Here is a 72,089-nt window from a genome sequence, read left to right as displayed (position 1 = left end):
AATACGTCAGTGTTGCCCGATTCCTTAGGCTTTATTATTAATTGTATACTATATTAATTACGTATGTGTAATATAACTACATCGTGATTTTATTATAGAACTTTTATCAGGTTGTTTCTTCTGCAATTATTTGACTGAATGACAGATTTTATTATTGTAACGTCTAGATAACTAACATAGACATATTAATACCACATACAAAAATAAACTGTTAATACGCACTTCTATGGTTAGCAAACTGGACAAGTTATTTTTCGTTTAGTTTCAATAACATAATGGACATGTCTCTCAACAAACATAAAGCCTGTATGAAGCAAAAAGTTATAGAAAGATGTTAATTCAATAATTTTAATGATTATTTAAATAATATGAAAGCCTGGATATGCATTGCCTTAAAGGATAAAAAGTTTTTATTTAGGTACTTTAAGTTTTAATAAAAATATGTTATTAATAATTATGAATTAGTATAAATAATTCATTGCAAATTTAAACAAAATGGTCAAATTGTAAGTGACGTACTTAGTGAGTATTGCATAATATGTAGATAAACATTCCTTTTGTAATTTGGTTGAGTTCTCGTGACAGGCTTCGTCATGCTAGCTTAAATGTCAGGAGTGGAGGGAGGCGATGGCTAGTCCGTGCGTCGAGCTCGTGAACGGGCGCTACTTGTGGTGGCAGGATGATTCTGTTACAAGAAACTCTGCTATGAAGCAGAGTACATGAGTATTAATAATTAAAGGTATTATATTTTTGTTATAAGTTGGTATACATACACACGCACGAGCATAATGATTATTGAAGTTCTTATAGAATACAATGGTTAAATATAAATTTAAACTAATTATCAGTATGTAGAAGCTCTAAACACGTAATTTGAGTATACAGTCGGGGAGGTCATATATCCGATGGCCCTCTACGGAGGATCGCCTCACAAATAGGGACACGTAATGAGAACGGTTATTATAATCCCGAGGGTTCGACCTCAGCTCGCTTGGGGTTCCGCTTCTTGTAACATACCTACAGTTTATGTAATCTTGTGAACCCTTCCATTGAGAGAGTTAAACGATACGTCATCATATATGTTATGGTGCGGGAAAATCATCTTCCACCAAGTGATCCGAGGCTCTTGAGTAACTATCGACTATTTTTTTTATGAAAATAAGGGACGAGACTAGCAAGACGTTCAGCTGATGGTATTTGATGCGCCCTGCCCATTACAATGCAGTGGCGCTCAGGATTCTTCAAAAACCCCAAAAATTCTGAGCCGCACTACAACTGCGCTCGTCACCTTGAGACATAAGATGTTAAGTCTCATTTGCCCAATAATTTCACTAGCTACAGCACCCATCAGTGAAACACAGTAATGCTTAAATATTACTGCTTCACGGCAGAAATAGGCGCCGTTGTGGTACCCATAATCTAGCCGGCATCCTGTGAAAAGCCTCCCACTGGTGAACGTGGTCGTTTATGAAAAGCGCCTTCAAATTGTTGCCGTCACTATTGGGGACAAAAAAAGCAAGGGGAAAATTTGTATGAAAATAGATCACTAATATAGCTTAGCAGGCAAAAAAGTTGTATGGACCTTCCATTAAGAGAAGGCAGAATGGTTATATGAAATCAATTACTAACGTGGTTTAGCAGACAGAAATGTTGTATGAAAATCCATTAAGGACATGGGGTTTAGTAATCAGAAACAATAAAGTAAAGTATATAATATCAGTAGGCAGAAATGATATGAAAAAAAAAAACATTTTTCGTGTTAAGCAGGCAGAAAAGTTGCATGAAGATCGATTAATAACGTGATGTAGTAAGAAGAAAATTTGTATGAAATTCGATTAGTAATAACATGATTTAGTGGCAGAAAAGTTGTATGAAAATAGAAAAAGTAAAAGTGTGTAGTATTTTTGTTTAAACAAAATTTTATAGTTATCACTTCTAGTTGCCATTTTGATTATATTGTCTGTATTGCAGCTATCAAAGGATCAAATCTTTCAGCATTAGATTATGGGGTTAATATTAGACAGACAAACGGAACCCTTTATCGTACGGGAGACTTATATCAGCTGTGCTCTTTGAAGGATAAGCTCCTTATTCATTCGGTGTACATTGGAACACGGGGGCGTTGTGTACTGGCCCCATTCAGCCATAGTGCTGCCGGCAGGTACATCAAACCATCATTATAACGCAGTTTACCAGTGGGAGGCTCCTTTGCACAGGATGTCGGCTAGAATTTCTGCTGTGAAGCATAAAGAAATTACTGGGCAAATGAGACTTAACATCTTACGTCTTAAGGTGACGAGAGTGCCGCTCAGAATTATTGGGGTTTTTTTTAAGAATCCTGAGCAGCACTGCATTGTAATGGGCATGGCGTATCAATTACCATCAGTTGAACGTCCTGCCCATCTCGTCCCTTACTTTCATAAAAAAAAACGCAGTCACTTAGAGGCATGAGATGATAAGTCTCGTTAGCCAATTACAAAAGTGGCAACTCAACTTTATTTTTAACCGACTTTAAAAAAGGAGGAGGTTCTCAATTCGTCGGTATGTTTTTTTTTATGTTTCTTACCTCAAAACTTTCGATTTCGATAGTTATTTTTTCAATTTGAAAGCTGGTACTTCCCGTGTGGTCCCATTGTAATTTGGTCCAGATCTGACAATGGCATCCATGAGAAAACCATAAAAGTCTTAAATTTGCTATACGTATGTGGATGATAAATTTACGAATAACTCAAGATTGCACCAACCGATTTAGATGATTAGTTTTTTTTGGAAAGATATACTTCAAAGGTAGTTTGGTGAGACTTTGGTTCGGTTCTGATTACGGAATCCATGACAAAGTAATGGGAGTTCCATTCGATTAGCTTATTATGAGCTAATTTATTAGGAGCAAATTAACGATACTCGACCGAATCTTTTTTATGCTATTATAACGTTGTTTTGGTCAAGTAATTGTCGTAGACATATATGATGATCAATGGGACTCCTTAACGACTTACAGTAAGGGTGCGATCTGTGGCAGAATTTCTAACTGTCTGTAATCAAATTGCATTGTGCTTACGTTCATTGGTGCATCGAAAAAAATTGTATATCTACACATATTTAGACAAATTGTTAGTTAGTGTATTTCACATTCACAATAAATTGAAATATTTTAAAAATTATTTACAAAAAAGACTTCAAACACTATTCCAAAACAATAGTTATAATATTATGCACTAAAAAGTATAAAAATAATTGCGTATATTTAAACAATCTAATTCTAGTTACGATTGTTGTCATTTTTGGTGTCGGTGTCATCCAAGATGGTGAGATGGTACATACATAGTTATAGGTGAGATGTGCTTGAGTCGTGAGGAGACGAGAGGCGAGAGCGGTTCGCGGCGGAAGGACACCGATTCCAAAAATAACAAATATCGTAACTAGAACTATAGACTATAGACGAGCAGGACGTGAACGTCCTTTATTTTCATTAAAAAAAAGGTAGCAAAGTAACTGGCCTCGGACAAAAAACACCTTCAAGGTGTATTATAGTTATAGCGATATTGATTATACACACAAAGTAGTGATGGATACTTACGTATAAATATACAATTATATTATGTTCCTAAATTATAGTTGTAATTAGTCTACGGTTTCCGGAATTACTCAGCCCGTGTACAACCCGAATGCAATTGTGAGTCGAATGGATGATTTGTATAAATAATTGAAGTTCCTCGAAGCGTCCAGGGCACTGGGCGCTGAGCGCCGAGCGAGCCAATCAAATTACTTTACTTGTTAGTTGATTGCGCTGGAGAGTGTGTTCATATTATTATGGAGGAGGCAATTTATAAATATAACAAGCTACGATTAATAGAAATCTTTGTTTTCCATTGATACAACATGTTACTTACTTAAATGAGTATAGTAAATAATATTATATTAAATAACATAAATTATAAAAAAAAAACAAAAATTCGTATAAGTAATATGATTACAGTCAGAAAGAGCTATCGACAAACAAAAGACGACTGATTAGGTTCACTGTCCAATGGACGTAAAGAGTTGCCACATCCATCAACTTTATTCAAGATTGTAGTCAACTAGCGCACACACTCGCGGGCCGCGCACCTTTGTTCGACATCTAGACCGACCTTAATTATTTTAAACCAGCTTTTATGTACACATAAAACAATTTCTATTAAAAATCCACATTCAGCAGTGTTCCTGTTCCGGAACTGTACGAGTCTCTACTAATTTTTACATACATGTATATTAAGAATTTTAAAATACAGTATAGTTTCGACGCTTAGTTTCGTGTTCAGATGGAAGAGAAGGACAATATTTCTCTATAAACCACCGCCTGCTTTACAAGGCGCAAATTCAGCCTCACATGGAGTACTGTTCTTACCTCTGGGCGTGTGCTCCCCAGTGCCAGCTTCTTCCATATGACCGCTTACAACTTATAGCGGCTTGAATTATCGACGATCAAGTCATCTCCGATCGGCTTATTTGACTTTGCGTAGAGATGTGGATTTTTCATCTTCTACCGCTTATATTACAGCGAGTCAAATTCAAATTCAAATAGTTTATTTCTCAAAATAGGATAACCGCATCACTTTTTGAAGTCAAGAAAATATACAAATAATAGAATAATACAGTCCTACTGCTAAATTATTATAATATTATTTACATTGCTTTAATCCCATGCACTTTTATCTGTTATATAATCTTTAATTGTATAATAAGCTTTTTTTAAAAGTTTCTGTTTAACAAATATTTTAAACTTTTTTAATTGTAGTGTGCAAATTTCTTCAGGGATTTTATTATAAAAACGGACACATTGTCCTCTGAATGATTTGTCTATTTTCGTTAGCCTTGTGTGAATCAGAGCAAGATTATGTTTATTTCTAGTGTTGCAGTTATGAATGTCACTGTTTTTTTTAAAACGATCTATATTTTTATGCACAAATATTAGGTTTTCAAATATGTATTGACATGGTACTGTTAATATGTTGATCTCTTTAAATTTATCTCTCAACGAATGTCTACTGGACAGATTTTAGATTGCTCGAACAGCTCTTTTCTGCAGCACAAAAATCGTTTGAATATCTCTAACGTGTCCCCACAGTAATATACCGTAAGACATAACAGTATGGAAATAACTAAAATATACGACACGTGCCGTGTCTTCGTTTGTGAGCTGGCGAATTTTCCTTACAGCAAATGCTGCAGAACTAAGTCTATTCGCCAAACCAGCTATATGTGGACGCCATTGGAGTTTTGCGTCTAAAGTAATACCCAAAAAAACTGTGGTGTCTACAAGTTCCAAGTACTCCCCGTTCACAAGTACATTTGAATTCACCTGACTGACATTTGGGGTTATGAATTTAATACATTTAGTTTTCTTACTATTCAAAAGCAAATTATTAGCATTGAACCAATGAACAATTTTGGACAAAGCATTGTTTACATCATCCAAGACTGATTCACGTCTTTTAATCTTAAATAAAAGAGATGTGTCATCAGCGAATAGAACAATTTCATGATTATCCTTAACAACATATGACAAATCATTTATATAGATCAAGAATAGAAATGGACCAAGAATTGAACCCTGTGGGACACCCATTTTTATGGTTGATCCAGGGGCGCGCTTTCCATTTATATCAACAGTCTGAATTATATTTTCTAAATAAGAACTAATAAATGTCAGCGCATTGTTCCTGATGCCATAGTGTTGTAATTTCCTGATAAGAGTCTCGTGTTGGACGCAATCGAATGCCTTAGATAGATCACAAAAAACACCGAGCGCATCCATTGAATCCTCCCAGGCATCATAGATATGATGAATAAGCTCAACACCCGCATCAGTTGTTGAGCGACCTTTCGTAAATCCAAACTGTTTACACGTCAGCAAAGTACTAAAGTGTGTCTGCATTTTATTTAAAATAAGTTTTTCAAAGATTTTACTGAAAACAGGCAATACAGATATAGGTCTAAAATTTGAGAGATTACTAGTATTACCTGATTTAAAAACAGGTATTGTCTTACTGTATTTCATCAGATCAGGAAAGGTACCACAGTCAATATATTTATTAAATATTATTGCTAATTGTGGAGCTATGACAGAGATTATAGTTTTAATTAAACTGACAGAATGACCCCAGAGGTCAATTGTATTTTTTAATTTTAAAGAGTTAAGTACTTTAACGACCTCAGTATAGTGCACATATTGAAATTTAAAATATTTAGAACATTCTTCGACATTTTCTTTCAACATAGTTTCAGCTAGTAGAGGTGAAGAATTTAGGGACTCAGTTGTTGAGATTGGGATATTCAAAAAGAAATTGTCAAATAATGAAGCTATTTCAGTTTCTGATTTAACCGTTTTCCCGTTATATTGTAGGCAAAAATCAGTCTTATGTGATTTAGACTTTCCTGTCTCAGCATTAATAATGCTCCATGTGGTTTTTATTATATCATTGCTATTCTTAATCATTTCACTTAAAAAACGAGATTTAGCTGTTCTACATACTATTTTAAATATTTTGGAATATTTTTTAACATAACTAATGAATTTAACACTTGTGTTAAATTTTTTCTCATTATATAATTCATACAGTCGTTTTCTACTTTTTGGATGCCTACAGTAGCCCAGTCACTAAAGCATGGCCTTTTATTTATAAAGATAGTCTTGGGTGTAAATACTGAGTTAAAATATTCCTCACTAACAATTTAAAAAAAATGCATTATAATGTGTATTAGGGTTTTCACATACTTTAAGTGATGGTAGTTTTAACATCAAGTAATGTTTAAACATTTCAAAGTGTTTTGTGGTTTTTGTTATTACAGTACATTCTTCTTTAGATTTATTTGTAACACTAGGCAATTTAAATTGTACTTGCTGACCACAGTGGTCAGAAGTAAGCTTACTTATAATATACTTATTAGTTATTGTATTACAATCTGTAAAAATATTGTCTATGCATGTTGCTGAAAAAGATGTAAGTCTAGTAGGTTCTAAAAATATATTTTTACAGTTAAATGATTGAAACAAACTTTTTAATTTGATGCACAAAGAGGAATTTTCCAATAATAAATCTACATTGAAGTCTCCACATATAATTTTTTTTTTGTTTTTATTACAAATCATTGATAGAGCTTTCTCCATTACATTTTCAAAACTGTCATATGGTGCCGAGGGTGGTCTGTATGTATATTTTCCGAACATCCATAGGCCGTTAGCACACTACTTCCCATAACGTGAGTAGGGATGTTTTTTTACATTTCAGTCGGTTTGATTCCCAGACGAGGCAAGTAATTTTTAGAAAATCCTTGAATGCAGAAGTACTAACTTTTAAAAATAACATATAGTCTTCTTTCAGTAAAATAGCCTATCTTCGATATTTAAGGTACTTTCCCTTCATGTCCCATAACTTTGGGACACCCTATATATATAATATATATATATATAAAATATAATTTTATTTCTTAATATAGTGAGTTTATATGAAATCATGAAAAAATACTTTAATCCAATTATTATGAAAATAACGTCTATGACACCACATTTAAAAAAAAAAATACTAAAACTAGCCCGACAATAAGTATTACCATCAAGTTCATTACATGCCATATACTCACCACTCTAGTCCTACAACGAGTTTTTTAATCTTTGGTGTATAATAAATTATCAAGTAAGTCACTGTCCCTTTTAACCCTTATTATACAAAAAAGAACGGACAAAAAGTAATTCACCAAAAATTTGAACAACATAATATAAAATAGTATATTCTATCAATTGCTCTTTCAAATTGCTCTCAGTTAAAATCGCGGAGCGCAGGGAGTAAAGTATAGGTACATATCATATTATAATACAAAAGTTATTCTGAAACATAAATTGATCCCACCAACCGAACGGCAATCGCGTCTTTATAATATCTTGGAAATCTAGCAACTACTATGAAATCCAATAAGCGATTGTTCGCTGAATTTCATTATGTAAACGTTGCTACATTTCAGCTGGAGACATTCAAAGAACCGTTACTGCGGCGGGCGGCCCCGATTACTGTAATCAGATAAGACGTGTGTTTGTCGATTCCCTGAACTTTGTTGTTTCTGAAATATCGCCAGTCTGAAGCAGAACTAATACAAATTAGGTTAAAATCATTGTGGCCGACTTCTGAGAACATACTTAACAAAGCGTCTGCCGAAAACTAAAATACTCAGAATTTCGATTGAATTCTTAACAAGAATTAGTTTAAAATTGCTATAAACAAGTGAAATAAGTTTACCACCCAAGGTCCTAATTTGATGTTAATTAACCTATTTGGGGTTAAGTACAGTTACCGTTGTTTACTGAAAAAATTAATATTTTTATTTGTAAGGCGAAATATATTTATTTATTCGAAGCATATATCCTCGTTAGCTATATCTGCATTATACCTTCGTCATCTCTTAAATCTGAAGGCAACAAAACTCTGTGAAAGTATTTTGTACTTATTTCTTCTTGAGAATATTTTTTTTGAAAGTAGAAATCAATTCAGATCAGTTGGAACTAGGTCTGACGAGTAGGAGGATGTCAAAATGTAGGTCCTGTAGAGTATAGTGAATTCTTGATATTGTTATAAGATCGGTAAACGAGTTGGGGCTCCCCACTGCGATTTTCGAATTAAAAGTGTTCAAAATTCAATGCAATAGATATCTGATGTTGTGTGATTTTAGATAGCTGTAGTGGATTACATCATAAACATACCACCAAACAGTTCCCATTACTTTTCCACGAGTAAGGGAATTGTTTTCGTCTGACCTGGAGTCAGCCATTATCGTAATCTCATCGAATATTTCTGGTTCTGGTTAAGCTGGGTTGAACTTGATGGGTCACGTTGCACCCAGCTTCAACCCATGCTTCTCTCTGTGAATAATTTATATTTTACCAATTTACTGCAAATATTAATATGTCATTTTTGTGGGTATGCTAAACATCAAACCGCTAATGTATTAGTACTTTGAATGAGCTTCTTCCATCGCATTCAAGTTGTAGTTTTTTACTTGAGTGGCTGGTCTTCCTCGGGGTTCATGTAACTAATAAATAAAGTTTAGGCTAACAAATTGTTAAAAATTTTTTTATCTTTTTTCCTTTTCTTAAAATTCTGTATTTCCTTTTCTATTCCAAACCAATCTCAATTATGTTTGCCTACCTATTCTTAGAAATTTATATAAGGTAAATAATTTCTTAAATATCGTCAATGAGCAATTAATATAATATATGGAACCCATAAGCCGCCATCCTTAGGTATACTTGACGGCGTGAATATACTCAAACATAATAATAATATATTAAATCACATCTTGCAATTCATCGCCATGCCATTTTTGTTGCGGTGGTTGTATATGAATGAGCAGTAATAAATCACACCACAATCAACAATGTAGTGTCTTAATTGTAATTCATACAAATTCAGAATATTTATTTGTATCCAATATCAGACGCGATCTCTCGGCTAAACTAAAAGCTTTCGGGTCAATTAAGATATTTGCTGAGAGATATTATATTTGTTAAGGTCGTGGTTGATATATGACCATTATAATATGTGGATTATTGCTCTATTCTTCGTTACTAACTAACCGTAGTAAGATTTATTGCGCCTGTGTCCAACTCAGCGCAACGCATATATTTGCTCGGACATAACTTTTGCTATTATGTTTATGAAAGGATTTTATCTATACATCCTGAGGTATGATATTATTATACCTACACAATATGGATATCCCTTAATGCTTAAGCTCAGAAAATATTTTGTCTGACATACGTAAAAAGGATCGTTTGATCCTTTTTACGTATGTATGTATGTTTATACATACATACAATGTCTGTCCCTCAAGGGAGTAGGCAGAGATTATAGACTACCAATTGCCACGCTTCATAATTGTTAAAGAGAGTGCCCGATTTGCGAACTATCTATAAATCAACTTAAGAGCACTATAACCAGCAAAATGAATAAGTGGACGCTCCTGGCTCCAAAGAAGGTCCAAGTTGTTGGAATTGCAACGTGGTCATCATCCTGTATAGCCGAGTGATTAGCGATCCTACCTACTAAGCTAGAGGTCCCGGGTTCGAAACCCGGTAGTTGCAAGCATTTATATGATGAATATGGATGTTTGTTTCCGAGTCATGGATGTTTATATGTATTTATGTATGTTTAAGTAAGTATATTGTATTAAATATATCATTGTCTTGTAACCCATAACACAGGCTATATTATATGCTTAACTTGGGGCAAGATAATTTGTGTGAAAAGGGTGTCAATATTATTCATTGTGTAACTTCTTAGCAATAAACGCTCCGACGGAATGCTCGAATGATGACAAAGAATTTGAAACCCTCGCGGCGAATATGGACTACTGCAGAACCTCTGCCACCTCATGCCACACAGTAGTCAAATATCAGCATTATTGTACTGGACTTTTATGTTCTTGATGACCTCCAGGATCAAGCTCCACCAGAGATCGTAGGTATGTACATTCATAGGCTACACGTGAAATTGTGTTTGTCAACCTCATCGAACCTAGCGAAGAGGCGAGTGAACATGTTTCTCCGAACAGCAAGCTTTCTCCAGTACCGCTTAATTTAACCTTGTCTTTCAGCCTCTCAGGTCTCTGAAAATCTGTAAAGGGAGGATAAAACTTGTTGAGTTATTGCCGTTTCTTTTTTAAATCGTGGCATCGTGGTAGTCTCTTGAACCGATGGTATCAAAAATGAGTTTCATCTGTGTAAAAAATGGAACTTAAGTGAATAAAGAAATGTCATTCATTCATTCATCCACGTGAAGCATGAAGCTGGTGCTAGAACTCTACCGGTGATCCTAGCAAGACGAGTGAATGGGGTGGGATACATTATTAAATAGCAGGACAAAACTTGTAAAATTCAAGATGATAGTAATCACCGCGATGTAGGTCCTTGTGCAACACCAGGACCGCAACAAGGGCGCGGAACCGCTTCATATCCAAATGGTGGGCAAGATATTTGACGACGTGGTTTTTATGTTGAATACTTTACTTTTTGCATGCTTAGTAACATAAAAACAGCAAAAGGTGAAATAGAACACTTACAACTATCGGATCAAAATACGGCTAAATTTTTGAAATTTGACGTTAAAGATAAAAAAAGACCAGTCAGTAGCTGATATATAATGAAAAGGGATTTCTCAAAGGCAAACATGAAAAAATTCCAAATGTACCTAAAAAGTTTTACATTTAGTGACGTATTTGCTGAAAATGACCCCAATTTAGCTTTCCATTCATTTTATGACACAATACAATTATTTTTTGAACAATGCTTCCCAATACTTAGAGTAAAGATTACTAATAAGTTGAAAGATCCGAATTGGGTCACGAAAGGGCTAAAAAAAGTTGTAAACCAAAAAGAAGTCTACGTTTCAGATACTACAGAACAAAATGCAAAGAAAATAAAATAAAATATCTCAACTACTCTAGAGTTTTAAGGAAATGTATTTGCCATGCTCAAAAAACTCGACCCATGAATTATATTAAAAATAGTAAAAATGCTGCCCGAGCTTCATGGACAGTTATTAAAGAAGAGAATAGCAACGGACCCATAATATAGATAAATTAAAAATAGATAATAGAACAGTAACTGATCCCTTAGAAATGGCTACTGAGTTCAATAAGTTCTATTCTAATTTAGAATCCCACATAAAATTCCATAAGATAAATACATTGACAAACAAACACAGACAAAAACCTATGCTCAATTCATTTTATTTAAATTATTTTGATACAGAAGAACTCAAAAAAATTATCCAATCATTAAAAACTTCAAATACTTGCGGATATGATGAAATTCCGACTAAGATTTTTAAGGTCTGTAAAGATGAATTACCTTCAATTTTAACGCATCTTATTAACATTTCTTTTGGAAAAAGCATTTATCCAAGTATTTTAAAACTATCAATAATAAGACCACTATACAAAAAAGGTGAAAAAACTGATATTATGTCGAATTATAGACCCATAACTCTGATTACAATACTAGCAAAAATATTTGAAAAATGTATGTATCTAAGGCTGGTTTGTTATTGTGACAAGTATAAAATAATTTCCTCAGATCAATATGGTTTTCAGAAGGGAAAATCTACTACACTGGCTATTATTTAATTGAATCTATTATTTGAATTTATTTATTCTTTGTAAAATATGTTCTAGGTTAGTATTAGTTATACTTTTTCTTTTTTTCTTATTCTTATTTTTGTAGCAATGTAATGTTTCATGTGTGTGTCAAATAAAAGATATTATTATTATTATTTATAACTTGGACAGCGGAAGACTTGTCACTGCGCTTTTTATTGACATGAAAAAAGTATTTGACTATGTTGACCATGACATATTGCTAAGTAAGATGGAAAGATATGGAATCAGGGGAACATCATTACTATGGTTCAAGTCGTATCTTCAGGGTAGGGAGCAGTGTACCCAACTAAATGTTCTTGATAATACAAATACAGTCACTACTTATCAATCAAACTGCCTCTATAATAATCGTGGAGTTCCCCAGGAAAGTGTATTGGGGCCACTTTTGTTTTTACTTTATATAAGTGACTTTCCTAAAGTGACTAACTATCGATCCCTAATGTTTGCTGATGACATTGCAATTGTTATATCGTCTCACATTAAACCTGACGATTATATTGAGCATAATAACGAGTATGAATTAGAAATTAATATGACGTTGGATAAAATAATCAAATGGCTTGACATGAATAATTTAAATGTTAATTTATCAAAGACAAAGAATATACAGTTTAATGTAAAATGACGTCAACAAATGCAATTAAATATAAAATATAATAATTCAGTGATAAATGAAATTGATAATGCAATTTTTTGGGAATACGTATTGATAAATATCTCAACTACACTAGTCATATTGACAAAGTTTGAAGCAAAATTAATCGTTTTGTCTACGTACTTATTAGGTTAAGAAGAATAGGGTCACACAAGCTATCCCTTATGGCCTATCATGGATACGTTACATCAGTTTTACGCTATGGACTACTAATAATGTAATGGTTCATGTGTTCAGCGAGTTTTTGTTGCCCAAAAAAAATGTTTACGTGCAATAGTAGGTGTAGGGCCGTGGCACTCTTGCAAAACGCCATTTAGAAAACATAATCTGCTAAATCTATCATGTATTCACATGTACCCATTCTACATTTTCGAGGCTTGCAAATTTGTGCGTAACCATAGATATCTTTTCACATCAGCTTTTGAGGTCAATGCTAGAGTATCAAGACAGCCGCATAGACTTGTTTTGAAACATGGTCCTAAACCAACACTTTTTCTTAGGCCTTTAATAGCCATAACATGTATATAAAATTACATAACAAATTGCCTGACGACTTGAAAATACTGTCAAAGAAAATGTTTATACCAGGACTCTTCAAATGGTTGGTTGAAAATTTTTTTTTATAGTATTAATGAATATTTAAATAAACCACATGTCAAAAAACCACACACCCCTTGAATACGAACACAACTGTATTATAACTTGGTATACAAATCAAGAAAATCAAGAACACAATTCACATACACAAACTAGCCAGAAGAATTAACATGACCCGGAAAAATATTGGAGTGAAAAAATCTATACTTTCAATAATATGAATATTTAATTACGTTTTTGCATGCTTTTAATTTAAGCTTTAGGATAGTGGCAACATTGTAATATTTAAGATCTGGACATACCGTATTCCAATGCAAAATAAATAATTTCATTTCATTTCATTACGGTGACATATCTTTTCAAACAGATGCAGTGCTCCACCTCACTACTAGCTCCACAAAGACAGACAAACAAAGAAGCAAAGGTTTATACCGAGTAGCTGGAGAATATAAAGTTGTTCTTTATTACTGACACACGTTGTATTAAACAGATAACTTCTTTCCCAAGGTGGGCAATAATGTTCATGTTTGCGCAGTTTTCAGGTAACGCACTTACAACACCCGGCCGGCATAGAATATAGATAGCGAGGATGAGGACAGAGGACGCTGGACCCACATAACTCCGCGCTATCGGACCACTGGAGACTTAACACCAGTTATCATATTGTAATATTTATTGCGTAACGCATTAGAAGCGGGTAGATAATGTGAATAATGCGGGTTGAAAGAGGGACATTTTTGCACCGTATTACCTGCGAGTGTGGTCCGTGTTACAAGCAAGTTGCTACTTACAACCATAAATATTCTTTTTTAATATTTGACTTATTCCTTATATATTAATAAGCAGTTTTTTGAAACCATCATGTTTTTCGTTTTAAGATTTTATGACTGTTCCCACTGCACTGTATGTACGATTATCTGTGATTATATCTCGCTAGTAATAATTGCCCGCTGTATGGTGTATTAGGTATTCACGGCTTATTTTCTGCCTTAATGTCCTCTATGTAGTTTTATAGTTAAAACCTCCCTGATTTCAAACGATTTCAGAAACGTTTAGCTTTTCTTTAGTCTATCACGGTTCAACTTCACACACAGCCGTTGTTATTTTTTTCAGGTTTTTCTTTACCATAAAGATATTGAATAAAATACATATTATGTGTTTGATGGAGAATGCAACGGCACATCCCGGATGATAGGCGATAGACCCTAGCCAACGCGCCAACGATGCTCATAAGGGTGTACTTTAGTAAAATAATATTCACCGCAATCCGCTTAAGACTTGCGGTAGTTTAGCATTTGGCTATTCGAGCAGATTTGTAGCCAGGACCCGGTCATTGTCGCCCGATAAATTTTCAAACAGTTTTAGTTTATCTCGTGGTAGAAACTGTCTAGAGGAAGGTTACCAGACGGTTTAACTTTGGATGGCTCCGGCTTCGGACTTAATGAATATTTTAATACAGTAAGTACACTCGAAGCGCTCTTCCACTGAGCCAACTGTTTGAGTGACGGAACGTTGATAAATCTCGATATGTGTACATTCAATAATTTAAAAAATGCATTAAAAGCCATTAAAAGGCATTTATTTTCTCAAAATTGATTCCTTTAGAATTCTTTTTGATGTCATTTCTAATATACTGGATACTGCTACCGCTACGGAAACAAAAGGCGCTCTGAGAGAGAAGAAGCGGCGCAAGAAACTTTGTAGCTGCTGAAGCAAAAGTTGTTCATAAATTAAAAAAAAATAAAAAAAAAATAAAAAATAACATAAAAAAATAAATAAAAATACGTATACAACCAATACAAAGAAATACTCTGTTATGAGCGTCTTAGTTTACTTTAGTTATCTACCTTATTATGTATAATACTTAGCCATATCATATAAAAATGCGCCGTCGAATAATTTTATTGTAATAAATAAATCTAAGAGTAGGAGCCGGGTGGAAATGGTTGTGTTCCCATTAAATCTCAGTTAATTCCCACGGATTAATAGGCATTTTATTAAAAAATATAATAATTTTGGGCAACAAATTTTTCAGTGTTCCCTTTATGAAAAAAGGTAATAAGAAGAGGCTGAAATACACGAAATATTTCATTAATCTCCAACAAAATTAACTTGCTTAAGTTAAAATACTGTAGATTTTGATTTTATGTTGTTCATTAACCGACCAACATTTAATTATAAAGCAGATTTTTGTTTTATTAATCAACACCTTTTATTTAATATAAACACAGCTGTTAAAATCAAACAAATCTGCTCTTTACTAGGTTTATTATGAATGCAATCATAACCTTTAAAATATAAGCTTATTATTAAAAACTTAATATTCATAATGGTATAGGTTTTTACGGACTTCTTTGACCACGATGCCGTCTACGTGGGTAAAACTGCGCCACCTGTTTTTTTTTTATAATCAGTAATGTGCAAGCTATAGTGTTTTGGTTTGAAGGGCGCCGTACTCAAATTACTGGCCTAGTGATACTTGAGGTTGTATTAACTACCTTTATCAATAACAAACATTTAACATGTTTGTTACCGGTTAAGCAAAAAAGTGTTGCGCCATTTACCAATTTTTAGATGACTTTATAACTTTAACTGTTAACCGTAACCGTCAAAACTTCGCCGGGTAAAGCTAATGTTAATGTTAAATAGCGACCTGTCAAAAATATTCGATATTAACTTGATAGCCTAAGATCCCACTGCTTGATTCTTAAGGTATGTGTGTTTTGATAAAACTAATTTTATAATGAATGTTGAGGGAGTATGCAATGTATAAGTGATAAGTTACCAAATTACCTGTAATTAATTTAACTATAATTAATATATATTGTATAGAGAAGAATATGTTTCATTTATAAATTTTCCTAAACTTAATTACAGGTAATTGCGGCCATTTTTTATAGGCAACCTATCGCTAATACATTCCATACTCCCTCAACGTTCATTTTAAAGTTTATTAGAAAAACACATACATGCAGAATCTAGCAGTGGCATCTCATACTATGATATGTCACTTTTTAACTCAAATCTTAACTATGACAAGGAATACGAGGATGCAACACATTCCGAAATCTATGTTAAAGTCAGCGTTACTGTTAATGTTAAATTTTATCTTAGCATTAGCTATAACAGCTAATATCATGCAACCGATCCTGGGCTTCACAATATATAATATGACTCTATCGGGACAGCAACTGAGGTAAATAGACATCTGTGACGCACAGCCAGAATATGTTCTTACGGTCGGCTGTAGTATCCGTTAACTGTTTTGAACCCGGGACCTCGTTGATCACCGCTCCTCCTAACTTACTTTTATTAAGTCAACCACAGCGATTGCTATTTCCTAGCTGTAGTGACTTCATTGATAAAATCGGTAAAGTAATATTATCGTCATGCACAGTTCAAACGAGTTAAGTAGCAAATGTTTAGTACTTACACTTGTGATCCGCATTTGATGGTCGCGTCTTTTTATTTATTGCTGAGACTCCATAATACTTATATATAAAAACAGAATAAATAAATTATGATATTAAATCATAAACACTAATGGCCTTACAAATAAAATTGGCATAAAGTTATAACTAACCATAAACCAAGAAAATGCAAAATGTTTACAAATAGACATTATGCTTACGATTGGTATATTCGGACGTATAACGTTTCCCGCGTTTATTTGCAGCTTGTCATTTAGAAAACTTCAGAATTATCATTTTTCTTAATTTATTTAGTGGCAAGAATTATCATTGTATTGACAGTGTTTTCAACAATATTGTAAACATTTTGCATATTCTTTGTTTATGCTTAGTTATAACTTTATACCAAGTTTATTTATAAGGCCGTAAATTTATATATATATTTGTGGCAAAACTTATATTTTATGGTTGCTGCTAAGAAAGCTATAAAAGTTTATTATCAGAGACTTGTATTATTGAGACCAAAAAATATCGCATTAGCACTAGTTACAGTCCAACAAGACGAACATTTTCAATTATGAATAGCTTGATAATGATAATGGTATTGACTTCAATTTGGTCGTAACTGATTAACGTTATCATAATTAGTACATAATAATAATTGATATCATGACAAAGTACCAGGTGTGCATTCCAGGACATTATACGATGGAGTACGAACTGCAGTCGTGTATTCGGGGGCGTGCATATCATATAGGCAATTAGGCAGTGCATACCTCGTTATAAACCTAAATAAATATAGCACTTGTGTCAAAGTTAACTTACTACCTACTATATTTAATAAATATTTCGAAAAAACAAGACCTGTTTCCCGCCGCTTTTTTTTTCTGAATCTTACGACATTGATATTAGGCTTGGGCTCCAGACCTATACAGCCTGCAATTAAATTAATTTTGAAATATATATATTTTTTTAATTAACTACATAACCTACCATATTTTAATTTAAGTTTTAATATCTTTTATGTCTTAAAAAACACATCAGGCAAATACATTAAAGTAAATATTATAAAGTAACAACTTCTATCTCTGAACTTTTTATTGTGTTTGGCTGTATGGCTCATTTTCTTTGCCTTAAAATAGATACATTTATGAATAGATAGGTTTATGCACTTGTGCACAAAAATCGATTTTGTGCAGCCTATATCCTGCACAAATAAGCAATTTCAGAGCATGAGAAGTAAAAATTATATTTTTCCATATTACTTTTTTTTATAATTTTACAAAAAAAAAAATATCAGACCATTTTTGTAGATCGTTTTTTGAGGATAACTTTTATACGCAACATTTTTTCATTAAATCAATAGCTAAGGTTTTACAGCGCTCCGAAGTGCGTAGGTACTATTTTTCAGTACTCTTAACTATACATATTTTATACGTGTGTACTAATAATGTGTCATAAGTTGTTTTTTTTTGTTATTTTTTATTTTCTATTAAAAATTTTGCAATATTATTCAATATTAACAGGTTATTAACTAATAATTTAATTAATTATTCAGGTTATTAACTGTAAAGTAGATCCTGTAGATGAGGCCACAACCTGAGAGTTGAACAAAGCATACAAGATTTTATGACGATACGTCACTCGAATGGTTAGCTCAGTTGGTTAGAGCACTGGCACGGAACGCCAGAGGCCGTGGGTTTGAGTCCCGCATCATTCATAAAATTTTGTTTTTCAATTTGTGTATTCATATTATATTTTAGTCATTAAAAGCTAAAAATCCTTTAGGGTATACCCAAGCTTTCTTATAATTTAAATAATCCTCTAACTTGTAATAAGGCTTTGAACTTATTGGAAGACATTTCCATTGTTTCCAGGAAGCTTATTATAAAATGTAACGCGATTTCCGATAAAAGACTTGTCGAGTTTACTTAGCCCTGAAGTGGGCATTAACAGTTTATTTTTGTTTTTGGTATTAATATTATGTCTTTCATATATAGGTTTTTCAAGGAACTTTCTTCCATGTACAACCTAGCTATGGAATGAGCTTCCTTGTGCGGTATTTCCAGCGAGTAACGACATGGGCACCATCAATAAAACAACGTACAATTTTTTTATAAAAAAAAAAACAGCCTGTGATTCCTGTGTGTTGCAAGAGAATGTGGATGCCGGTTACCTCTAAACATCAGGGTTCCCGTACACTTGTTTGTTATCCTGCAAATAACAAATTGTCGTATTGGAAACCTACTAGCATGACAAGTACTAAACTGATGCAAGCTGGGAAGCAAGTAATAAGGGTGCGCACACACCGCAATAAAGCATCGGGTCGAAGCGTGTGGTGCGCAGATAAAGCGGATTATGTTAAACACAACTCTGCCGGGATTACGGCATTTTCCGGCGCATTTACGGGCGTTTCCAGTTTCAACGCTTTCTGATTTTTAGCCTTCACATTCAATAGTTCAGTTAATCTTTTTGGCTCATAGTGGCTCTATTTTGTTAGGCTATTCATATTATTTCTTCTGTGACTGAGGTATTATTGTCTGTTTCATTGTTAGTTTATAGCTTCACGATTATTGGATGCCTCTGTATTTTTATCACGTAACATTGACAATACAAATTTTGTGACGAGGGCAGTTGTAGTGCCGCCCAGAATATTTGGGTTTTTTCAAGAATCCTGAGCGGCACTGCATTTTATTGGGCAGGGCGTATCAATTACCATCAGCTGAACGCTCGTCTCGTCCCTTATTTTCATTAAAAAAAAGAGTGCGGGTCTACAAATACAACAATCTTCAGTTAAGCAAAACACCAAACACAGCGGAGGTAGAAACCACAACGTACTTATAAATACCCAGAGATTGTAATTTGTAAGCACTAGGGTCTTTCTAAGTTAATCCTTCACTTCTGGTTAAATATACAAAATTTTAACTGTCCATAAATAAATTTAAATGTTTTATTAAAAAATGGCTTTGTCGTTAATCCTACTATGCCACAGCTGAATACCTAAGTGATCGGACAGCCCGGGACTAGAAATGAATATGATTATTTTATAGCAATAGTAATTATAGTACAATTTTGTATATTTAATTAAAAGACGAAGAGTTACTATCGCCGCTTCTTCTCTCTCAGAGCACCATTAATTGAAGCGGTGGTAATGTTTGAAGTGGCATCAAAAAGAATTCTTTTTTACAATTGTAAAGGAATCCATTTTCAGACAATTAAATGCCCTTTATGCCTTTTAATGCGAAAATCTCAATTCAGAAACCGGCCTCTAACAAAATATATAAAGAATACACCTCTCAGGATATAGTTTTATTTTTATCACGTTAATAAAATTACAAATCCTTGTATTTTCTTCTTCTGTATTTTGAGTAAACTTTTTTCAAGTACCTAGCGGATTCTGAGCTCCACAAGGGTGTCGTGCTGAATTGTTCATCGATGATGAACGAGTGAGGCGAGCTCTTGTTCACCGGATCCCACTTCACCGGCAGCAGCGACGAGGTAGTTGGTATTGGTTCCCTGGGGGGGAAAAAAATAATACATATTATATGCATTCTTTTGCTGATCACGAAGACGTATGGACGAAACCTGTTTACTGACGCTACATAATATATAATTAGTACGATCCAACGTTTATGACAAAAACACTGACTGCAAGTAACCTTAGGATAACTATCCTTACAGAAAAATGTTGTAAAAACAATTTAGTGTCCATTAGTCTTCTGTCAAATTGGACCGCATTCTAGTTCTTTGTTTTAACGGATATTAATTTTAAAATATGATTGTGTTGTTATCTACAGCAAAAATCCAAATAAAGAAACTGATTTATCTATACTGGTTTCGTGATGTTTATTTTCGTAGAACACATTTAGTGAAATATAAAACATTTAATACACGCAGTAAAAAAAATTGTGTTAAAACAAAATATTGTATACGTGAATATGACGCCATTTGTCATAGGGATTGTCTAAAAGCAAAATACTACACACTTCACTAACACATCTTTAAAACTAGCACACATGAACAAATTTTTAAATTTAGTCTCGCCGTAATGAGGACTGTTTCTCTATTACGTTTAGACTAACTTCTCTATTACAAAGTTTTTGCTGCAAGCAATGTAGCCGTTTAAAATTGACAAGGTCATATCATTTTTGTTGGAACGACGTTCCTTACGGCAGGCTTGGAGGGGATAGGGATTTGCTGCGCGACCGAACTGAAAAAAATGTGATAGTAAAACCGTAAGAAAAAATCCGTGGAAAAAAGTGCGTGGAAAAGTGCGTGGAATAAAACCGTTAAATGAGACGTGCGCAGGCGCGACAGTCGCATACACAAGCGAGTAGTGTTTATATTATTAATATTAATATATTAATATATGATAACGATTATAGCAATATTAGAACGATTTTTTTTACAGTTTGTGTCGATTCTACATTAGCCGAAGGAAGGTGTACCACGACACCACATCATTTTTTTATTTATAAGTTTAGTATCGCGACTTTTCTGTTAAATAAATAAATAAATGTTTACGTGTTAGGAATAGTTTTATTATTATACGTTAGTATTGTTAGTAACTATCAATATATTATCTTATCCGGCATTAGCAATATGATAATGTATTGTTCAGGCCGAGTGTGTGTTGATACAACTACAGTTTGTATGAAGAACAGATTATATACGATTACATTAGATTAGATTATATTAGATATATACTCGTAATTAGATATTATACTCAAATTTAAATATCGGTTTCTGTTTAAACAACTTAATAACTTAATACTTAATGCGCGTCCACTCCGATAGCACGTGTTATAAGTGGTCAATAAGGCTAGCTTTACTTTGGAAAGTGAATTCAAGCAAAAGAGTAGAGCTGTGACCAAAATTCGATTCAATTGTCAAATTGCCTCGTAAAAGAAATATACGCGACTGTAGTTGGGGGGTAGTCTCGTTAAAATTCAATCATTGATAATGTTTTAAGTAGGGAGTGAAAATTGTCACCAAAACACAAAAAAAAAATCAATTAATTTTTTTTTGGTTGTATAAAACACACCTTCTAATTTTAGAATAAACGGTAGCAGAATTTTTAATATTGACTTACACTTGATTCAAACTTAATTACTTGATGGACCTCTTAATAACGTCGTCAATTGATATTATTATTAAGTCCCAAGCCATCTCATTACAAGTTAATTTAATACAAAAAATGTAATGAAAATGTACGTGAAGAAACTGCATAATTTGTTAAGTTTTTATATGATTACGTTATTTTGTATTACAGACGTAAACAACAATATTATACACTTTAATTACGTAATTATTTGATTAGTGTCTGAATGAATTAATTATATTCTAACCTTTGGCACAAGGAATAATTTAGCACTGGAACTTATTGTGGATTTTTTAGAAATGGGGCCATTAAAAGGTACAATTATCGATGATTGCGTGACAAATATGTTTATATGACAATATTACTTGAGACCTTTCTAAAATTGTTTTCTTCTAAATGTTCATTGTATGGGTTCTGTAGTAAATGTTACAATGGGTTTGACCGACTATACAGCTCCAAAATGATCGATTTATTGTCCGACTCGGAGGCCAAGCCGATCATTAGTTTCAACAGATCACGAACCCACCAACTGTTCTTTTGAACAGCTTTTACTACCTTTTTAGAAGCGTCAAATATTTATGATGTTCTTAAATTATTATTATTAACATTAAGTTATGCGTCAGCTCTTCGCTGGAATTAAATATTGAAGAAAGCAAAAAACTCAAACTTTTAAGTGATCATTTGAACTTTTTTAATGTATTTATTACACATAACGATATTAATATTATAGTCAGTATTGTGTTGGCACTTTTTAAAATATAATTTTTGTGCAAAACCAACAAGTACATAATATTTATTGATACAAGTACATGTGTGTGTGGTCTCGCACCAGAATATCAAAACCCCATCTCCTCCCGTGGGTGTCGTAAGGCGACTAAGGAATACAAACAACGGAGCATGGGTAGCAGCATCTTTCGTTAAGAGCACACCATCTACTGCGATCGCCAACCCGCCTGCCAAGCGTGGCGATTATGGCAAAATTCCCCCAAGCATGACAGACACTATAAGGCCCCGTCCCCGGCGGCCTGGCTCGTGGTGGCCACTGTAGCATCCACATAAACGACGGTGCAAGGGGTGCTAAGAATCCCCGGGTTTGGCAAGGCTACTATAAGTGTTGGTGGGCCTCCCCACAAGATGGACCGACGATCTGGTCAAGATCGCCGGAATACGTTTGATGAGGGCAGCGCAGGACCGATCGTCGTATAAATCTTTGGGGGAGGCCTTTGTCCAGCAAAGGACGTCTTCCGGCTGATAATGATGATGACATGTGTTGTCTTTTTATAGGTGCTATCGGTTTTCATCACCGTATCTTTTCGGACGAACACAAAAATAAATCACTGCGTAATATACTTACCCAAACTTGGCAAAATTAGTCCACATAGTGGTCATTCTTTCAATCATGTTGTTCTCAAAAAATGTTGGAGCAATTTCTAGATTAAAGATATAGAACAGGTCATCTGCATGTGTCGCCCCAGGTGCATTACCGAATCCTGAAGCCTTTTTAACAAAATTTCTATTGCCGCTGTACTGGAACACGTAGCTATAGACTGGGGTATAATTTGTCTTTGAATGCAATTCTGTCTCCTCCAGTACTGGATAGATAAAATATACTTCACCGTGTACTCTCGACAGCTCTATCAAAGTATCTCTTGACACGACTTTATCTCCGAAATAAAAATCATACAATTTATTTGCTACAACCTCCCTCTCTTTCTGCGAGGGTATATCTAAATCTTTAGGCAATGATTTTTCTAGAACAATCTTAGGGAGCATTGTATCGTTTTCCATTGAAGCAAATAAATATCCTTCGTGACTGTTGCTTCCAATCATTACTGGAACTCTATTATATGATCCTTTTCGCAATATCTCGTAAGGCAATTCAGTGAGAAACTGTTCTTCTCCGTCAATTATCTCCTCAACGCACGGTACGTACAAACATTCAGATATAATTATATTACCTTCCTTCCTTGGAACTCTCGTAACAATTAATTCAGCATCCGATTTGCTCATTAGGATATCATAGAGTTGTTGCGGATCTTCGGTATCATACCCCATAGTTTTAGTCAGTAAACTTGTCATGTAAACTGGTCTGTACTGCATTGCCCATGATGAAAGAGATGACCCACTCTGCATTATGGCCTTACTGAATAATCCTTTCGACATTGGAGATAAGATGTGCAGAGAAACTGATGACGCGCCAGCACTTTCACCGAAAATTGTTACGTTATCTGGATCACCCCCGAAAGATTTAATATTTCGTTTAACCCATTTTAGTGCAGCGACCTGGTCTTTCATTCCTGCATTTCCAGGAGCATATTTCGTTCTCAGACACAAAAATCCTTGTATATTTAATCTATAGTTTATTGTAACAAGTATGACCCCTTTAGATACGAGATATTTAGGTCCATACATAAATTTCGTTCCAGAGCCGTCGTAATAACCACCTCCATGAATGAATACCATAACTGGTACCTTATTATCTGGTACTGTATCTATACTAGTATATACATTTAATGTAAGGCAATCTTCTTTACCCACAACCAATGTTTTGCTAATTCTTTGATGGCATCGTATATTTTCTTCGATGGCTTCGAACGTGCCGAGCCAACTTGGTGCTGGACCTGCAGACTGAAAATGGCACAATTGAATTAAAATTTTATGGGAGATATCTTAGTTTTTTAAGGGGTAATTAAAACGACGGCAATTCAAATATATAAAAATGTACGTGAGCGCAGACGATTGAACTGTAAATACTGAGGTTTTAAATAGAAAATACAACAAACTTTTATTCTATATACCATAGACTCATAATACTTCATAATAGATCGCGCATCTTAAATCGGGCCGACTTATTCGAACGAGCCTGATACAAAAATATTGCGAATCAGCATTGTCAAGCCACTCCATCAAATATTTCATCGCTCGTCAGCTCGGTGTACCGTATGCTTTATCATATTATTGTATCACTAACGTTGTATAAATGAGAAATATAGATAATATATATTTGTATAAGAGAGGCCAAACGGGCAAAAGGCTCACATGATGGGAGGTAGAAATGAGGAAACCGTCCATAGACATCCGCAACACCAGAGGACAAGAGATGCGTTGCCGGCCTTTAAGTTAGGAGTATGCTGTATATGTCATATCAGTTAGGGAAAAATGAAGCCGGTAATTTCCAGAAAGTGGTTGTACAAGGCACGAAGTTCCTCGCAAAATGCGCGATTGTAGAATGTCTGACGTCAACACGATGCGGGTAAGAATTTCAGATTTTATCCGCTTTATAACATATTATAGAAATAAAGTTCTGAAGTCAATCCGTACCATCATGGTGCTGTTCATTACTTTGAGATTTCTAGAATCCTGTGCGACACTGGGTGTCGTGTCTCTCACCGTGAGATAGACGTTTTTTTTTTAAATAAGAGCAGGGCGGTCAGCTTATGGTAATTGATATGCCTTGCCATTACAATGCAGTGCCGCTTAGAATTCTTGAAAACCCAAATATTCTGAGGGGCACTTCAATTACGCTCGTCACCTTGAGACATAGGATGTCAAGTCTCATTTTTCCAGTTATTTCACTAGTTACGGCGCCCTTCAGAATGTAACGTCCTGCTCGTCTCGCCATAGTAAATGTAACTTACTTTGAATCTCCTCGGAGTGGCTGCGTACGGTATCCCGTGGTAGGAGACATGTGAGCCGTCAGCAGCCACGGACCCTCGCAGCCAGCCGCTGCTGACCAACACCGGGGCGCTGGGCTGCCTCACCAGCCGGGCTGCCCACAGAGACCACAGCACCACCCACTTCATACCCATTGTTCACAACATCACCCACTCTGGACCTTATTGTGATTTATACTTTGTGGTAACGCCATTCACATGTATCAACGTATATAATATAACGTATATAGGTACATCATGTCAGCAACTGAAAAAAACTTGCTCTCCGTGATACATACCTACTCAAATGCAAAACTTATAAATTGCCTTTAACTTTGTATTATTTTATTTAAATTTAAATCAAAAATAATTCATAAGTGTTATATGAATGGCAAAGTTATTACAAGTTTATTTTACCTTGACAGATTTTACCTGGACAGCTTGTTTTACAAAAAAAAAAAATACAATCTAACTGATACAACATAAATACTCAAACGGAACGACTTACTCCAGTAAGTAAAAAAAAATAACAAAAACAAACTACAAGAGCTATTTAGTACAATAGATGTATCGATCCACATACAATGTAGAGCTACATAAAGGTATTTCCTAAGCATTAAATCAATATATTCATTCATATATCAATATACGTATTTAACTATTGTTAATTCACGTTGTCAAATTTAAATAATTTGACAACCTGAAGCAGAGTTCTCGATGATAGGATCCAACCAACACAAGTGGTGATGACCAGCCATCGCCTTCCCAGCCCCGACAATTATTTAGGGAAGCAAACGATCCAATATGCGGTAGAGATGCAGAAAGTTGATTCGTTTTTCATACATATTCAAAATTAAATTAAATATATAAAATGATTAGTTTTATAATCAAATCGAATATGAACTATTGTGAGTGAATATTTTTTATTAAAAACATAATTATTTGTCTTCGCCATCGGGAACGTAATGAATATATATATATAGTAGTAGGCGTATATGTGGAATATTGTTGCCTGCATAATTCTAAAACATTTCAATAAGTACATAAGATATTATAGATTGTACCTATTAGTTATTGAACACTACCAACGGACACGGAGAAACACTTCAAACATACATTTTAAGGTATGTCACACACAATTCACCAATAAAACAAGTTACGTCTTATATCGTGTTAAATTATATTTAAGCCAACACACCAACACACCGCAAAATTTTACACTACTATTGATTGTAACGCCGTCCGTGTGGAAGCGCTTAAAGATTATGAATAGTAAATGATGGATATTACAACTACTTCCAATGATATACAAGGACGCGATATAACGTTATTAGGGCTTCTACAAACTATTCGCTCGAGTCTAGACCGCTATCGGAACGGAGAGTCACGATATTGGCGGAGCGGTGCTTGTGAAACATGTTCCTCTGGCAACTTGATATCAATATATCAACAAATCAAATATCGTTACATAATATTCTTTTCATACCTCCTGATCGACAATATTCAATTACAACTGAGGAAATGTCACCATAAGTACATTTATTTTGTTTCTTTGTCCATTACTAGGGCTGGCAAACAGTTCAAGCCAATAAAGCCAGTAACATATATTGACCATAAAAAAAATGCACCATTGAAAATTGTTTGGTCAATTTAACGCATTCAAATATTTTCACATTTCGTTGATACAAAATCGTTGTTGAGTGATAGTGATTTGACTCCAGAGATTTGATCAACAAAGAATAACAAAAAAGTCAAGGCTATTAATAGCCTCTTTAATGATATTATTATTTGGTGCCAATTATTAATTTAATCAATGATTATTTTTGTAGACTTTTCTTTTTATTGCTTCGCAAGTGTGGAAAATAGAGCGTGTCTCAGATAGGTGGCTTGAATCTCTCGTTTTAGGTTTCTAGATGCTCCAGATCCAATGCAATGCTTATACAGAACACTTTCTTGGTGTAATGTACTTTTTATCGTAATCATCATTTCAGCCGGAAGACATCCACTGCTGGATAAAGGCTTCCCCCAAAGATCTCCATGACGATCGGTCTTGTGCTGCAAGGTTTTGTAACAATATAGATGAAAACAACTTGTGAGGGAGAAGTGACATTCAGTTCAGCAGAACATATTTCAAGCGCGCGTCTTTAACACTAGTGTGTATGCAGCTTTACTTTATATTATATATTTAGTAGTTAGTTATAGTATTAGTTAGTTTATATAGTTTTATCTTGGCTACTAAAGTGTGATTATTTCGATTACAAATTTTTTATCTCTTTATTTTTACCAACTTAAGCTGCTTGTTGCAAGGTTACATCAATTTTATTTAATATTTACGTTTTCAAACAAGGAATACTTATATGTACCTAAATATCAAATCTATCTGCCTGTATCTATCTGTCACGTACCGGTAGCCTTGACCTTTGTTTTTGGTATGATGCTATGTTACGTTTTCCTCATCATGGTGTGTGTACATTAAATATTATATTTAATTCTTTTATAATACATTCTGAAATAAAAGTTAAATACATTTTCTAGAACATAAAACAATGATATAAATATAAACTCTGATGTTGCATGATATGACAAGAGACATAACGACTCGGTAATCATCATTACTTGAAAGAAAAAACGATACAGTAGTGACAAATTACAAATAAAAACATGGCTGTTGAGACACCAACACACCACAGTCATTGGCAGTCAGGGACAGCCGTACATCTCACGACTTTCATTGTGAATTGTGTTACGGACTAAATGGTTGATCTGCTAACAGTATTTAGTATTTACCTACTAGTGAGGTACCTACTTGCTCAGTTCATTCTCACTTGCGAAACACGCACAGGTTACAACAACACGTCCACACAACACATCTCACGACTATCTTATTACAAATACGATACGGTATATTTTTGATGACTTCTTTAGAATTTACCGCAAATTTACGTATGTTTTCTCCCACCGATGCGAACGGGAACTGAGTTGGTTGCCGTTCGACCATCAAGTCGACACGTGTCCAGTGTTTGTGTTATAATAGTATTTAAAACAGTGTGTTGTAAAGTTTACATTTGCGTACAGCTTGTAAGTTAGCGTACAGGTCAGGGGTTACGCGTGTAGGTATTAACAATTGAGTTTGAAATGGCGTGAATTATAATATTATGTATTGCAGATGAAAGTCGGCGAAACATGTAGCAAGTGAGTACCTACCTAAGTACTAAACATAATATGTTCATTTACTGTTATTTAATTGTACCAAGCCTTTGGTATTCCAAGCTTATATGTTGTTTGACATGAGTTATTTATATTAAAAAATATGTTCATTCGATATAGCTACGTATGGTAAGAAACCACATTGTACAGTGCGTACATAATATACTACATAGTTATATAATACTATTTATTTACTAGGGTGAACTGTGGAAGTCAAGATCGTCACAGATGCAACTTATATACTTATTATAAGCTTAGCATTATTAAAACATATATTAATTTATAATGTCAAGTAATTCTTATCCCTTCCATTGTTTGCAATTACTAGTAGGTAGGTATTAGCGACATCTAGTGACAGGTGTCTCTACAGTACTATAAGTAAGTGGAGCCCTTTACCCAAATGAAGGGCCGTGATAAAAATTAGGATTGCATATCTTAGGTTGTTTGCATATAAATGTTATGTTTTGTTTTATGTTTATTTAATTACTTAATTTCTTTGTATACAATGTTTCATTGCATAAATCAAAGCTATATAAATAATAAACACAAGTGATCATTGAAGGCAGCTGTGCTAGAGTGTATTACTTACACGACTTTCATTTAGTATTATCATGTCATTGTTCTCGACGTTCCGACGCCGGAACGTTACTGAGAGCAAGGGTTTGGTACACGATCAGTTAGTTGCAGCTGTCGATTATCGTGGTCGTGTTTGGGGAATGGCTACCTTATACCGGCGAGAACTTTTTCTGCCTTTGTAAGTTGGAAGGTCAAGGCGATGCAACACGTGTTTAGAGGAAATGTCTCCACTAACTGTACAGTGTAGCCTAGTGTAGTGAAGTGTGGTGATCGGCTGGCACTTTGGTCGTTTGTAAGAGTGAGTCTAGAACTCTCTAGGATCGTAGTAATGTATGCGTCACCACTTCAGCGCCACCATCTTGATCTCGATGAAATTGCGATATCGCTAGCTGTGGATAAACGGCCTTAAGACTCACAACGCCCAATACTTTTCGCCGAAACGATGTGACAATGCATCTGAACGCATGCGTTCCCTGTAACTCGTGCTATATCTGCTCCGTTGACCAACTCCGTGGCAGATTTGAAGATTGCCCAAAAATCTATAGACCGCCGCCTAGACTTGAATCAAATTCAAAGTTCTTTAAGATGATGCGTAAACATCCACTGATTACGCCCCAGTCATCATTTTTTAAATCAAAACCCGGGTTTAGATGTAATTTGATAAAATGTAACATAACCTCAAAATCAAAGCATTTCGTATGTAGTCCAGGTAATTACTAGTTTATGTACAATGATATGTTGACATAATTGAACCTATAAATTGCGAAATGCTTTTCATTAAATTAATTTCATAACATTTTGAAAAGAATTTACTGGACCTACCCAACCAAAGGCGGCCATATTACATATTTACCTATCTACTTAGCAGACTTGCAGATTTAGTAGACTTTCCTAATGGAAATAAAATTAAACTACACTACACTAAACTGTGGAATAAAACACATAGTTTATAAAATAATTATATATGATGATTTGAACATAAATGTTTTTTTTTTATCCTACTAAAAAAAAATTAGTGATATTGATGTCTTTATTTCCCTCACCGACATTTACAGGAAAATCTATATTAAAATGTTTTATTTTATTTTAAATTATATCTCCTGTTCAAATCATTGATTCCGATGGCGAGATTATGGAAAAAAATAAGCAAATAATTACTATATTAATTTCATTTTGATGCATGAGAAAAACTTAGGCGGCAAATGGGCATTCTCCTTAGCAAATTAGAATTTTATCCGTTAATAAGCTGCGCAATTCCTTCTCATATTCCTCCCCGATTTGAAAGCAGGTTTTAAAATGATCTGTCAAATAATCAACGAAATCTTGATATTCACCAAATATATTTTTGTTATTTTGTTTTGTTTAAATTTTACATGGATACGGGTATTTTTTTTCTATTCAGCAGTATAGGTACATAATAGCAATTCAACTTCATTTTGCACTTTATTAAATTCAATTTTTTTTTCTAGAATAGGATATGATATCAATTATCGAAAGTCAAAGACTACCACCTTTTCTAAAAATGCCTCAGATCTGAGAGAAACGGGTGCAAGAAACTCAGCGAGCTCCTTTTTTTCATAAAAATATAGTTATATTGTAATACCTTACAATAAAATGAAGTAATTTTAAATTTTTAAAATGTTTAACTTTTTTCAACAGTAGTCGTCATGCATCCAAAGAAGCTAGTTTACAAACAATACTTTAAATGTACTTATGTGTGAGACGTGACCAACGTCACACAGCTATAATATATAATGTGGTAGCTATATATTATAGCTTAACGTCGGTGACAGTCTTAAGGATTAAATTGAACGTCTCATTCAAAGAAAATTTAAACACCACGTTCAAGAGACGGGAGTGCCATATAAAATGATGGGAAATGTCGCTTGTATGAACAGCGTACTACTTACATACGCGTACATATTGATACCAAAATAATCTACTAATGACGTAATAGCAGAGCTGCCAATATAAGGGTTGCGATCAATCCATAATTTTTATCAATAATTAACTATACTTTACAAATATTTATATTCTTATATCGACAGTTACATTAATATAAATGTGATCTAATTTAAAGGTTGTTTGTTAATTTTAAGGTGGACCTAGGCCAAGTTTAACTAGTTTAAGGTAGGGATACGTTTTAGTTATCTCAAAGAAAAAAACAATTTAAACAACTAATATTTTTAATAGTTTTGATTGGTGATAATTGAGATCGGTCGAATAGTTTAGGAGGTATTAGGGAACATACAAACATACATTCTCTTTTATATATATATAGACTAGATGACCTGGCAAACGTTGTTTTGCCATATAAATTATATATGTTAACCTTCCTAGAGCTTCAACGAATCTATTACAAAATATGTCATTGAGATTGGTCGAATAGTTTAGGAGTTATTGGGGAACATACAAACGTACATTCCCTTTTATGTGTATAGATATATTATTCTCTTTTATATATACATTTTCGATATATATAGATAGATAATATTACTAACAAGTGGCTAGTACTAAAAACTTTCAGTGTTATTCTCATATCAGGTATGGGACAAAGCAGGGGAATCTGAGAATGTAAGCACCAGAAAATTGAAAAACAGTAACAATACTTCCAGGTCCCTCAAAAGAATGATTACTGAGACGGGTCACAAAATAATTGTGCACATCGTTTAAGTGAAATAAATGTGATCCATTTTATTTAAAATCCCCCCGGTTATGTGTTGTCAAACGAGTTATCATTCTTCAACTTGCAAGTAACAAGGCTGTTGACACCGAAACGTTGCGTTTCCACTGCGCCTTGCTTCATTTATAATGATTCATAATGCTACTTACCTACTTATTACGAAAACAGAAAATATAGTGCCGTAGTTCTTAAGTAAGTAAAGCATCACACACTTGACTATGGGTAACAGAGTATGTCGGAGGATATGTGTAGGTAAACTATTCCGAAATGCATGCAAATAAAAATTGAATGTGGAAGTCCAATTATTACACAGTAAAATAAAATATTTGGACGATGTGAATACGAAGAGCATTGTTAGGAAGCACTGTTAAATAAGATAGATAATAGCTTTAAGGGTAAATGTATACACTTTTATACTAAAGTCCCAGCCACTGTTCAGGCATTATCTATAAATAAATATAAATGTTTGGTAAAAAATGGCTGTCTCGTAAATCCTACTCCTCCACAGCTGAATATCTAAGTGATCGGACAGCCTGGGACTAGATAATGATTATTTAATAGGTATTTTATGACATAAAAAAAAGAGTGTTCGGAGAGTTTCTCGCCGCTTCATATTTCTCATTTGTTTCTGAAGGTGTGTGGCTGTGGTAGTAGTATGATAAGTGACATGAAAAAGAATCCCAAAGAAATCAATTTTGAGAAAATAAATGCCTTTTACGTCTTTTAATATCTGACTGATCAACAAATAAAATCTTTATAAGTGTGCCAAAATAAAATAGAGAAAAGTATGTTGAATATTAATCAGAAAGGAAGCAGAAATAAAATTATATAAATTATCATGTAGCAGGCGTTGCTGGTATTACTGTAAGGAAACTTGGAGAAGACCGGATACGTACTGAAGAGAACAAAAGCCAAATGATACAAATAAATATCTGAGTGGTACCCTTGCAATGGAAAAAGGAGAAAGGGGAACAGGATCCCGCGCCCGTAATCCCGCATCTCGCGGGATTGGAAAAAGGCGCGGAATCCCACAATACCGAGATCCCGCGGGATTGAAAATTCGTAGTCCCGCAAATGCCGAGATTGAATACAGGTCGCGGGATTGGAAGCCCTAATTTGGTGAAATGAGTTAACTCAATATCTAGGTACTTGACCGTAAAATGGTATATTACCACTGAGTAACATGGGCTGTATTTTGCTTAAATTAATGTAAATCTATTAATCAAATTCAGCGTGAATAAAGTCGGAATGAGCGAATAGTGCTTTGAATATTATAGTGAATTCCTCACCTACTCCACCCAGGAATGACGCGTATGAAGTGGGTGGTGCTGTGGTCTCTGTGGGCAGCCCGGCTGGTGAGGCAGCCCAGCGCCCCGGTGCTGGTCAGCAGCGGCTGGCTGCGAGGGTCCGTGGCTGCTGACGGCTCACACGTCCGCTACACTGGAGTTCCGTATGCGACGGCGGAGAGGTTTCAGGTAATTGTCGAAATACCTCTCAGTTACATTTTACATTTAGAAGTCTATCGACCCTTTTTTCCGCGGAGTATATTATAATCTCATTAAAGTTGAACGTAAATGATAATTGATGACGTAACTCAGTTATGGACCTCTTAATCCAATGTTTCAACTACGGCCCGAGTCCACCTTAGTTTGCCGTAAGTGTACTTTAACTGCTAAGTGATAATTGACTCTAACTATTAGTATTGTTTTTAAAGTTGAGGGCACAAACCATTTATGAAGGTGTGCGGGCTTTTTAAGGACCTCCATATGGGCATCTATGGGCACCTGTCCATGCCCTTTTTACTTGAAAATACCGCGCAAGGAAGTTCATTCCACAGTTTGGTTCAGAAAGTTCCATGAAAACTGCATACTGGAAGAAGGCCAGTCATTCAGAGGGTGAGGATGATATCTACTGTGTTCCGTGTGATGCGAAGGTGGCCTTCCGGAGACAAAAAACCTAGTCCACTACCTCCGTATGCTGTATATTCGGAATGCCACGGCATGGGTACCTTTAAAGAAACTTTCACTTAGTCTTTTTGACTTAATGTTAAAAAATACGCAAAAACCTTATTTTAAACAGAGCTATCAAAACGCGAATGGAATCCATAAAAAGTATTTTACTTAAATAAATGTGCAACACACACAAGCAAAGAAAATACTCAAATAATTTATATATTTTTTTAATTTTCAGTCTCCGCGACCAGCGCTTTCTTGGACTGGGACTCTAGATGCCTTCGATGAACATATTAGATGCGTTCAAAGATTCACGAAATCATGGATAACTGGATATGAGAATTGTCTTACTCTGAATATATATACTCCAGCTCACTCCTCTGGAAAGCCATATCCTGTAATGGTATACATTCATGGAGGCGGCTTCAGGGATGGTTCGGGGTCACCGTTTTTATATGGTCCGGAGTATTTAATGAAGCATGGTATAATTCTGGTAACATTTAACTACAGATTAGAAGTAATGGGCTTTCTGTGTTTAGGAATTAAAGAAGCTTCTGGTAATATGGGTTTAAAAGATCAAGTGGCAGCACTTCGTTGGATTATGAGAAATATAAAAGTATTCGGAGGAGATCCCGATAATATTACGTTGTTCGGTGAGAGCGCCGGCTCAGCGTCTGTTCTGTACCACATCGTTTCGCCTTTGTCGAAAGGACTGTTCCACAAAGCAATACTGCAAAGTGGCTCTGCCATTTCTCCTTGGAGCACGCAGTTTGAGCCGTTAAAAACAGCAAGTCTTTTAGCTAGAGAAATGGGTCACGTCACTAATGACCCTCAACAATTATATCAGCTATTTAAGAACAAAACACCAATGGAATTGCTAAGTACCCGAGTACCGAGGGCTATCGGTGATATAACTTTATCAGAAAACATATTTGTGCCATGTATCGAGAATGTAATTGACAATAACGAACAATTTATAACCAATAGTCCCTATAATCTAATACTTTTAAATCAATTTAACAAAGTTCCTTTGATAATTGGCTATAATGACGCCGAAGGGTACATGTTTGTTGCCAAGGAAAATGAGACTACCATCACTGATTTTAATGTCCTCAGCTCCCTGCCTAGAGATCTGTCATTTCCTTCTGAAATTATTAAAATAAAAACAGCGAAAGAACTACAGGATCTTTATTTTGATGAGAGCAGCCCAAAAACATCTCCCGATAAACTGGCAAGATATCAAGGTGATACCTGCATCGTATTTCCTGTGGTTAAAACGATAGACATGCTTTTAAAGTATTCAGAAGAGCCGATTTATTCGTACAAATTTTCACGAGACGGCTGGATGAATCTTGTCAAAATACTGTTCGGGTTCGGAAGGTTTCCTGGGGCATCTCATGCTGACGAGCTTTTCTATATATTTAAAACTGGACTTGAATTGCCAATAGCTCTTCTGGAAACTGATGTGATAAGTAAAATGACAACGATGTGGACCAATTTTGCAAAGTACAAGTGAGTAGCGTTATTATGTTATTATATGGACTGCATATCAATTATAACCTGAGTAATTTAGTTACATTATACTCGAATTATATGATATATCGATTAAAAATTGATTTAAATGTAATTTAATTGAGATCAACCTTATCATAGAAATATTTATCTCTTCATATAAGGTAACATGCTGAGATGAATTTCTTTTTTTTTTGGATAAGGAGGACAAACGAGCGTACGGGTCACCTGGTGTTAAGTGATCACCGCCGCCCACATTCTCTTGCAACACCAGAGGAATCACAGGAGCGTTGCCGGCCTTGAAGAAAGGTGTACGCGCTTTTTTTGAAGGTACCCATGTCGTATCGTCCCAGAAACACCGCACAAGGAAGTTCATTTCACAATCATTTCATTTCATTGAGTAAAATGTTTTTATTGACCCTGGGTTGGTTATACACGTACCTACAAACTATGTGTTCATTTCTCGCGATAGAAATTTATGTTTTCTTAAAGGATCACGGCAGATTCTGGCTTTAACAGTATTAACATCATATAACAGTAGATGATTGATGTTTCTGACATAATAAACGCGTTCCAAATTAGAATTAAAAAGTATGAATTAGAAAGTATTTAACTTCTAACAATATTGATAACTAGACTAGTTAAATATCTTAAATACAAAATTTTAAATTTGATGTTTTACTTTCAGTAATCCTACACCAGGAGGACCAGAATCGTCGCTTAAATGGCAACAGACTGACAAACAAGATCCACAAGTGTTTATTATAGATAAGCAAATATCTATGGAGCCTCTTTGGAATGACCCTCTAATGCTGTATTGGAACAAAACCTACACGGAGTATAGACGGAGAATATAATTTGAGTAGTTTGTTATCAATGCCCATGGACCAACGATGCCATAACTTGCCAGTGATATTACAAAATCATTATACAAAACGGGAGTGAGGTTATTCTCTATTCGACTGCATTGTTTTGTATGTTTGTTACATAATATTTTTAATTTGGAACTTATGTGTATTTACCACATGAGACCAATTTATTTTATATTAATATTACATTTAGTATAAATTTATAAGTACTGAATGTTGTTTTTTTTTATTTGTAATGTGATTGTGGGACATTTTTAAATTTTTATGGGTATATACTTACTGCACGAAATATTGTAGTGAAAATTTATGTTTTACTTTTTAGTAATCTTGTTTTGCAAGAGGTGGATAAACGAGCATATATAGGGATCACCTGATGGTAGATGATGACTGCAGCCTATTCCACCTCATACTCTCTTGTAGGCGTAGAATAAACGTACATATTAATGTCTTGTGCGCTAACTTCATGATAGCGAGAAGATAAGAGAAACAAGAAGTTAATTCGAAAACTGAAAACACATTGATTCCTGGCGGGTGAGGATCGAATTGTGGGCTCCGAGGAGTCAAACGTTGTACCTGCTGCTGTACTGCGACGCCTTATGACATAACCGGTGACATTGACTTTTACATTGCCTCGCCCTCGAGCATAAAATCAAGGTTTAATATTCATAAATTAACACTTAGTAAAGCTAATGCTTATTTTGTTGTGGATTATATTTATACCTTTTATAATTTATTATGATCATTACTTTGTTTTTACATATTTTTTTTCATGATCATTAGTAAAAAAAGTCGCCGTTAATTACATCTGCCACGACATCCGTGTTTTTATGAAAATAAGGGAGACGAGCAGGGCGATCAGCTGATGGTGATTGATTCGCAATGCCCAGGATTCTTGAAAACCCAAATAGGCGAAATAAAATAGGTGCCGTTGTGGTAACCATAATCTAGCCGGCATCCTGTGCAAAGGAGCCTCCCACTGATATAATCCTACTGTACTGCAGCTAATTAACAAAAACAGTTTGTTAAGGAAATTGTTGAGTTTTTTTTTTATAATATGAGGAATAGTGAGGAGATCAGCGTGGTGTTCACCTGCAGACTGCAGTATGTGATGCCCGCCCAATACAAAACAGGTTCCTTCCTTTCCTTTCTTTCCTGATTCTTCTAAAAAGCTCTAATGGGGTCCACATATTGTCCAACTAGCAGATAAACTCCGCTCTGCGGCATATGCTTTTAGAAAGATTAGAGAATACACGAATGTAGCGACCGCTAGATTAGTGTACTTCAGTTATCTTCACAGCATCATGACGTACGGTATTTTACTGTGGGGGGCATGCTGCTGACATTGATATAGTGTTTGCTCTGCAAAAGAGAGCTGTTCGTGCTATATATCAGCTTGGTTATAGACAGTCTCTCAAAGAAAATTTTTAAGAAATATATGTTATGACTGTTCATTGTTAATACATATTATAACATACGAAATAAGGGATTACTTGTAACCACCTCACCAGTGGGAGGCTCCTGTGCACCGGATGCCGGCTAGATTATGGGTACCACAACGGCCCCTATTTCTGCCGTGAAGCAGTATTGTGTAAGCATTACTGTGTTTCGGCCTGAAATGCGCCATAGCCAGTGAAATTACTGGGTAAATGAGACCAATGTCATCTTATGTCTGAAGGTGACAGGCGCAGTTGTAGTGCCTCTCAGAATTGTTGGGTTTTTCAATAATCTTGAGCGGCACTGCATTGTAATGGGCAGGGCGAATCAATTACCATCAGCTGAACGTCGTGCTCGTCTCGTCCTTTATTTTCATTAAAAAAAAACTGATTCTAGTAGGCTTCTTATTATACATAATAGATTTAAGTGTCCATGTTCACACTTTTAGAATAAAGGTCCAGTCGCTGTTCAGGCATTCTTTATAAATAAATTTAAATGTTTTTTTTATTCAAAATGGCTCTGTCGTTAATTCTTCTACTCCACATCTGCATATCTAAGCGATCGGACAGCCTGGTACTAGATTATGATTATTTTATAGCATTAGCAATAACAGTACAATATTTTATTAGTATTTTTTTAAAAGAGCTTAAAAATAATGCTACGAGAGATTCTTGCGCCGTGTCTTCTCTCTTAAAGCGCCAGTTGTTGCCGAAGCGATGGTAGTATTAGAAGTGACATCAAAAAGAATTGTAAAGAAATCAATTTTGAGAAAACGTTCAGACCGCAACACAATAAACAATGCTGGTATTGGTTCTCTTTTCCTAGCCGGCATCCTGTGAAGAGGTTCGTCACCCTGGTAAGTGATTCTTTATTATTTATAAATATAAGAAACAGTTTTAATTTTATGTGAATTCAAGCTATTGTTACTTTGACTGGCCTATTTAAGTTCTTAGAAGCAGCATTATCAGACCGCATCTGGGAGATGTGCTGGAGAACGGGTTTGTGTCCGTTGTTCGGTCATGCTCCTGTGCTCTGGAAATATAATAAAATGAGACTATAATAATATAATACTGGATAATCCACGCACTGTGAAGTTACTCCTACCCTATATCGAGGTAAGTCCCACACTAAAATCTAGAGGCGGGCTGTCATAATCAGCTGAGGACTGGTCAGGAGGAAGACGCACTCTCGATGCCGTCTGTCCTAGTAAGGGGTTACAGCAACATGAGTAAGTAATTTAAATCACTTATTGAACGTAAAAAATTACCATGCATTCGAACATATATGGCCCAGACCTGAGAAGAAGAAGGGCGCAAGAAACTCAGCGGTACTTTTTTCGTCGCAATATAATGTCGTACAATAATAATTTATTATCAAATAGCCTGAGTACGGTCGCTCCATTCCCAATCTGTGCTATGATTAAGAAAGTCGTTTATGTTATAGTTAATACGTAAATAAGTAATACGTAATAAGTAAAGTAATTAAAATAAGTAACTTTTACCACACAGACGCTTTTTTACAATTTCGTATGACATTTATTTGTAAATTTTCTGGAATTATGTTGTAAAAGTATATACATCGCCTAGTAAAACATACTTATTCGGCTTACGGCCGTTCCCAATTTACTACAGATAGAGATAGATTACTACCTTCTACTGTCAGTAATTAGCTGTCAATAATCTGAAGCTGTCCCAATATACCCGATAAGTCATTCTTATAGCCTTATATTTGGACGAGTGAATTGCAATTTCCATTCAACCTTTTATCGCTGGTAAGCTTTACGTCGTCCCATTGACAGACAGCGTGTACGGATAAGGTGAGTTATCATTGATAAGTTTATTGGAACAGAAAAGTCAACGATACTTACGATTTTTATCTCAAGTAGGAGATAGACTGAATATTGGGAACTGCCGTTAGCCGAGTGGTAGGCATAACTGAGTTATGTGTAACTGGTAGTTGGCAGGTTGGGTATCTCTACCAATCGGTAGCCGTAAGATCAGAAGAATAAGCAAAACTTGATTAAAAACGCATAAGAGTACATAATTATTATATGTATAGATATACATAATATAGAGTACATTAGTAACAGGGTGTAGCAAGCAGTGGTGTTGTAAACAGGATCCAGTGGCCGCGAGGCTCGCGTGTTGACGCAATGCAAATGATTTTCTTACTTGTATTTGTATGAGTCGTCGAAGTATTGGCATTTAACATTAAATATGACCAGTTTCTCAAATTTGCACGGACATATTAAATAAGTATAAGTTATTTATCGGTAAACGTACAGACATCACAGATGACATCATCGGCAGCATGAATCAAGTGCTAGAAAATTTCTTCTAATAAGCCTTAAATAATTTAAAAACCACTAAGCAGTTCCTCTGCACCAATCACAAAGTCATGATGTTTTTGGGTAAACTTTTTGTCTTGTATCACATTTATTTTGTGCCAAACTATCGTAGAGAGAAACTATAAGTGGTTATAAAAACAATTATAAAGTATTGCAAAAACTCTCAGAAAAATATAAGTGTACATAAATTCAGTTGAATTTTCTCACATATTTTTCTAATACAATGTCATCTTATAAGTATCAATTAAGTTAATTATTTCTTCACTCAGTGGGGATGATATCCTAACTTGTGGCGTGTCGTGCGAAGGTGGAATACGGCGGCAGGAATCAGGTTAAATAGCTCTTCTGAACACTCCCCGTGATAAATGCGGTAGAAGACACACAATGAAGCGACGTCTCTACGCAACGCCAAGTGATCCAGCCGTTCACAGAGCACTGGGTCCCCGACAATTCGAGCTGCTCTGCATTGCACGCGGTCAAATGGATCGAGCTGATACTGGGGTGCGCCAGACCAGAGATGACAGCAATACTCTATGTGTGGCCGGAACGCGCTTTGTAGAGCCCTAGAATGTGGGCCGGCTTGAAGTATTGCTGTGCTCTATTAATGGCTCTATTAATTATCCAGGTGGCCACGAATTGGCAATCGCTCGAGATTTCCAGACCCAGTATTCCAATACTAGGCGAGGCTTTAAGGGAAGTGTTGTCGAAGAGCGGTGATACGACAAATGGGGTTTTTTTAGTGGTAAACGCCAACTTGAGTCTTCTGGGGGTTAAATTGGACAAGATTCAATTTACCCATTCCGCGACCTTCTCGAGAGAGGACTCGATAGAAGACACAAGTTTCTCCCGGCACTGGTCGACGATTTCCCGAGAGAGACCTGCATGGCCCGTGTATACGGCATCACCAGTGCTGTCGTCTGCATAGCAATATATGTTGGAGGTGTCCAACATATCATTGATATGCAGAAGAAATAACGTGGGAGCACACAGCCTTGGGGCACTCCAGCGTTCACGGGCTTGGGATTCGAGCAAAAACCGTCGACAACGGGAAGCCCAAATGATGAAAATTTTGAGAGAAGCGCCTTGTGCCATAGGCAATCCTTCGCTATATCCAGGCTAACTGCCAGGCCTTCCCCCTTGCTTTCAATAGCCACCGCCCATCTATGTGTTAGGTATACCAGAAGATCACCTGCCGACCGACCATGGCGAAAGCCGTACTGTCGGTCGTTGATCAACTGGTGACCCTCTAGGTATACCAAAAGTTGGCGGCTAATTATGCTCTCCATGATTTTGGAGAGCAGGGAGGTTATAGCAATAGGCCTGTAATTTGCCGGATCCGAACTGTCTCCTTTTTTTTGGATCGGATGGACAAGGGCTGACTTCCATGAGTCATGCAAAAAAGGAACGCATCCTATTCCAATCTGCTGACGTACCAAACGCTGCGGGTCGCAGGTCGTCTGCGACGTTGGAGTCGGATGGGTACTACACTCCAGACCAGGCAATGGTCGGACGTTCAGAGAGGGGCTTCGACAGAGACCTGGTAGTTATTGGGATGTGTAGTCAGCAGAAGATCTAATCAGGACGGCATGTGGCTATCTACATCCGGGAGCCGCGTTAGTGACTCAACCAATTGGGACAGACCATACGCCAATGCAAAATTATGCACAGATCGCCCTGCGTAGTCTGTGGTACGTGATCCAAGCCATTCGGCATTGTGCCCGTTGAAATCACCCAAGATAACGATTTCAGCGGAGGGGATGCAAGCACGTCGTCAATTGCCGTTTGAACGCAGCCCATGAGGTGATCGGTTTCTGCGTTACCACTATGGGACCTGTAGACGCACGCATAGATGCGCACGCGGTCCACTAAATCTAGGCGGAGCCAGAGAGTAGACTGGTCCCTACACTCAAAATTACCGAGACGGCGACAGCAGATATCCTCCTTAACGTACACACATACCCCGGCATGAGGCATAAAATTGTGCTCAATTTTGTACCCGGGGTACGATAAATATGACGTATCGCTAGGTCGAGATATCTGCGTCTCCGTAAGGAAACAATAGGCCGGCTGCGCCGTCTCAAGGTGGTGGTGGACGGCGTTTAAGTTGGAGTGAATTCCCCTGATGTTACAAAAGTCCACATTAAGCGTAGAGCGGGGTGCCGTGGTGTTACTGCCTCGTTTGTTCTTGGTCATGTGCGGTACTGTGCCCTCCCCAGAATACGAGGGGCAGCCCGAGCACGAATGCTCGGGGAGGGATTCTTCGGCTCTACAGGAGCCGGTACCCTCCTGGGGTAATTTCTCTTTTGATACCGCTCTCATATTTTGTTGGGGAGAGGGGGGGGGGATGGCCTCCTCGACACTAACCTATGCGAAACATAGCGGCACTAGATCGCTACTTCACGCCGGTAATCTGTGCGAGTGTGGTAAGTAGCCCGGACGAGTCTGGCCCGATTGTGCTGACGTCAAAAGACGGTAGCGTGACTCTCCCACTTTCAATAAGCTCGTAGTCGCTTCTTACGACACCCTTGGGCCTGGGACTACCCTATTCCTTTTACGCCCCGGGGAAGCACAGGGCAGTTAGGTCATCAACGGTCTTTTCGGCATGTATAGTAGTTTGACCACATCGTCTATCCTTAATATTGTTCGAGAAACATTTAGGATTCCTGATAATATTACCCTCGATCTGTTTTTTATCATTTTGTAGGCATGCGTCTATTAATTTTTTACTTCGCTCATGAAGTAATTCAATTTCCAACTAAGTATTAACTAAAAAAAAAAGGTGTTATAGCTATTTAATAAGTCTAGAGAGCGCCAGTATCGCTTAGGATGAAAAAAGTTTGGCCTCTGTATGTAGTACTCACCTACGAGACTGGGTCAAGTTGCTACCAGTTTATATTACTTCTGACATATTAGGTTAATACAACTAATGTAGCTAATATGACAACTAGGGCTTTGGTTTTACTTTTATATTATAAGGTACAAGGGTAAGATTTTATGAAATTATTTTTATGAAAATAAGGGACGAAACGAGAAGGACGTTTAGCTGATGATAATTAATACGCCCTGCCCATTACAATGCAGTGCCGCTCAGGATTCTTGAAAAACCCAATAATTCTGAGCGGCACTACAACTGCGCTCGTCACCTTGAGACATAATTTAATTTGTTAATTTTACTATGTTTATAATGTTTTGTGTTCTCATGAATAAATGAATACTTTACTTTTACTTTACATAAGGTGTTAAGTCTCATTTGCCCAGTAATTTCACTAGCTACGGCGCCTTTCAGACCGAAACACAGTAATGTTTACACATTACTACTTCCCGGTAGAAATAGGCGGCGTTGTGGTACCCATAATCTAGCCGGCATCCTGTGCAAAGGAGCCAATGGTAAAAGTATCGGAAACCATTTAAAATAAGAATTATAATATTTTCTAAATCCAATCCAATCCAAATTCAAGTGTCAATCTAGATCATAAAATGATACTTGTATAAAATCAAATTTCATATCAAATATTTTTATTGGAAACTAGCTGACCCGACAGACGTTGTTCTGTATATAATAAATAAAATAATGTTTTTTATGAATTTGTCAATAACATATTATAACATCAAGAATTACTTCGTAAAATATGCACCCTGCTGTCGTAATGAAATTGTTTCACAGCAGAACTGTCAAACCGTGCGTCATAGAAATTCTCTCATAGAAATTATGTTAATTAAAAATTACACATCAAAGGAAAAACAAATTTGTTGTTTTTATTTAATTCCGAGCATTTTCCTATTTATTCACCTTTTAAACCTTCTCTGGACTTCCACAAATAATTCAAGACCTAAATTTTCCAAATCGGTCCAGCCGTTCTCGAGTTTTAGCGAGACTAACGAACAGCAATTCATTTTTATATATATATATATAGATAAGGTTTAAAACCACTGATTGGAAGTGCAAAATTACTTCCCATTCGAAATAGTACCTATGCCTTAAACCTGAGAAGAATAAGCGCAAGAAATTCTGTGGGCTTTTTTTATTTAGGTACAGTACAAGTAGTACCGTACAATAAAATTTATAATTAAATAGCCTGAGGGCGTTCGCTCTATTTCATCAGTTATGTTGTCGTAACCTTTACCAAACAAATGTTTTTAACAACTCTTCTGAATTTGGCAACACATTTGTTTCGTAAAATATAAATATCAAGATTATATAAAATTCGTTTCATATTCTGAAGAATTTGTGCAACAACGTTGTTAACAATAACTGCAGTAAAAAGAAAATGAGGATCTTATACTGAATAATGATCGCCGTAATTTTACTTTACTTAAACAAACAGCACTTACAATTCAAATCAAAATCACTTTATTCATGGTGGTCACGGAAATGACACTTATGAATGTCAAAAGAATTTGTTCTTATTTTATTTTAGCGCCACCGCGTAAAATGTGAGCTAATGAGAAGGAGTAGCAAGAAACTCATTGCCACTCTTTTAAATTAAGATTTACATTTCCATCTTTTTACAAATCGTATCAATTACAATATTATATGATGCAACAAACATATTCAAACGTCAAATAGTACGCCTTACACGAGTAAGTCAAAAAAGTAAATGTAAATTAATACAAAACAAAAGTTATTGAGTACAGTAGTTGCATCATCCACACACACCGTAAATAAACAAAGGTATTTTGCGAGAACTTTATAAAAATTAAAAAAAAAACTTAACAAAACACTCCAGCTATCCTCATCAATTGACAAATCGCAGTTAGGACAGCAGGATATAATAAATGAGCAATAAATAGTATTGCTAATTCATTTATAATTCAAACTCATTAAAAATCTTCAAAAATATCTATAAACAAATCTGAATACTTTGTATAATCACGGTAGACCTTGTGAAACATATTATTATGTGACACTTCTGATAACGCGTTATAAACAAGTATGATACATGATTATCTAGTAGGTGGCCTAGACCACGATACGAGACCGTACACTACAGATACACAATAGACTTAATAGTAAAAGCTTTTGGTCATACTGACGATCCAGTACTCAAGATATCAGTTGTATACTCAAGTATCAGAAATGTTATTTGATGGATCTCTACAGAAACAGATAAATTATGTATAAAACAGAACTACAAGATTACCGTTTGTTAAAGTCGGAACTCGTGTATGTTTTTTATAAAATAATGAAGAAATAAAACTAATATACATATTTATTGAAATTTAAGCAATAAATTTAGAATTATATTGGAAATGGCCACCCCTCGCATCTGTACAAATCTTTAATTTAGAAGAAAAGTTCGTCTCTGCTGTCGTAAAGATTTCTTAAGTCTCAATATTGACATGTCATTTCTATCCGGACGTGTTCTCTAAAATTGTCTAAAGTCAAAGTCATTCAAATTTTATTTAGGCTTAAACTAAGCGCTTTTGAATCGTCACTATAAATATTTCTTTTGGATTACTGAATCTACAATATGTTGTTTGGAAAAAGTAGAGCTGTATATATATATAGTAGAGAAGAATACACAAGAAAAACAACGGCCACTCTTTTCAATCAATAGAGTATTTTACAATGGCTGTAATATACCAGTAAAATTATTTTGTTAGGTGCTGCATCCATTATTTGAATCGTGTTAATAAAAAGCGTTTTAAATATCAAATATTTCATAAAAAAAAAGTAATAAATAATGAGCTGTATAACAGTCTACGGCCTGTAATAAAAGGAGTTAATGTCTGGGCTAGATGAGAGCCAGTCTCTCGCTCCCGATAGCTGCTATGCTTTGTGTAATGCAATCTCTGCAATTTTGTTTATGCACACCCTTTTCCATTTTGTTATCTATCTATACATATAAAATGCTTTGCCCTGAATGACTGACTGACTGACGGATCAAAGAAAAAGGTATTTCGGAATTTTTACCCCTAAGGGCGTGAAAAAGGGGAGGAAACTTTGTCTGGGACAGTGTGATATCTTGGTGCAATCCACTTTAAATTTTGCATTAACAATAGTTCGTTGCAGCCGGTCAAGTATACCGATATGTATTTGAAGTAAATGGAAATGGCAGCATGTATTCCAAAGGTACAGAAGACCAACCAATCAATTGGTTACATTATTCCCAAGATCTTTCTAATGGTCACTCTGTTACCTACGCTGATGCGGATAGTGATAATGACACTTTTTAGCATCCAAGAGCAAAAGAACGACGCATTGAAATAGCTGTTTCTCCGACGTTTACTCAACCTTCACCAATTTCTAATGTTGCAAAAGACTTTCATTCACCTACTTATACAATTATTGAAATGAATGTGAGTGTCAGATTTCATTTCTTCGTTGTCCACGAATAATTACATCTCCAATATTCGCACATTTCACAAATAAGTTATGATCACAAAATTGAAACTTAAGGAAGCAAAAAAAAAACATGTTTAAAAATGAACCTTCTAATCATCGTGCAGTTAATTATCAGAAAAAGACCCCCCTGAAGCTCAGGCAGGCTGTGGATGACTCAACGACAACACCCTGAAGTAGCTGCTATTTGGAAGGAAGTTCTGTTAGAAATTTGCTGTGGATGTATGCCACGAATCCAGTAACTATTACTTGATCTTAATAACGTGTTTTTCGGAGATTGACTTTTGAAACTATATAATAATATTTGGTTTGGCTTACAAACATTCGACCAATTTTTATTTACTCTTACTTATTTGGATGTGCGTATCGTCACATGTACTTGACGTGTTGTACTATTTGCCGGCTCCTGTCAACCTTGATCGCTTGAACCTTGCCAATGTCGTCGGCAGTCGGCGCTCGTGGCCTGTGAGTACAATAACAAGTGTTGGATTATACAGAAGGTTACGAGCGTACCTCGTGCTGCACGTTGGTTCGCGTAAATCTGTCAATTGTAATTATCAATCAAATAACGTTTGAATTTTGTTAAGTTTAGAAAAATGAAGTGAAGTAAGAAATGGTTAATTTTTATTTTGAGGAATTAATTTAATTAAGTTTAATTTTTGTGTTGGAAATTATGGATTAAAATTTGTATACTATTGAATCCTCGGTTTTCTTTGGTACCTTGGCTTACCAAGGTGCGCAACTTATTGCGTGCAAGTGTTATTATATTAGATGGTGATATAAAATGAAGTGGGTGGCACTTGTGACCCTCGTCATGATGGGGTTGTACAAAGACCCGAGCCCTCTATTGAGAGTGCAGAATGGACTCATCAGAGGAAGACTGAGTGACAGCAGAACATACTACCAGTACCTCGGGATACCATATGGACGAGTAGATGAAAGTAACAGGTTTCAAGTAAGTTCATTCGTGAGACACGAACAAGATGAAATGGTTAACATTATAGAATATAGATGTACTTCTGCCGATGACTTGAAATGTAAACAAATACATGTTTAATTATATATTACATTATTGAAATAATAATAATCTTTATTACAATAAGATGAAACCAATCACAAAGTTCCTTAATCTATTCAAATTAAACAATTAATTAACAATAGCTGCATAATATTCAAAATGTACGGTCAACTACAGATAACTAAGTGGCTGTCATTAAAGTGACTCTCTATACCTTTCGTACTAGTGATGATATTGTAAATATATTATGCTATAAATATTTTATATGTGAAACGACACTAAAGGTTGCTTTTAGTTTTTAATGCACACATAAGTGTTACACTCTATAGATTAAGTACCTAACAATAGTAAAAGAACAGAAACATGTTTTATTATTTCAACATAATCTTTTACCTTGCCACACAGAGCAAATGCCAAACTACAGAATTGTTCTCTGGAACAAATATCCGGTAATAACAAAGACGAAGAAACACATAAATGGCTTTTTTCGTCAAATCAGCTCGTTACTAGACAGTTTGACTTGAAAACTGTCAATTTAGATTATAGATCTTTATGCGCTTTAAGGCAAATGAGACTTAACATCTTATGTCTCAAGGTGACGAGCGCAATTGTAGTGCTGCTTAGAATTGTTGAGTTTTTCAAGAATCCAGGAGGTCTACTCGCAAAATCGACAACGATATATTCGGAACGATACGACAATACCCAGAATATATCGCACCTACCCTACTCTAACAAAATGTTCGTATTCCATATCGTTTATCGTAACAACATCGTAACCATAGACTAATATTTTGATTTTTTAACGATGTTAGAGTGAATGAATTATATGCAAACCTTGAAAAACTAAATATTATCTGTGCTATGTCGCTGTTAAGTGTCAAAAGTCAAAACATAGCTTAGGCGCTAAGGACCATGCCAGACTCTGCACCACCAATTTGGTATCATTTACACAAAATGTAAATATTATGTAATGAATATAATATGACCATTTAAAATTGAATAAATAGTACAAAACTTGCAGATAATAAAATGTAAAAAAAAGTAACTCAACCCCTCTCGTCGACTTCCTATTTCTCAGGCGGCCATTTGCATTACTTTCTACGCATAAACGATCAACAAAATGACTTAAATTACTTGGTAGTAAAAAAATCTTATTGAATGGTAAATCACACATAATTATTTTAATAATATTTATTAAATATCTATACAACTTGAAAAGATAATAGCAACGACAGCCTAGGTGACGTTGAGATTATCGTAAAAGTGACGTTTAATTATTTGTCAAATTCGAATATTCGTCTATGACATTTTCAATTAAGGGTAGGGTTAGGACCGATAATATCGAATAATGTTTCATTCATTCAATCATCGTTTCGAGATTGAATACAATGTAACTAAGAGTAGAATTCGACACGACTAATACCACGATACATCGAATATCGATTTTAGGAGTAGGCCCCCTGACCGGCACTGCAATGTAATGGGTCCTGCTCGTCTCGTTCCTTATTTTCATAAAAAAGAATCAATGATCTTCTGTTCTATAATTATTTACCTATCCCTATAAGTCAAGTGCCCGTTTGCACTAAACTTTTTAAAGTCTCTAAGCACGAGCCGTTCAGGCCGCACAGCGTGCCAAACAATTTTACATACATACAAACATACTCTCGAAACCATCCTTCTGGCGCTGTCGGGTAAAAACTAAGTGGAATATATTATCATAAACGAAGAAACATTTAATGACGTAATATACAAATTATGGAAATATCGATGTAAGTCCACGCTATTGGCTGGTGGTTGTACGTATTATAATCATATGTTAATTTATAGATTTAAATTGTATATTTAATACCAGAAGTGAGGAATATCACTTAAAATAAAAAACTGTTTAGATATGTTAATTTCTTGTAAATAAAATCTATATTTCTTTCAATACCTTTCAGACTGGTAGTTTATTTAATTGCAACTTTTTTAAAACATTTTCAATTTGCACCTAAAATTAAAATCAAAAGGTAGGTCAAAAAATAACACTTATGAATGTAAAAGTTACAAGTTAAAAATTAAGAAAAATTTTGCTTAATTGAGAAGAAGCGGCAAGAAACTCATTGGTACTCTTTTCAATATACAATTACTTAAACAAAATACTCAAATGATTCAACTTACTTATGTAAGTGAAGAAAAAAAAATTCAAGAGTTATCAATCACAGTGTACATATTTCAATGCACACTATAATAAATAAATTTTAATACCGTTATTCATAATGGTCCGCTAACTTTAAACAGCCGCTAAGGAGTGTTTTCTCATTTTGATTTAGGTCAATACAAGAAGACAGTGCGAATTAGCAATGCTTTAAGTTAGCAGACTATTATGAATAAGGGGGTAAGTATTTAAAGAAAATATAGCTTTACCAACAAAAGCAAGGTTTAATCCACCAGTGGCCGTGAACATAACACATGGACCGACCGCGCTTTCTCGATCATATTTTAGTGAAGGCATAGAACCTCCCTACGACGTCGCGGCTGGCACAAACACACAGAACTGATCCAAATAACAAGAATATTATGTAATGCTCGTGAAACACCTCCTTACTTACGAATACCTCCCATTCAAATAAGTTTAAAATATAATATCGCACAAGATCTAAATAATACACAAATCTCCCTTATTAAAAAACCACTTAGTAGTGATAGCCAACTAGGTACCAGTTGTTTAGTTTTATAAACGACATGTATACTCATTGTTTTAAAATAGTGGCTGTTTTATTTCTTGTATGTTCATTTCACGAGCTCTACTTTTCCAAAAATAAGGTAAATTCAGATATTTAAATGAAATATTTATAATTACAATTCAAATGCACTTAGTTGAAGCCTATTTGAATAAAGACGAAGACATTGACTTTGTCATGTCGATAAACAGTTATCGATTGTTAAAACATGAATTAATAAGTACTTCTAAATCACTTTTTTTTATTCTTGCTACTAACTACTACTACTTGCTACTACTAACTAACGCATTATGCGTTACATAATTATAATTATTTGATATATTATAGTATTGTATTTCACTTCACTGAGGGTGAAGCAGGATACGATAAACTAAGATATACAGCATCATACGATAAACAAATTCCTCCTTGATAATATTGACTAAACACGATAAGATTTTATGTATTTTTTATTCAGAATTGGATTTTAAATCACTTATTTACCTTCACAATATTCCATCCATTCGAATATAAACACCTTAGACCTGAGAAGAACAGGCGCAAGAAACTCTATGCGCGTCTTTGTTTTATAAAATATCATTGCAATAAAAAAACATGCAAGTAACACGTAGAAGAAGTGAAACCTTCAAAAATTTTGGCTTCAAGATAATTAGACGAATGTAAAATTTCGGGAAGAGGATATTTGTAGGTTTTAGTAATGATGATAGTATTACAAAGTTTGATAATTATTCTCAATTTATTTAGTTGCTTTCGTCATAATGTCATTGACTCCCTGCGTAAGGGAGCTAATTTGTAGAAATTACTATTATTTTTGTAACACTACTTTAAATAATCTGTATGTCTCTAAATCTTTTGTACATGCCACTTATTGATATTTTTACTGTGTCTTTTCGTTTTAAGTCTCCTTGTTAATATTTTTACATTTGTGCATAAATATCGTTGGTTTGTCGAATAAAGTAAAATAAAATAAAAATAAAATTCTACATTTTATTCGTATATATTACATAGATTTATTCACACTCAGAGGCTTATTTAACTAATGTATGAAATAAATACTTTGGTCTTAATATGGTCAATATATCTTTGGAATACTACGTCAGTTACTGTTTTTCATTTTGCTGTTGATACAATGAGACTGCTACACATTTTCAAATTAAATTTGGCGTCCAAAAACTCGTGTAGAATTAGTGATATTTCTGGTGTGTATTAAATTGAATTTTCTTGAATGAATTCAATAATTGTATTTATTGATTGGTTGGGAGAAATGTACTTTGATAGCTACAATTAAAACTGAAATACCATGATCTAATGTAGTTTGACATGCACATATTTCTCCCACTTTAGAAAGCTGTACTAAGAATGATTCCAGTTGTTCTGTATTGAGTTCCATTTGTGGAGTTCACAAATGGAAACACGGGCTCTGTCATCAGACTTATGGTTGATTGCAAAGAAAAAAAAGCAATAAAAAAGAAAAAAAAACACTGTATGCTTCTTATCTCGTTTTCTCCCACGTTAAATTTTAAGAATTTAAGTGTCTGTCTCTTTTTACTGTCGCATTTTCGTTTCATGGACATTCAAATCACAAAGATAATAAAGTAGTTTTCACTTCAAAAATCTATAATGTATTTTAACAAACGCTGTCCTATTTTTTTGCAAAGTTGTTAAAAAAAATTCTAATAATTTCAGGGACCACTGCCACCACCGAAGTGGGACGGCATCTTTGAAGCAATCAACGAAAATACGCGATGTCCACAGAGAATGTTTGGCTCCATCGTAGCTGGTGACTCAGACTGCCTTAAGCTCCACGTGTTCGCGCCAATAACACGAAGTACAAAGAGAGCAGTCATGGTTTATATCCACGGCGGTTGCTTCCTCGAGGGAACAGGCACTGCGTGGCTATACGGTCCGGATTTCTTTGTTGAGCGTGATATTATATATGTTGGAATAAACTATAGACTTAATGTGGAAGGATTTTTATGTCTTGGTATAAAAGAAGCACCTGGTAATGCTGGCTTGAAAGATCAAATAGCAGCATTGAAATGGGTGAAAGACAATATTGCTCAATTTGGTGGCGATCCAGACAATATAACATTATTTGGCGAAAGCGCTGGCGCCGTGTCTGTTTCTTATTTGCTTATTTCCCCAGCTGCAAGGGGCCTGTTTCATAAAGCCATCCTACAGAGCGGATCAACTTTAGCCCCCTGGGCATTACAACATGATCCAATTAAAGTCGCTAGCGATTTAGCTATGCAGTTTGGATATTCTACTCGGGATCCTCACAAACTGTACGAAGTACTTTCAAATAAGACTATAGAGGAATTGATATTAAAAAAAGTTCCAAACTCATTGCACAAAACTCTTATTACAGATGAATTTTTAATGGCACCATGCATTGAGAAAGAGTTCTCTGGTACAGAATCAATAATAACAAAACATCCAGCTGACCTACTTTCATCAGGGAACTTTACAAAAATTCCTATGATAATTGGATATAACGACAAAGAAGGAATTTATTTTGTTGCCAAAGATTACGGTACTCATTTATACAACTTCCAAGATATCCAAAACATATTGCCTACAGATTTAGAGTTTCCATCTGAAATTGATAGACTATGGACAGCGGAGGAAATAAATCAATACTATTTCTCAGATGAAAGAAGAGATTCAATAATGGACATGATAAATTTGTACTCAGATCTGCATTTCAAATATCCAACCGTGATTGAATCGCAGATGTACGCCAAGTTGTCAGATAAGCCGATATATTACTATGTGTTTAAATATAACGGGCTAATCAATATGCCTAAGATGATATCGATGTTTCCGTTCACGAGAGGAGCGTCGCACGCTGACGAGCTGTTTTATCTTTTCAAGCCGCACACGATCCCGCTGCCGGCGTGGTACCTGGAGAGGATGATGATTAGACGGATGGTGACCATGTGGACTAATTTTGCAAAATATGGGTAGGTAAGCAGTAATACTTTGCTTTCTATTTAGAATTTGGAAGTTCCGTGACTTTTAATGATAACAATTTTCTATATTTACGATCAACGTTATTATTATCAACCAGCCTGGAGCGCACAAATATTTTATCCATTTGTTTGCTTCTCAAACAGCCTGAGTAATAATTTAAAAAAAACATTCCACGAACAGGTCAGGGATGAACTTAAAGGGTCAAAACTAAAAAAAATAAGAAAACTTCTATGACAGATTTGATGCTAGTAGAACAAACCAGGCAAATAGGTCAGGAAAGTCCAAAGTAAAAAGTCCGTAATCTCTGCCTGCCTGCCTGTCTCTTCAGATGATCCCAGTACCTGATCTGCGGCAGTTGCCGATATTATTCTAAAGTGCACGAATGTACTGTCATAGCAGCTGTGCAGTACCAAATGGTAGCGACATAGAAAGTAATGAAGAATACTGGAATATAATGAAGTCTTATCTCGATTATGGCTTGAGATGCGCGCTTCTTTAAGCTTTTGCTAGTAGACAACTGGCGAGGTCACTGCTGTGTGTTACTATTTTCTCATATCAGAAAAAAATAATTCTCGAGATAGATTACAAACACTGGATGAAATTTGTGATGTCGCTATCTGTATCGTACAGCCATTTGTATTCTCACCGCTCTTCTGATATGCGAGGTGTTGTAATAAACTTACTTAGTGTAGGTGGTGGTGTAGAACCGTTGACTCACCACGGAGCCTCGATTCGATCCTCGACCGTCACGTACCAATGTGTTTTCGGTTTTTGAATTCATATTATGTAGGTATATTTGAAACTTTATAATGTTTGCAACGCTCTTGTGATTCCTCTGGTGTTGCAAGGGAGTATGAGCCGCGGTGATCACACGTCATTTCCTGACTTGTTTATCCTCCTCAAAAGAATGCAAGTTGACATAAAATGGAACCTTACATGCAGAGCATCTTGTTAATCGGCAATCCTCTAATTTCACTAGACGGCATGTACGACAGTTATTACTTATGAGCTGACCTGACTGACTGGCACACTCAGTTGTCGTGCTTCCATAAAATTATGTTATACAATTTATACAAAACTGTGTAAATACATGTTAAATACGTTAACATAAATGGGCATTTTGTGTTGTAACGCACCGTTTAATATGCGAATCACGTTGAAGATTGTTATTATATGGCAGAATTTATTTACGTTACTACCAAAATGTATGTCATCATTCGTATGTGGAATCACGCACTGTGCATCCATAAATTATGTAGATCCGATCAATTGTGAATTACTCTTTTAGTATTGCTTCACTACGTTTTATTGATAATTAGCAACTTAAAAATGCAATCTAGTTCAGCATACTAGAAAATCTGTGATTAATAATTACTAGCTGACCATATATAGACGCTTTCTTAGCCACACCTTGTAAAAATATGATGTTTTCATGCATAATCAAAAGCATTCGTATTCTTTTTGAATTTGTAATCAAAGTAAGTGATTTAAAATGAAACAAAGCGTTAGAGAGGAAATATTAGCAGCAATTTTTTTTTTTTTTTTTTTTTTTTTTTTTTTTTTTTTTTTTTTTTATTTGGAAAACAAACAGCTATATATTATACATAGTTTTAGCCTTATAAAAATACAATAAGCCAGCAAAGTTTTCACAAACGTGTAAATTCATAATTGCTAGATTAATTACTCGATCGGGTACAACTAGGTTCGCATACAACACTAAAGTTATATATAAAAGTAAGGGTTGCAGCTGCAATCAGGGAACGAGTTAGACACATTTCCTGATCTCAGATACAAACCTACCGTACTTATGAAAGAAAATATCAATTTGTTGGTATTTATTATTATACCTATCGCATGACCTTTGGAGAAATTTATTTCTGCAGTACTTACTATTAACTCGTGGAAGATGAAATGTGTACTTCTGCCGACAATTTCGCTTTAAAGGTTTTCGTGCTATATATTTGATTTTATTCAATAAATAAGGACTATCGATCAACCCATTGACTAATTTATACAAAAAAAAATTGATCCTTATGTTCTCGTCTTAATTCTAAGGAAGTTAAACCATTAGCCGAGAAACCAAATCTTTTATAGATGCACTTATGAAACTTACGCTGGATTCCCTCAATCATATCTACGTGACAGGCATACTGTGGGTTCCAAGCGGTGGAAGCGTATTCCAACTGGGATCTCACTAGGGAGTTATAAAGTAAAATAAGAGATTTTGGGTTTTTAAAATCAGTTGTTTGGCGAAGGACAAATCCAAGCATCTTGTAGGCTTTGTTTTTAATTTTATTAATGTGTGATTCAAAATATAGTTGTTTGTCCAACATTATACCAAGGTCTCTCACCTCGTCAACTCTGCGGAGTTTATTACCCAATAAATAATAATTTTGCGTTGACACTGTCTTCTTTCTTGTAAATGATATGGTGCAACATTTGTCAACGTTCAAGTGTAAACCATTATTTGAGCAATAGTCAGTGAGACGATCTAAATCTTCCTGCAAACTGTTACAATCTAATTCCGTTTTAATAACTTTTAATAATTTAGTATCATCAGCATACATTAATAACTGAGATTTTTTTATACAGTTGACCACATCGTTGATGAATATATTAAAGAGTAATGGTCCGAGGTGGGAGCCTTGTGGTACGCCAGATGTTATGGGTACAAATGATGTAGTGTATCCCTTGACAGTTACAGCTTGGGTCCTATCACGGAGATACGATGTGAGCCATCTCAAAAGGTCACCGTGAATACCTATTGCTTCCACTTTTGCAATTAATAATCTGTGGGAAATTTTATCGAACGCCTTCGAGTAATCGGTATACACGGCATCAACGCGAAACCCCTTGTCCATAGCATCGAAAATCATATCTAGCATCTCACATAGATTTGTTTCCGTGGAACGCTTATTAATAAAGCCATGTTGAAACGGTGTTAATAATGGTCGCACTGCTGAAAATAAGGCATCATGTACAATTTTTTCAAACAATTTTGGAATGACTGATAACTTTGAGATCCCACGGTAATTCCTTATATTGTGCTTATCGCCGCTTTTGTGAATAGGGACAATAATGGATCTTTTCCAAATCTTAGGTAAGATGCCTGATCTGAGGGAGCTCTGAAATAGAAGCGTTAGAGGTATGGATAATTGTTTACTACATTTTTTTTAGAAAGAGGGGATGAAGGCCGTCTGGGCCACAGCCTTTGGTAGGGTCAATAATTGATAAGAAATTTTCTACAGTTTTAAAATTAATTTCTACATATCCAATAACAGCTTGATAGTACTCACTTGCATAAATACTCGCGTTCAAAGTGTGGTTAAATTGTTTTTCAAACACGGATTCAAAGAATTTATTAAACAGTTGGGCTATATGTTGTCCGTCGTTGGCATTTTCGTTGTCTAAATATAAGCTATCAGGTATACTATTAACCTTATATTTTGACTGCATAAATGACCAGAAGCATTTTGAGTTTAGAGCAATATTGTTTTCTACACGACTAATATATAATTGATAGCATGAAGCCTCCATTTTCTTGAATTCGTGTCTAAGATCAGAGAATAGAAAGTAGTCGGATTGCCTTCCATATATTTTCCACTTCTTATGTATCCTTATTTTTCTCTTTACAATTTTAATTAAGGGACGTGAATACCAGCATGGATAGCTGGTGCTGTTTATAACTAATTTAGATGGAATATACTTATCGATAATTGAATTCAATACAAGATAAAATTCATCGACTGCCGCATTTATTTCTTTATCATCCAGTAGGTCGCACCAGTTAATTTTTGCTAATTCCTCGTCAATCAGGTTATAATCTGCCAAGTGAAATTTTCTCACGAGCCGAGGAGGGGGTCTCAGGCTAGGCTGCAAGCCTTGAACATTAATATTAACACTGAGGGCAGGGTGGTGGTTATCTTCGGGTATCGCTAGAGCGACAGATCTCTGAACCGAACATTGAGAACTAGATATGACCAAATCGAGACATCTATTATTAATATTGCTGATATAATTGAACTGGATCCAACCCGTAAAACATAAAAACGCCCATAGTTGGGAAGTCAACCGGTCCGCGCTGGTATTTAAAATTGTGTAACCTATATCACTAAGATTAGGTTGCCATTCAGCATTCCTAATGTTAAAATCGCCTACAAGTAAGACTTCATCGGTGGGGTACGCTATGCTCAGATCAGATAAGTATTCAAAAAATTGCTGTTGAGACCATAACTGATGCAGATTTTGAGGGAAATAGCAACAGAACAAACGGAGGTTTTTTAAAGATGGGCCCCGGCAAAGAGATATATTAATCTGAGTAATATCAGCGTCGGGGAACACTGGTAGTGGTCGTACGTTTAGTATATTAGTCATAAGCGTACGGTGTACTGCTATTAAGGTGCCGCCGCCCATTTTAACTCCCAGTCGGTCGTAGTCACGATCCGTCCGATAAACATTATAACGCGCGTCGAACAATTCAGCGTCGTGGATTCCAGACAGTAGCCAAGTTTCACTGATACATATTATGTCGTAGTTGTTTTGTAAAACATTTTTTATAAAGCCCGTGGTTTTCGTACGTAATCCGCGAACGTTTTGGTAAAAAAGATTTATTAACACTGCTCCAACAAGGTTACAATAATTATTTTAGGTATTACATAATAAAGTACATTAAACAAGTAAGCCATCGTACAAAATAAATAAATGGAACGTCGTCCGCATTGAACAATAATTAATATTACTTCGTAGTAATTGACAGGTATTAAATATAAGATCATACAATATAAACTAATTGAACTCGTTACAAATTCTCTGTATACTACGAATTTAATTGGTGAAATATTTACCATCCGAATCAGTATAATACCATAAGAAATAGTTAGTAATAAAAGCGAGTAACAAGTTGCATACTTACATTGACAGAGATTAATCAAAGTTAATATTATGATACCGCAAGTAGCACACAAGTTAAAGATGCAATAGTTCACATTTCTTAAGACAAATTTAATTGCGGGGAATGAAGCGTCTGAGTATGTGTACATATTGTATTTATTAACTAGGCGAGCAATGTACATCAAACATTTAAATAATTTACGTAAGCAATAGGTTAAGCAGAATGGGTTGATAGATAGGTTAATTAACAATTCACTGTGAGTTCGAGTAAACTTCTTATTACAATTGAGAACATGATTCGATGTATATTGTACTTTGGTTTCTATGCAATTTGTAATTTTATAGCTATTACCTAAACTATTTTTTTTAGCGAATCTTCAGAGGTGATATGAATAATTTTTGATTTATCGTTTTGCCGCACCATCACTGTACAGTTACGCACCCAACAATAGCTGTAATGTTTCTCTTTAGCACGCAGCTTCGCTTTCTGTAGGAGCATCTTGTTGTAACTAGATAAGTGATCATTAATAAACACTCTGCTCTTGTTACCAGGGAATCCAATATCCGATGCTCTCAACTTTAACAAATATTCAAGACATTTTTGTCCTCGGTATTAAGCTGAAAATCAATAATTTTTTGAATAGAATCAATATCAGATATCATTACTTGTGTCTGATTGTTTTAACTTTTCTTGGAATTTTTGTTCTTTTTACTTTTTTAGTTGCTCGATTACTTCAAACACTATTAAAAACGGCGAAATTATATAGACCGGAAACAAAAGCCTTGTATAAAAATCCGCCATCAGTAAACGTTAAAAATTGAAATTATCTGAATCTTATATTTCCACCCCATTAAACTTTCAAAATTTTGTTATGATTGGTTTAGTTTTGGAATACCAGTAGTAAGAGTAACACAGAGATTATTAAACAGATAAACCAAATGCGTTGAATAATCCGAGAATTTCGATGTCAAAGATGCACCCGGGTCACTGATCGCTCTGCTAAATAAGGCCCGGAAAAAATGGACATCATTTGGGTTTATTTTTAGGAAACCTATTGAACCGACTACTCAAACGCGATTCTTTATTGAAACGATATGAAACTGAAGATGAAGATAGTTATGAACAGTGGACCACGTACGACGTTGCAAATATTCTCCCTTAAAATAATTATTACGTTCCTAGCCAGTAGTTTGATTACAATTTTTATTATTGACACTTTCATTATCATCTTTATTCGTTGAAACCTGCAAATTAGCGACGGTACAAGTTTTCAATGTTTAATTTAGTCATAAAGAATGACCAAAATTCGTTCCAAAATCTAAATGAATTTGTCAACATTCCGCATCACATATTTCCATACCGTCTAAACAGTCCCAAATCAACCGACAACAACCACAGTGTAAAAAACCCAGCCTAGGCTGGCCTCTGAACCAGTCTGTACCGTATATAACATTGTTATATTTTGAAGTTTTGATTGGATGTTTGCCGTCCAGAGTTTTATATATTTGACATATCAATTTATTATCAACTCTATTCGGCTTCATCATCTTTCATCTTGCAGAGATCCAACTCCACGAACGTCCAGCATTCTTCCCGTGAAATGGAATCCAAGCCGGGGATGGAACCCTTCGGCCCTGGTGATCGACAGCCACATGAGCACATCACCGATGTGGGACGAGCCGTCTGTTGCGCTCTGGAACAAAACCTACTCGAAATACCGAAGAAGAAAATATGGCTTCAACTAATTTAAGTTTAAGTCAAACACTTATTAATTGTTACCAATATTATAATGTTAAATCTATACTCAACATAATATTACAAAGAGGTAAAGTTTGTGAGTTTGTGCGAGCTAATCTCTGGATCTACTGAACTGATTTTGAAAATTCTGTTACCAATAGAAAGTCACTTTATTTCTGAGTGTCATAATATTATATTAACCCGAAAAATGAAATAGTAGATTGTTAACCGAGGGTCGAAAGAATCAACTAATCATTCAATCAGTCCGAGTAGGATTTGATTATTTTACCCGTGTTAATTTACTAAACTAGTTTACTTTTAATTTCGAATATGAGGAAAATAAAACTAGTTGTTTATCTAAACTATTTATAGATAATATTATATAATAAAAGTATAATTAGTAGTACCTAAATTGTCAAATTAGGACAATTCGTGAAATTAAATGTTTATGCTGTTTGATATATTATGACAAATTTGGCTATTCTGGATATCTGTAAAAGTAGGACACTCTGGTATTTCATCAGACGATCTTCCATGTCTTTAACGTTGTCATGTTTGCCCCCGAATCGGCTAAAAGTGTTGCGGACGTTCGTCTATAGCAATGTCCGGTGTACTGCTCACAGTTTGGTAAATTCTAATATGTTGCTATCTGCTTTGGCATACCTGAGATGTTATTTTTACTGATCACTTGTATATAGCATTTTCCCTTCTGTTAGTTGAGTCAGGAGCACCATTTAAAAAAATGAGAGGTTAAGGTTTTTACCTCTCATGGAGTGGATTATTTTTTCTACACTTGAACCCCTGAGACTGTCTTTTCAATAATGATGTTAAATTATGGAGTTTTTTCAAATTTACATTGTGTTTTACACTAAGTGTACTCTTGAGCATTGAACCATCGGCTCCATAGCGTAGAAGGCTGTCGTTTGCTACACAGTCCATTAAAATATGTAAAAATACACTCTCGAAAATCTATTTTATATTCTTCTCTGCTCGCCACTTCATAAAATCATTGTATGTGTTTATATATATTTCTTTTGAGATTTCCGGAAAAAGATTTTCAATAACACAATTTGCCTCGTCTTTAATTGAATCTGGTGGCAACATTTCACAATCGCTTGAACTCATTTTCAATATACAAATCTTAGCATAAAAGATAATTACCTATTTTTTTGCATTCCGTCACAGATACATAACAAATTAAACTAAATTAACTTTTAAAAATTTTGAATATGGAACTCACCGCGTAATTGTTGCGGCTTATTCCGCTCAAAGAATGTTGCGCTAAGTTCATACTGGCTGTTTATAAAGTCACATGGCCGCAGCATTTTTTTTATATATTTTTATTACATAAAACTACTGACAGCAGTTCTATATTTAAAGTTCATTCCGGCCCTTATGTGTGAAGTAATTTATATGAGTTTTTCCCTCTCTATGGATGGAAGCAGCATTTTCCACCCTATTATCAGATCAAAACAACATTACTTTCTGAGTTTGAGAAATGAAAAGACTTTTTTGAGGCAGTCTGATTTGCAAAATAAGTCGGACAAAAACGATCGAACGAAAATGATTCTTACGAACGATATAATATTATGATGCAGGTAGCAAGCATTATTGAAACATCAACTAAATGGTCACACTGGTAAATGTGGACGAGGTCGCGGGGAGCAGCTCGTGTTTTTTATATTAACATGTTCTTACACATTCACACAAGGAGAAAAGACTCTATTTAAAGACCTCCGAAAATGAGAGAATCTCTGGACTCTTATTGCATTACATTAAATTAGTATTCGCACAAGTTACGACTTTCCACTGTTCCACAATGAACATGCCAATAACGTACCAAATAATTTAAAGATACTATTTTAATTATTATTTACGGTTCCCTGATATTACTCGCCAACTCCACCCATCAAAGATTAATTATTCTTGATAGAAAACTTATTAATTGTCCTTCGGTAGGCTTATATACGAGTACAAAACCTGTTTATATTAAAGTCAAATTCTTTATTGACAAAAAATCTTAAAATCATTTTTTTTAAGTATAAATAAGTAAAATTCTCTTTAAGTTACGATACTTTGTTTGTGGAGAAAGTTCTTGACGACATACAGCAATAGTTAGTGCGACTACGATTGTACAACTAGAACTGTACCATCGACAAAATTGATTCAATGACACTTTATGACCCACTTTACTGATAATTCTTTTAAAATCAAAAAAACAGTTATTTGTACTAAAAAGATTAAATTACAATTGGTGGACTGCCAGTATCTAATAAAATGATAACAGTTAATTAGGAAACGTAAGATCAATCGAATTTCGACCTACTTGTTTATTATGACTGTAGGAAAATGACATGAGGGGGGTTACGATTCAATATGTCAATAGTACCTACCGCAGTGAATCATTATCTTATCACTACCACTTACGTTGTAAATTGTTTTATTTATTAAAATTTTATTTTATAAGGGAAACATATTAATTACATAATATAAGCTTAAGACTAACCCTTCATCATCTGAAAACATTACATCGGTAAATTGAAGAATTCATGAAATCGTTATAAAAACAAGTATATGAAAGAAATAACTTCACTAATATTTCAAATGTTTTTCTGGCACAAATTAAATGTGTATAAGAGCTTTATGCAATGTCAGTCCTCAGAATCTAGTCTATATATATTAGAAATTAGTATGTTCATTAAAAAACATGGTGAACAGTTTTAAACCAGCAAAGGACTATTCCATATTAGGATTAAGAGATCCAACCCGCCTTTTGATGCCATAATGTAGAACAGCGCTTCATCAAAATAACGCAAATGTTAAGTGTAATAAGGTCTTTAAACACCTTCCAAAAATATTAGAGAAATGCCTAAAACAATAATGCATAAAAAATTGAAATTAAGGCTACTATAAGTATAAATGCTTCTATAGCTTAAAATAATTTTTGGCCAAAAATAAGGGTATTTAAAAGTAATTATTTGAGAGTAATTCCTACAAATTAATGTTTATTTTATATTATATTAATAAATTATAGCTATGTTATGCGTTTTAATGACGTATAAATATAATAATTGTAATATTGACAATCAAAATAATAGTAAGTAAGTAAGTATATCTTTATTTGGAACAAACACTACAAATACACGTGAACATTTACAAAATATAATAACAAATAACATGAAAAAACTTATCTAAAAATTACTATAATATGGCTAAACTAATTAAAACTAACATACATTAATGACTAAAGTAAGGCTTATTCTATATAAACATAATAAGGTGGTATTTGCAGTGTTATGTCCCAAAAAGGTTTGCTACTCAGCATATTAGTTGGGTATCACCCAACACTGATTTTCAGTAGCTACCTTCAATAAGGCGGCCGTCGCGATTACAGCCACAAGTGCTTCCATTATTAAATACAATAATTATGTAATAAATAATAAATAAATAAATTATAGTACTCAAAATATAAGGTAAAAAATAAAATAGTAGACGGCTAGGTCGTAACAGTTATTAACTAGATAATATATATGCCGATTTATTGGCGAATTGTGCTGTGTCTCTAACAATTATATTACCACGACCCATAGAAATAATATAATAAATTTCATTTCATTTATTTCAAAAACGTAGGGACCTAATATATTTAATTAGCGCATAGGTAATATTACCCACTACAATATAATAGATATTTTTTGTACAACTTGTAACTTTCACTCGTGCAATTCTTCAATAATATTTCACTCGTCAGGCTGAGCCCTCATGCTATCATCACAAACACAGACGCCTTATACACTTAATTACTTTACAAGAGAAATACAAAGGGCACTCAAAGAGCAATAATAAAAGTATAACAAGACGGAGCGTTCCTTGAAATGAACAAAAAGACAAACACAACCTGAATATATGGACTTATAAATGAATGGACGGAGCGCTCCGAGCATACAGGAGCCTGAGCGATCGTACGGGCGGGAGGTGCAGGATAACTCGATTTTTTTAAAGATTAAAAGTAACGAAATAAGAAATTTCTTCACCCGATGGTAATTGTTACGCCCTGTCTACTACAATGCAGTCTCTCTCAATATTCTTGAAAACTCTAAATGAGCAGCATCGTGATTGCGCTCGTCACCAAGATAGATACAATGTTATGTCTCATTAGCCCAGTAATGCTACTGAATAAGCAATAAAAAAACGCCATTTTCGATACCATTCAAACACAATAGTGCCTGCTCACTTGCCACCCGTAAAAGAAAAGTAGCAGGCATGGAGCGCAAAAGACCCATCATAGAGATACCAAATCAATGACGGAGAAGCGATCCCGGTTACTGAACATGACCCTATCACCAGGCTCCATTACAAGATGCTCAAACTCAAACAATCTTTATTCAAATAGATTGAACTAAGTGCTTTGGCTTATATTTTTTAATTAATTTACTCAATCTACAATACATTTGAAAAAGAAGATACTGTAAAATGAATAAACAAGGCTGGACTTTAAAATTAAAAAGTATTAGGTATTTCTTTGATTAACGTGAGTGTTACACATTTTAATAAAATACTTTTTAAGGGATGAAAACGCGCGTAATTGTAACTGTATTTTAACCTTAGGTTTTTACGTAAAAGTTAAATTTTTGTTATTATCTTATTTAACTCGACTTCCCTTACCCTTGTAGAAGCACGTTTTCAGGGGAAGTGCAGTTGACAGGAGTCGAGATGGTTGTCATTGTAAATTCTAGCGCCATTTGTTGCCTCAGAGTTGGTATTTGCTGTAGACAGATGGTTTTTTTTTTTGTTTTTTTCAAAATTTACTGACAGTGTCCTCTTTTTTTAACTGACTTCAAAAATGTTCTTCTGTTTGTTTTTTTTTATCTCAGAATTTTCGACTGAGTGAACTTTGATGAGAGTTTGGTGAGGATCTGACTATGGGATTCATGACAAAGTAACGGAACTCTTCAATTCAAAAGATTCTGAGCAACGATACTAGACCGAATCTTTTATATGCTATCCGGATATTTGAGTCACCTACCGTAACGTCGTTATGAGCACGTAATTGTCGTAGTTAAATATGCTGATCAATGATCATGAACTCCTTAACGACTTACAGTAATCGTTACGATCTGTGGCAAAATTTAAACTGTATGTAATTAAATTGCAATGTGCTTATGTTCATTGTTGCACTGCAAAATTTAGTAGGTCTATACATATTTAAACAAATTAGTTAGTGTACTTCAAATTCACTAAAATAAAATAAATAAAATAATCTTAATAAATAATAATCTTAACAAAAAAAACCGATTCCAAAAAGCTTTGAAAACAAAAAAATAAAAATAATTGCGTATTTTTATACAAAATTACATAATCTAATTTTAGTTACGATAATAAATATTTTTGAAGTTAGTTACGATTAAGTTTTGTTGAAGTCGGTTGTTTTTTTGTTATTTTTTTTTTGGTATGTGTAGCTAGGTGATTTTAGTCCGTATTCTCGATTGAAATTTGGATGTTTTTGAAAGCCATTAAAATTATTACAATTCATGCTCAGTGGTGTCAACATAATGTCCCCGGTCTGACGCCTTCGGGAGTCAAAATGACCTCCATAGAGAAAGGAAGTATTGTGGCTGTCATGGCGGGAGGCAAAGAGCACACATTGGCTATTGGGATTACATCTCTGTCTACTGATGACATAGCCAAATTAAATAAAGGTATCGAGGTATCGAGAACTGTCATTATCTCAATGATGGTCTGTGGCATATGAAACCAGTGAAGTAAATGATTAACTCGTCTTATTTATGTATTATCAAAAGCGCAATACTGTGTCTAGACGTGTTACTAAGTCTGCTTTAAATAAAAGAATAAGTCGTGGAGAGTTACGGAAAGTTGCGAGAGCGCCGCGGGCCTAAGAGTCGCGCTGATCGGCCGCTCCGATAGATGTCGCCGTTGGCCGCACCGCCCGCGCCTGTGACGAATATGATGTCTACATAAATATGTAGACATCATATTAATCAACATGTAAATACATGTTATACCTAAGTCTGCTTAAAATGAAAAACTGAATTTCGTTTTGAGGCGCCTCATATAATTTGGAGCAGTAAGAAAATGTAACCTACACTTATAAAGATAATATTTTCAACCATTTCATTAGAATCGTATCTGCCTTTCAAGATCATATAGTAAGTAGAACTAATAAATCTCTATTTCCAGAGCGCCAAGGTTTTAAATTCACAAATATCAAATATCATAACAAATTCCCGGGGCGGGGCTTGTCATGCTCGCTTAAATGGCACTGCTCGTGGTGGCGTCGTGGGACGGGTTTACCTTCCCCAAGATATGTGTGCGTGGGAAGCGATGGGTGCCTGGTCGATCCTGTGTTCAGGGATTTTTATTTTTCTCTCATAATACCTTTACTTATTTACAGTACCATCAACTGCACTCGTAATTGTTTTGTTTTTATTTATTAATAACTTTTTTTTTAAGTTACACAACTAAGCATCGGAATACATGTATAACACATGTGATACAAGAAATCTCGAGTGATTGCCAACTCCGCGGTCATCTGGATTCTGGAATGCCAAACCAAGCTGGGCGTCCTAAATAGAGCGCGGAAATATAAGCTGGACCACATTCCAGCGCTCTACAAAGCACACGTCCGGCTTCGTATGAAGTATGGCTGTCATCTCTGGTCTGGCGCACCCCATTATCAGCTCGAACCATTTGACCGCGTGCAACGCAGAGCTACTCGAACTGTGGGGGATCCATGACCCATCGAAGGTGCTCTGTGAACGATTAGATTACTTGGTGTTGCGTAGAGACGTTGCTTCATTACGTGTTTTCTGCCGCATTAATCACGGTGAATGTTCCAAAGAGCGGTTTGATTCCTGCCACCAAATTCTACAAATTAGGATATCATCCCCACCATCTGGATATGTGGCGTTCCTCCACAGGCCGGTTTTCATGGAACTTTCTCGCACATACAACCAAGCTGCGAAATTAGCGTGCGGTGTTTCCGGGATGTTACGACATGGGTACGTTCAAAAAAGCGCGTTCCTCAAAATTTCAAAAATACCTCTAGAATTGCAAGAGTATTTGGGCGGCGGTGATAACTTAACATCAGGTATCTAGGTTGTCCTAAGCTTCTATAAAAAAATAAGTATGGTTTGCATTTCCTCGATTTTAGCATCCACTTTGCAATTCTTCTAGGGTTGAAACAAAACATAATCTTATGTTCACTGAAATAAGACAGGGAGTTTAACTGTTACTAGTTTAAAACACAAGCGCCTAGCTATTTAAAATTTTGTAACATAAGTAGGTACCAAAATGTTTTTTGCTATTGGGTACTACCTCCCCCATACGCTGCAGAGACCTATGGATTCATATTGCATACGTATGTATGTCGTATATAGGTCGATGGTTCATCCGGCTCGAAGGACCATAAAGAGGGTTGCACTTAGAGATAGATATATTGTGATTTTGAAGGTTAATTATTTTTATGTAATTAATGTATTAAACTAGACAATTACACTTGTTAAATTACTATAATTAATGGTAATAAATACGCGTGCCCAACCGAATACAACACATGAACATTAGTAATTAATTTTAAATATCATAAGCAATACTGCTAATGTGGTTCGATGGATGTACTGCGATCATCAATTTTATCACTAATATGTATACTACTTCATAACATGAAAGTCGTATTAGGGTTGTTCTTTGTACTGTTGTACTTGCCGTAAGCTCACTAACGAATGTCTGCAGTATTTATTCTTTTGAATGCTTTATACAGAACATTGAACGTTGACATGCAATTATTTTGTTGATATTAAAAATATAAAGAAAAGCTCTACGCAATCAATTTAGTTTTCTACGAAAACGCTGGAATTGTTTCTCCGGAACAGATATGATGTGGAATGCAACAATCGTATATACGTACATGAAGCGACAATTCGTTATGATATTTGATTGAGGGGAGTTAAAAAAGAGGTAGAGAAAAAAACCCTATTAATGGGAATGTGGATTTACATACCGGTTGCTCTGTTTATGACATATTTCTAATACTAAAGTATATCTAATGAAAACAATCGGTACAAGTGGAAATTTGACTAAAGAAGAATTTTGTAAGTAGAAAGAAAGCTGAAGAAATAAGAGTTAAAAGAGATGTTACTGATATGGGCGTCGATGAAGGTCAAAGCGGAAGTAGATCAAGGAATGATCATTGAGAAGGGGGTGAAACAAACCATGAGAAAATTGAATGTCTGTGGGTGATGGCTCTCTCAGAAGTTAAAACTAAACAACTGTTCGAGATTAAACCAAACACAATATCCACAATAAGCGTAAAACTTAAGGCAAGCTAACATGTTTAATTAATCATTAATCTAGTATATCTTTTGTAATTTTTCAAATTAGTTTTCAAAACTTTCATAGATTGTAATAAAATTAAATAATAAAATGAACAATCTGTAAATATTGAATTTAAAAAGGGCCAATGAGTTTCTTACCAAAGTGGACTCATCAATCGAATCAAACTAAACCGAAGCGTGAATGGTAAACTTTTGACATTTATAATTGTAATTTTTTGACAAAAATTATTAAGGACTTTTTTAACTTCCCGATAAAAAGTTTGAAAATTATCAAAAAAAGTTATTGGTTTTACCCCGTTTTTCGAAAATCGAGTCTTCATCAGGTCTCGACGTTTTAACGTCCTATGAAGCTTCTCTGACTATTCCCGCGATGGTGTCCGTACGTCTGTATGTATATATACGAGTATGTGTGTGTCTGTGTGTGTATGTATGGATGTATCATTTATTTAAACCTCTATAACTTTTGGACTGCTTGACATTTGAAAGAGCTTCAGCAAACTTAGATTTGAATACAGTTCGGACCGGTAGACTTTAAGAAGTATAAAATAAAACTATAAAAAATTTTCATGTGTTTTTATTTTGGAATAACTTATAAACATACTTACTTTACATATACTTTAAATAATATTCCAAAAACTAATCAGGTCCTAACATAAAAAAACCACGTCGATCGCCACCAAGCCGGTCAAAATCGGTTGATTCGTTCATGAGTTATCGTTAAGAAAATAAAACCAAAAAGTGTTTTTTTCGGAATTACTTCGAAATTCCGAGTTCGATCAATTGAAACTCAAAGATTCTTTATGAGGCTCAAAAAACTGCGTCGAATACCGCCAATTGCGTGAATATCAGTTCATTTATTCAAAAGTATATGCCGTTTGAAAATTCGAAAAACAGTGTTTTATTAAGCTTTTACCAGACTTAACGTCATAAGTACAATTTGAAGTGTTTATTCGCGTATAATTTTACATGGTATGTTACGATGGTATGATGTTACAGTTTCACATATTGCGCCAGGCTAACTACAGGCATGCAAATTAATTTAATACAGTAAATAGTATAAGGTAAATAACACATAACAAGATTATATTATATATGTCTACATGTCAGAAACAATAAATATTAATTATCATAATACTAAAGAATAATAGAGAACTACAGACTCACATAATAATAAAATAATAACAGACTAACATAATAATAATAAATATTGTCTAATTAATTATTAACAATAAGTTTCACATTTTATGTTATGACATTACTCGCGTTCAGAAATTCATTTATCGTATAAAATGGTCGCTCACTTAACCAGTGTTTAAGTTCTTTCTTAAAAAGTTTTTTATTTAATAATTTTAAATTAATGGGCAGTTTATTGTATATTCTGACACTCATAGCAAGACAACTCTTGTCATAATGCAAGGTCAGTGGGATTTCGTCGAAAATTAGTCTATGTGGATCCCGGCGGTTTCTTTGAGGGTTAGTGTCACAAACATTCTTGAATAAATCACTATTGAATTTCACAAATACACACAGTTCATAGATATAAAGACAAGCAAGTGGTAATAGTCCAAGTTTTCCAATGGGAGGTCTACAAGACTCATCAGGTGGCACGTTGCAAATAGCTCTCACACATTTTTTTTGCGATATGAAAACCCTAGAAATATTTGTACAATTACCCCACAAGAACAGTCCGTAACGCAAAACAGACTCAATTAAGCGTGATAAGCTAATAATGTTGTTTGTAAACAAGTAACTTTTTTTATTTGCCGAAGAGCATAAACAAATTTGTTGATCTTGCTACAAACGTTAGAAATATGTGATTCCCTCTAATGATGTCATCCAGGAGCAATCCCAAAAACTTTGTTTGATTTGCTGTGTTAACAGTGGTGGTATTATAATTAATATTTAGAATTGGGGTTTCGCGTTTAGTTGCGTTAAATTGAACATAATTTGTCTTTGCCAGATTTATCTTAAGGTTATTATGTCTAATCCATTGACTAATTGAATTCATCGTCATGTTTATGTCAGCTTCACTTACGGAGGCATTTTTGTCAGAAGCCACAACTATGGAAATATCGTCTGCAAAGAGGACACATTTGTATTTTGTTGTGTTTATACTGTCATTAATTATAAATTAGAAATAGAAGCGGGCCAAGAACACTTCCCTGAGGAACCCCGTATTTAGTTAATTTATGGCCAGATGCGTATGACTTCATCTCGTTATTTTCATCAGGTTTCGTGATGATAACATATTGAGGTCTGTTTGAAAGGTATGAAGTTAACCATTCAAGGGTGGTTCCTCTTATACCATGAGCTTTAAGTTTTTTAATTAATATAGGATGAGATACTCTGTCGAAAGCCTTTGAAAGATCAAAAAATAGCCCAGTAGTCCAGTTTTTCTTGTTGAGATTAGATAAGATATTCTGTAGTAGTGAAAACATTACTTGAGTCATAGACTTCCCTTTCTGGAATCCATACTGATCAGTATTAATTACATTAAATTTGAGACAAAATTCCATCAATCTTTTGTGAATGCATTTTTCAAAAACCTTTGAGAAGTTTGAGATTAATGTTATTGGACGATAGTATCAGCTAATATATTACCTTTCAATACTATAATATATTACCTTTTTTAATAATAACTTATTACCTTTCTTCTTTTTCGGAGTAGATATGTTTCACACCATATGTAACAAAATTTGGGTGAGCGGAATGTGGCCGAAGGAATGGACGCACTCTGTTTTCATACCATTACACAAAAAGGGGTCTACAACGAAATGCAATAACTATCGTCTTATAGCGCTCATACCACATGCCAGCAAAATTTTACTCCATATAGTAAACGAAAGACTGAAGGCTTATATTCTGAAGGAAATAGCACCAGAGCAGGCCGGTTTCGTAAAGGGCAAAGGTACACGAGAACAGATCCTAATTGTGAGACAAATAATAGAGAAAGCAAATGAATTCAACAGACCGACTTTCATATGCTTCGTTGATTTCCAAAAGGCATTTGATTCTGTTAAATGGCCACAACTATGGAAGATCCTCATAGAGATGGGAGTGCCCAAGCACTTGGTGCAAATCCTCAGAGCCCTTTATGAACATGGTTCCGCTTCAGTCAAGGTGGATAATGTCACGTCCGACCCACTTCATCCCTCTGCAGGAGTCAGGCAGGGCTGCATTTTGTCGCCTCTTCTGTTCAATATTTATACGGAGCACATTATGAGGATAGCTCTAGAAGATTGGACAGATGGCATACCAATTGGCGGCAAAAACATATCCAATCTCCGATATGCCGACGACACCACGTTAATAGCGACAAGTAAACAAAACATTGCTGAATTATTACATCGTATCGAGCATACCAGCCTCCAGTATGGCCTTAAAATAAACCGGCAGAAAACAAAAATGATGATTGTCGATCGAAGTCAAAACAATGCACCAGATATAGTCGAGATTGCTAATTGCGAGGTTGTACAGTCATACATATACTTAGGATCACTGGTCGCTAATACTGGTGGCTCGGAAGACGAAATTAGAAGGCGAATGGCTATTACCAGATCTGCAATGCAGAAGTTGACGAGGATATGGCGGGACAGGAATATCACCAAAGCTACTAAAGTTCAGTTAGTAAGATCTCTAGTGTTTCCCATACTACTATATGGTGCCGAAACATGGACAGTCAAAGAACGAGAGAGACAAAGGATTGACGCACTAGAAATGTGGTGTTGGAGACGAATGCTACGAGTATCTTGGACACAACGCCGCACAAACGTCTCGATACTTGAAGAGCTCAAGGTGAAAGAAAGGCTTTCATCTATAGTCAGAGCCCGTATCCTCAGATACTTCGGACATATCACGCGACGTG

The 72,089-nt window shown here is 35.0% G+C and overlaps 3 protein-coding genes across 7 annotated transcripts; 2 read left to right on the top strand and 1 right to left on the bottom strand.

Annotated features, from left to right (window-relative positions):
• Positions 1 to 20,145: 20,145 nt before the first annotated feature.
• Positions 20,146 to 28,462, bottom strand: LOC126977950 (esterase FE4-like). 3 transcript variants are annotated; one of them, XM_050826656.1, is made up of 4 exons: positions 28,412 to 28,462; positions 25,591 to 25,873; positions 23,307 to 24,580; positions 20,146 to 20,367 (listed from the first exon to the last, which is right to left on the bottom strand). In XM_050826656.1, exons 2-4 carry the CDS (start codon positions 25,759 to 25,761, stop codon positions 20,184 to 20,186), a joined length of 1,629 nt encoding a protein of 542 aa, XP_050682613.1. In that variant the 5' UTR covers positions 25,762 to 25,873; positions 28,412 to 28,462; the 3' UTR covers positions 20,146 to 20,183. The 3 variants fall into 3 exon arrangements, with proteins under 3 accessions (XP_050682613.1, XP_050682614.1, XP_050682612.1); XM_050826657.1 differs by having other exon boundaries at positions 28,393 to 28,456; XM_050826655.1 differs by lacking the exon at positions 28,412 to 28,462 and adding an exon at positions 26,670 to 26,800.
• Positions 28,463 to 28,572: 110 nt separating this feature from the next.
• Positions 28,573 to 36,618, top strand: LOC126977953 (acetylcholinesterase-like). 3 transcript variants are annotated; one of them, XM_050826659.1, is made up of 4 exons: positions 28,573 to 28,797; positions 33,374 to 33,546; positions 34,262 to 35,535; positions 36,224 to 36,618. In XM_050826659.1, exons 2-4 carry the CDS (start codon positions 33,376 to 33,378, stop codon positions 36,390 to 36,392), a joined length of 1,614 nt encoding a protein of 537 aa, XP_050682616.1. In that variant the 5' UTR covers positions 28,573 to 28,797; positions 33,374 to 33,375; the 3' UTR covers positions 36,393 to 36,618. The 3 variants fall into 3 exon arrangements, with proteins under 3 accessions (XP_050682616.1, XP_050682619.1, XP_050682617.1); XM_050826662.1 differs by lacking the exon at positions 28,573 to 28,797 and adding an exon at positions 29,502 to 29,566; XM_050826660.1 differs by lacking the exon at positions 28,573 to 28,797 and adding an exon at positions 29,558 to 29,686.
• A 10,375-nt stretch (positions 36,619 to 46,993) lies between these two features.
• On the top strand, positions 46,994 to 60,343 carry LOC126977949 (cholinesterase 2-like). Its single transcript, XM_050826654.1, has 3 exons — positions 46,994 to 47,483; positions 51,956 to 53,232; positions 59,695 to 60,343. The coding sequence occupies exons 1-3, from the start codon at positions 47,313 to 47,315 to the stop codon at positions 59,876 to 59,878; spliced, it is 1,632 nt and encodes a 543-aa protein (XP_050682611.1). The 5' UTR covers positions 46,994 to 47,312; the 3' UTR covers positions 59,879 to 60,343.
• The last annotated feature ends 11,746 nt before the right edge of the window (positions 60,344 to 72,089 follow it).

This window comes from Leptidea sinapis, chromosome 46 (genome assembly GCF_905404315.1).
Source record: "Leptidea sinapis chromosome 46, ilLepSina1.1, whole genome shotgun sequence".
Taxonomy (NCBI): domain Eukaryota; kingdom Metazoa; phylum Arthropoda; class Insecta; order Lepidoptera; family Pieridae; genus Leptidea; species Leptidea sinapis.
Note: the sequence above shows the minus strand (reverse complement) of the source record. Positions and strands in the feature narration are given on the sequence as shown.

What these genes read in the sequence shown, in the direction of transcription:
- LOC126977953 (XM_050826659.1), top strand. Translation starts at nt 33,376, where the DNA reads ATGACGCGTATGAAGTGGGTGGTGCTGTGGTCTCTGTGGGCAGCCCGG. An exon ending in CGACGGCGGAGAGGTTTCAG is followed by an intron (nt 33,547 to 34,261) that starts GTAATTGTCGAA and finishes TTTAATTTTCAG; the next exon opens with TCTCCGCGACCAGCGCTTTC. An exon ending in ACCAATTTTGCAAAGTACAA is followed by an intron (nt 35,536 to 36,223) that starts GTGAGTAGCGTT and finishes TTTTACTTTCAG; the next exon opens with TAATCCTACACCAGGAGGAC.
- LOC126977950 (XM_050826656.1), bottom strand. Translation starts at nt 25,761, where the DNA reads ATGGGTATGAAGTGGGTGGTGCTGTGGTCTCTGTGGGCAGCCCGGCTG. An exon ending in CCACTCCGAGGAGATTCAAA is followed by an intron (nt 24,581 to 25,590) that starts GTAAGTTACATT and finishes TGCCATTTTCAG; the next exon opens with TCTGCAGGTCCAGCACCAAG. An exon ending in ACTAATTTTGCCAAGTTTGG is followed by an intron (nt 20,368 to 23,306) that starts GTAAGTATATTA and finishes TTTCCCCCCCAG; the next exon opens with GGAACCAATACCAACTACCT.
- LOC126977949 (XM_050826654.1), top strand. Translation starts at nt 47,313, where the DNA reads ATGAAGTGGGTGGCACTTGTGACCCTCGTCATGATGGGGTTGTACAAA. An exon ending in ATGAAAGTAACAGGTTTCAA is followed by an intron (nt 47,484 to 51,955) that starts GTAAGTTCATTC and finishes TAATAATTTCAG; the next exon opens with GGACCACTGCCACCACCGAA. An exon ending in ACTAATTTTGCAAAATATGG is followed by an intron (nt 53,233 to 59,694) that starts GTAGGTAAGCAG and finishes TTCATCTTGCAG; the next exon opens with AGATCCAACTCCACGAACGT.